Source organism: Solanum verrucosum, unplaced genomic scaffold, assembly GCF_900185275.1.
Source record: "Solanum verrucosum unplaced genomic scaffold, falcon-dt-bn FXZP01000938.1, whole genome shotgun sequence".
Lineage (NCBI taxonomy): Eukaryota > Viridiplantae > Streptophyta > Magnoliopsida > Solanales > Solanaceae > Solanum > Solanum verrucosum.
The window spans coordinates 14417-86505 of NW_026020396.1; the positions used below are offsets into that span (position 1 = coordinate 14417).

A 72089-nucleotide genomic window follows, 5' to 3' on the forward strand; every position below is an offset into this window, starting at 1 on the left:
CACATTGTTCTGTTCAGTATAAATATTACTGTAGTCAGCTAAACTAAGAACATTTTAACATATGACATTGCAAGATAAGAAAAATTTGTACTATTGTACGTGAAATCGTCGTGATGAACCTCTCGACTTTACTTGCAATACGATTTCTACTAAACAAAATAAGGTTTTTTTCTTCTCACAATCTCTCACATGGAGTTATTATTTCTACTAAATATATAAAATGACGATTAAACATTTCATACATAAATTATGAATAAAATCAATGTTAAAAAGTAAGCAAAATTTTGAAGGAGGACCAAAAGTGCACCAATATTGCAAACATGAGGGACTATTAATTCTCCATGTGAAAACTCAAGGATGACTTTGAATCTTAACCCAAAGATGAGGGACTATTTTGGACCTTTTCTCTAATTTTTCATTCAATGAAAGAGATTTGGATGAACCTTTGCATCTAGCTCCTTACCTACCGTTACATTTTTCAAATTAATCACCTTATTTCCTCTTTCTACGAGCATGTGTTCGACTTTTTCGTATTATTATGTCCACTTGTTGTCAACTTTATGTTATTTTTTCATCCACTTGTTATTAAATACTTTCTAAAACAGTACCACTATCCTATTTTATGTGCATAAATAGAAGAACTACTAGCTTAATTGGTTTGTACAACACAAAAGATTCATAGTAGCTAGAGAGAAGAAAACGAATACGATTAGATATTGCGAAAATGACTAGAGGGTATGTGATTCTCATGTTCTTGATTGCTGCAGTTGTCCTCTGCAGCCATCAGCAAGCGGTGGCGAAAAACATTGCCAGCGCGACCACTAGTTGCAGCGATAGTGATAAGGGGAAAATAAAGAAGTGCATGACACAAACGGTCTCTATAGATAAATGTTGCCCCTTATTTAAGAGGACAATTGGTGCTAATTGTAAGTGTTACAATTATGCTGAGGATTTGGATAATCAAGCATTAATTACTCTTCAGAGCTATTGTGATATCAATAATCCATGTAAAAGTGTTCAAGTAAGTTCTTCCTTCTTTGTCTTACAAATAGAAAAACTTGTTGATAGGAAGCGTTTTCCCTTTCGATGAACTTGAATCCTATATAAAGCGAAAATAGAAGTTATTGCTAGAACCTAACAAAGCATTTTGTGAAAAAATGTACCAGAAAGTGGTAGCTGATGGGAGCAGGACTGACACAGTGGAAGCGGTGGCGACCATTTCTGCCAGCCCAAGCTCCCGGCTGCGCCCTCAGGCGAAGCCGAAATGCAGTGCCGCTGATAAAGCAAAGGTTAAAACTTGCATGACGAAAACAAGCTCAATAGATGCATGCTGTCCAACATTCAGAAGCATACTAGGCAAGAGCTGCCCTTGCTATAATTATGCCATGAAATTAGACAATCAAGCTTTGATTACTCTTGAAGCTTATTGTGATGTTAACAATCCTTGTAACAAAGTGCAAGTAAGTTCTCTTCTTTCCCCAAAAGTACTTTTTTTCAAAAGCATTTTCGAAAAAATACACTTAAGATTTTAGAAGTTTGGCCAAACAGATGAACGGATCACTTTTCCCTGCAGCTATTTTTGCGCTTTCTCACCTACCAAGATATATCCTACCTTGTACTTTTTGCATTGAAGAACTTAGTAGAAGTACTTTTAAGTTCCCTTTCCCTAAAAAAAGAAGTATATATTAAAATTTACTCCACTAGATAACTAAAAAAGCAGTCTTGTGCACAAAACATCTCATGTTAACAGGATTTGGAGAACGGTCACACCCTATAGATAGTCTAAACAGTACTAGATAACTATTTGAAGATTTTTCCACAATTTGATTGGCAAAATTTTCTCTTTAAGTGAGTTCCAACATTTCTGAATTTTTTCTTATCTTTTTTCCGATTTTTAAGAGAAGACAAACAATGTGTATAGCACAAATAAACAGCTTGTAAGATCACATTTGACTCACTTGTAGCTAGTGCCATCTGTTTCTAGCAAATTTATTCGAACCTACTTCTTCTAAAACTTTTTATTTCAATCAACACCCTCTTACTAGGTGATACTAAAAGATGAGCTGGACCTTTTCTTTTATTTGTTTATCTATTTACTGTTTGAATTCGTTGTAAGGCTCATAATGATCAACTTTATGAAGATCTCATTTAGTTTCAGAAGCTCATAGCATTGAAGCCCAATTTTAAGTGCCTAATTGATCTGTGGTTAATTTGCTACTTTCAGGTGATATGAATCGAGCTAGCCAAGATGGAGATGGAAGAAAATATTTATTATAATGAATGCTTATTTCCTAGTTCTGTATGAGTTGAACCACTCCTATTTTATCTAAGACTTTGAGCAATAACTTAGCTTCCTTTTGCATTACATATATTCTTGTAGCAAACTTTTGGACTAAATATGTATGTCATATATTCTCCACCACGGAGGCCACTCCCACCTTGTTCCTAATTTTAAGATTTTGACCGTCAAAAAAAGTTATGGTAACATTTCAACTGAAAGTATTACATCATACCAAGTGCAGCCTTAATAGTTAATACAGAATTTATTTGATCTGCTCTATTCTTTAAGTTGAATCAGAATTTATTTATCGTGTTTCCAGAAATAGCAGTACAACAATTTCCTCATGCTATTAATGTACTAGCTTGACTTTGTAAGGTTATCATGAAAATTGAAAATCTAAGTTGTTTGACATAAACACTTACCCAGACTCTCTTTTCTTAATTTTCTTGTCAAGAGGGCCATTTATTTACGAAAGGCTGAGCTACTCTTCTGCAGAAAATAATTGAACATAGAAAAACAAATTAACTTCACAATGCAAATCAAAACTTCAAGACACTACTGGAAAATTAAAAAACTGACCCCGAAGAAAGAGAAAGATCTTAACGTTATATCTGAGAAACTTACTGCATTCTTTTTAGCACCAGGGCCATTTTGCATCCCTCCAAGTGAAGCCATGATGTCTTGAAGTTGAGTGATCTGCAGGATTGGAACAATGCTCTCCAGCCTGTTGATTGTTCTGTGTCTCAAATACAAACGCCGGACAACATTGAAGCTTCTCATCAGATAGTATGGCCTCTTCTCTGTATCTAGGATTGTAGTACCTTGGATGTTGCAAGAAAGGAACACCCTTCCACCAAAGCTTAAGAGCCTGAGATATATATAGTGAAAAGGAGAAAGGGAATGAATGCCATTCCTATACAAATTGTAACGAAAATAACTTGAAAGGCAGTAATGAAGTAAATAATCATATTGAAATAACAACAAGAGCGAGTGATTCTTAGTGATTGCAGCGAGCTAATTGATAGCCAACAGTAGTAACGAGAAATGTATGAACAATGATGGAGCTACAGTATCTACAAAACAAAGTGTCAATGTGTATCAACGTGTTAAAAAGGTGATATTTATATATAACCTAACTCTAACCGACTCCTAGATCTCCTCCCGCACCTCTCGGGGATAAGACAGTGGTTGTTGGATGTGATAAAATGAAAACCCTTATATTCAGAGTTTGGCTGGCGCCGGGAGGGTGAATTGTCTGGGCTCTTGGACCTCTCAGACAGGTTAAGAGATCTTAGGTCTTTGGCCAAGTTGGCACCAGCTGACTCGGGGTTGACTATGTATTGGTACATTTATTACCAATACATTAATAAACATGATTCATGAGAGAATACTTCTGATTTGCGCATCAAGCATGCAGTGAGAAAACTAAAAGCAAAGAAATTCAAGTTTTGGAGGATCTTCGAATTAATTTGGATGAGCAGGAAAACCTAATACGAGGCAGAAACTTGTCATTTAGGAGTAAAAAGAGCGAGCATACAACAGAGATTCAACCAAGAAAGTCATTGCCCATTTAACTAAGATGCATTAACAGATGCTTATTGAAACTATCGCAAGATATTCAGTTATCAACAACGAATTTATTTCCAGTCTAAAGGGCTTACCTGCCAATATATCCCTAATGCAATCTTGTGAGGCCTTAGCCAAAAGAATAAATCTAGATCAGTATGTGTGGAGGATGATACTCTTTTGGCCATCAATGAAGCTGAGAAATATTCACCATGTTTTGGATGATTTACTGAAATTGTTACAAATAGATTATCCCCAGGTGTATTTGTTTTCATGGTCCAGTTTCCTAGCATATCCTGCAATCAACTCCACAACGCTACTAATGAATATCAACGACTAAGTTAAATTCAAAAATAAGATGAAATTGTAATTTTAATGAAGAGCCTTAAAGTAGGAAAATCCTATGTATAAAACAAGAAAAAGAATGTGAGACTGAACAACTGAGCACCAAACAAAGTCCTGAAATACCAGGATTAGAATAGTAGGAACCTTTCAGGATGGTAACCACAGTGCATATACTGGCCCTAGTAATGGCAGGAAACTTTAGAAGCAGTAGAAGAAAGAGTTCTGATTTCAGGTTCAGCAAAAGCAAGGACGTGCCACCAAAATTGTATAAATGCCTTAAGTATCTTGGACACAATAACAGGTAGCATAGCAAACTCTATGCATTTCTTAACCATGTCAACCTTTACATAACAGTTGAGGTTTGAACAATGATATCAATATAATAGCCAAGGAGAAAGCAACATAAGATATCAGCACAAAAGATGGAATAGAAAGAACAAGCTTCATGAACAGTACAAGATAACAAATCAAGAGCATGACATTGATGTTATGCATCACTTTCGACTAAAATCAGATTAAGCTAGAGATAGATGTAAGTAAATACCCCCTCGATTTCAGTTTGTTTGTCCTATTCTTTTTTAGTCCGTTTAAAAAAGAATGTCTCTTTCCTTTTTTGGGGAAACTCTTTAATTCCAACTTTCACATGGCATGTTGAATTTTGGTACATTTGGCATATCTTTAGTTTAAGACCACAAAATTCAAAAATCTTCTTTATTTTCTTAAACTTCATGTCAAGTCAAAACCAGACTAACAAATTGAAACTGGACATGCAGCGGGTGGAAATTAGCAGAAAGGCAAAACAGTTGGGTACAGTAGAACTTCCTTTTTAATTTGCTCGGGGTAAAAAGTGTGAGGAGCCTTTTAGGTAACAAATCTTGGTTGCTGATAGTAGATAATCAATAGTGCACAGGCCCTTGTCTGAGACTTTGACAGTACTTTTCAATTTGGGCTTTGATTACTTATCAATTAGAATGATTCACCTCAGCAATGCATTTCTTCAAATTCTGCAAGGAGCCTTCAGTATCATAGCAATAATACAAACTCAACGGATTTTGCACATATCCCACACTGGGCGGTATTGTCAACAAGAAACTGCTTTTAAAAAGATGAATAATCAGTCCAAGAGTCCATAGCACTAAAAACACTAAATCATTTACAGCTTTTGAACTATCAGGTGTCCAATTTCGTGTGCACAAATGATACTTTTGTCCATGCCAATGCCTCAAGATGTCATGATGTATTTCATAAAGACACCAAAAGATGGAATTCATAGTTTAATTTTAAAACTAAAGCATTGACCAAGAAGAACTCAACCATGGAAAACATACATCACAACAATATTTTCCCCATCAATGAGAAACTGTTGAGAAATCAGAGAGGCAGGCATCTACGACTAACTGAGAATAATTCTACAGTATTTCAAAAGAAGTACTTTTAGTATTAGAAATTCGCAGTTGCAATTCAGCCGAATAAACGAATCCCATTTGATAGAAGACACGGAGGATATTATTTTCAAAAGGTTTCCTAATCTTCAAAAACTTGATGTCTATATCGGACAACTACCAGATTGTTCAGCAGAGAAGATTTGTTTTCCAAGATTAAATGTCCTTAACGAACTTGAAAAACTCCATTTATCTGCTTCTGGGGGTTCATTCAGTGAATATACACAATGGCTCTCTCTGACATCCGATACACTTTCAAGAATTGCTAGACTACCCAACCTTCAAGAACTAATTCTAGAAGACACAATCATCGAGGAGGGGAAAGAATGGAACATGGAAGATGTCACCTTCCAGAATCTCAAATCTCTAAAATTGGATGGTGTGAGATTTTCTGAATGGCAGGTTGATGCAGAGAAATCATTTCCCGTGCTCGAGATGTTAGATATAACTACATATGATAAGCTTATGGAGATCCCAGACAGTTTTGGAGATATTGCGTCATTAGAGCTTATCAAAGTATGGTTCAGCCGTCAGCTTAAAGAGTCGATCTTCAATATTAAGGAATATGTTGAAGAAATGACCGGAGAAGACAAGCTTGAGGTATGCTTCCTTGAGGTATGCTTCCAAGGTAGATGGTCTAGAGAATGTGAGTATGAATACGAATTCATCAACTTCTTTCGTACATAAAAAATTCCTTTTAGAAATGTTATTTTTCCATCCAATATTACTTTTAACTTATACAATGTTCTTTGCAGAGAAATCATATCAACTTGTAAAGGCTTCAAATGATGAACCGATCCTAAAGACATGTAAGCCTCCTTCCAACGCGGTTTTTCTATATCCATTTTGGTTAATAAATGTTTATCAAGTCTAAACACTGCTAGCTATCAGTACTTGTGTTCTTTATTATAACGGATGAGATATTGTATGTGTCACGCCCCGAGCCTACACCCTGGACGTGGCCGGCACTTGAAGACCATTGCTGGCCCCCAAGCGAACCTTTGGCCTGACTTTCTTAACTCAGCGGAAACCTAACCCAACAGAATAACTCAATGCAATGAAAGATCATAAAAACAACCTAACTGATAAAATCTGGCCTAAAAGGCAACTCGACTCCTAAAATATAATATTTACATATATACATAGATGAGAGACTCAAAACTAACTGACTGACTGTTTATGAAGCCTCTATAACACTGAGATGGATGTTGGGACACACCCCACAACATCCTAATAAAGCAAAACTAAGAGAACAAAATAACCGAGTCCTCCAGAATGCAAAGAGGCTCACCACTGACTCTGGAGTGCTCAACTGGATCAACGGCGTGCTGTTTGCTGATCCTGGGTACCTGCGTCTGCATCATAATAAGATGCATGCCAACTGGCATCAGTACATGGAATGTACGAGTATGCGAGCTGGACCGCTAAACAACAACTTAAGCTAGAAAGGGATACAAAAGAGAACTTACCTTGGCTCTGTTCAACTCATGAATAACTGAACTCAATATAAGGCAATAAGACACATGCAATATATAAAGCTTGTAAAACTATTTAAAACATGACGTAAAAATCATATTTATAATATCATGAAAATGCCATGCTTCCTCTCAAAGTCTACTTGTGCAATGCATGAATGAAGTCCCATACCCCCATCCATACTAAGCAGAACCCCTCGAGGAACCATGCAATTTCTACTGTGGGAGTTCTCTAACCGACAGCCACCACTATATGCTTAAGGAGTGATACAACGTTTTACCTCACGTTGCCCAAGGACCATCCTATACCTTGCCGTGATATAGGACCTTACTTTAACTTTAAATTAGTGGATCCACTAGCTTAACTTTACGTGATCATCTAAAAAGTATGACCCGTCAAATCCCATGTTTGGCTACATGGTTCTTATGGAGAGTTGAGTTAATATGAACTCGTGTCCCCAATTCGGTGCTCAAGACTACTCCTAAAAAAATACTTTAGTTCATTAGTGTTTTAAACACATCTTTCTTTAGTTGAGATAATTACTCAAAACTTAGCCCAAAGGCTCTTGAAAACTCTTTCTAAAAAGAACATCTCAAAACCATATTTTAATATGATCATTGATGACTCGGGATATTCATACTACTTAAACATTGATGGTATATCTAGAGACCATACTGTTTAAACATTGATGACATACTCGATTTGTCATACTAATCATGTTTTAGAAACTCTTTCGCAAAACTCATCTTTTCTCAAAAAGTGATAGTACTCAAACTTCTCAAAACTCTTTTGGAAATCTCAGTTTCCTCTCATCTTAAATGTGAAAACATTTATAAACTTCTTTGGGAATACTTAGTTCCTATTAACTTTTGAGAAATGAACTTGACTCTTTACTCGTGGCTTAACTTGAAACTCTATACTATTTACTTAACTTGAAACTCTATACTCTTTACTCAACTTGAAACTCTATACTTAACTTGGAACTCTATACTCTTTACTCAACTTGAGACTCTAAACTTAACTTGGAACTTGAGCCTTAAAATAAAGTTAAAATGTTCAATAAAGACTCTTGAAAAACTTTAAAGACTTGCTTTGACTTGCTTAACTTCTAAGCTTGGCTCTAACTTCACTTGACTTCTAACTTCACTTGACTTTGATCCTAACTCGCCTTGAATTGGATTACGGATTCAAGGGTAATGATCTCATGTTTATGGATGAGTTCGGGATGTCTAAATGTACCTTAGAGTGTTGAAACAACTATAAAACATAGGTACATTACCAAGGAACATGTATGAAAAAGTGGGGAAGGAATGGGAAAGATTGGCGTCCTTGGCGCTCTGAGAGGTGCGGGGCGCCAGCCTTCAGACCTCAGAGGGGCCTGCTGGGCACTCTGAGAGACGTTCCACCCCTAGGGGGAAACTTCAGAACCCCTGTTGGGGCGCGCTGGCTGGCGCGACGCCCCAACCTTTTCCCCCAAAAATCCGACTCTTCTCCTTCATTTTTCCAACTCTAAACCTCCTTAACTTCAATGGATCCAGCCCCAAACACTTAGAATCATAAAAACCCTCAACATACACTTGATTCAACTCGAAATCACAACCGGAAACATACACCAAAACAAGGAACTTCAACAACACCACCAACAACTTCAACAAGCACAACCACAAACTTCAACAAACACAACCAATCTTTTTCTCGAAATTAAAACGAGTTTGGCGTGTGGGGGAAAGAACCAACCCAACACTATGAACTCACATACCTTAATAGGGATCACCCCCGACGATACCACGACGATCTCCTTGCTTGTTCTTCTCTTTCTCCTATTCTTTCCTCTACACTCACAAACCCTTACTCTCACTCTTTTAAAAAGGGAAAAACTGATCTAAAAATCATTCTAAACCCTTAATATAACCAAAACAATTGAGTAGGGAAAAGACCAAAATACCCTTACAATTTCGGGTGAACTGCCCTGTGCCAACAGCCCAACTTCAAAATGGCATAACTCACTCATACGACCTCGTAATCGAGCAAACTCGGTGGCGTTGGAAAGATCATTCCAAGGGCTTCGCAAAAATAACTGGAACTACACCTAAATCAACATGATCTAGGAGTTATGACTGTTCAAAGTTGGCCAAAAACTCACTTTTTTCCATACTTGGCTAAATTTCCAGATTTTTAATTCTTTCCAAAAATGACTATTTCCAATTCTAAGCTTCTTCATAGCTATTTCAAATTGCCGGATGTTACAGTATGCATGCGCGCTTTTCATTACCATGAGATCTTACATATTTTTTTATTCTTCTAAAGTGTGTAATCTACAAAGCATGAAACAAGAAAGTTCCAATGAGGACTGTAGTTTTTATTTTACATATACATAGTTAAGATAGGAAAAGGGAACCTAATTAACTAAAAATTAGATATAACTCTGTGGTTTAACCTCATGATCATGTTAACTAGTTGCCTGTTCATTTCCTTGAAGCCCGGTTTGGTTATCACATTATTTTGTTGTTGTTGTTGTTACGGTTCCTTTTTTCTGAAAGCTTTGTAATGCTTCTTCTAGTATTGGTTTTGTCTTCCTATCTTCTGTATGTTTGTTGATATGTGTTACTTGAGCTGAAGGTCTTTCGGAAACAGACTCTCTACCTTCATGAGGTCGTCGGGGCCGTAAGGCCTCTACCCTCCTCAAACACCACTTGTGGAATTTCATTGGATATATTGTTTTGAAGTATCCTTACAAGACCACTATATTGAATTCTTTACACTGTCAGTGCACAAAACATTAACTCTTAGGAATATCCATCCCATGCAACATTATTTGTTTTTTTTTGTTTGTCAAAAACCAGTGGAAGGGTCAAAATTTGAACGTTATCTATTTCTATAGTAAAGTCACAAAACTATCCAGAATAGCCTAATAGATAAGCTAAATGTTTGGCCTGTTACGCACCTTAAATCTTAAAATTAAAAAAGGGCAGCTTGGTGCACTAAGCTCTCTAAACAAAAGCTCTTAGTTTCCCGGTTCTTAAGCCATTCTGAACACATTGTACTTCGGCCACCAAGGCCCGATTCTCAAGATCTGATACACGGTTTGATTATATTCTTGCCCTTATATTCATTTACAAGATCAATCTAACTCACGTGTCCTTAAATCAATTTGATAAATTCAACTATAACAAATGATTTAGTATATTGAGTTTAACTTATACAAACAAAAATTGAATCATTGATTCTTATAAGTTATAAAGATTATGTTCATAATCTAAGTTACATAAAGAAACAAACATACTTAACAAGACTAAATTAATGGCATAATACATAAATGTGTCATTTAACTTGGCCTCATTTCACATGTAGACGCTAACTTGTATAAAGTTGAACAAGTAGACACATGAGACCTACGTGACATATTACACATAGGACACCATATAGGATAAAAATTGTCATGTAGGATGATTGCAGTTAATAAAGAACTTATATCTTATTAGGTATAAAATCAATTGTTAAAAATAAAATTTTGAGAATACACACCTCAATTCGTCCCTATTTTTTCGGTTGAACACTTTAATTTACAAAATGATAATCTTATGTGTCATGTTAGTAATCAGGTGTCCATGAGACACAATAAGAATGAGTTGAGGCATTGTTGTCAATAGTATTTATCTTGATTATATATATACAAATATTTTTAGAATGATCATATATATATATATATATATATAAAAGAGAACCCTAGACCCGCCTACGTGGCGCCACCACAAACCAGGATTCCCTTTTAATTTATTCTATTTCCAAAACTAGCCTTCCCCTTTCATGAAAAGTTGTGACTTTTATGAAAAGTCTACGAGTTTTATGAAGAGTTGTCACTTTATAAAAAATTGTGACTTTTATGAAAAGTTGTGACTTTTATGAAAAGTTATGACTTTTATGAAAGGTTGTGACCTTTCTGATAAGACATAATAAGCATTTGTACCCACTACCTTTTGTTGTCTATAAATAGAGGAATTTCCTCTCATTTTAAAACAACGAAAATTTTGAACTTCTTCTTTTTCTTCTGGACAATTAAATAATTGTGTACTTTGCTCCTGTTGAATGACTCACTGACACCATTTTTTTTGTATCAATACACTGGTGAATAGAATCGTTCTTTTCTGAGAGGATCTATTCCTTTAAATCTCGGGTACTGGGTGGGGGGGGAGTAATTTCCTTAAGGGGACACTGTGCATTCAATGAGCTCGATTTTTTCCATTCTGTTTCATTCTATTGTTACAAATCCTGGTATGTTTTTACAATCATTAATTTATGTTTATATTATTAATTGTTGTTTTTGAGTACATGCTCTAAGTTTTGTTGTTTATGTTTCTGCAATATTATTGTTATAAGTATTTGTTAGTACATATTAAATAACAAACGTTAATTGAGTCTTCAAGCAAGTTTTCTCTACTGAAATTCTTGAAGGTACAATAAAAAAAAAAACTCTTACAAATCTCTAATTGTTCATCAACAACGTCATTTCTTCACATACAAGGATGAGATTTTGTGTTCTTTAGAAGATCCTCTGAGAGTTAATAACTTTGCATTATTTTTTTGCTTTGTGTTGTTGTTATCTATTTTTACTAAATTTTATCACTGGATATTATGAGTACTTTAAGGATTGAAAGTGTAACATCCGACAATTTAAAATGAATATGAAGAAGCTTGATATTGGAAGTAGTCATTTTTTGGAAAAATTCAGAATCTGGAAAATTTGGCTAAGTGTGGAAATCAGTGAGTTTTTGGCCAACTTTGAGTAGTCGTAACTCCTAGATCAGGATGATTTAGGAGTAGTTCCAGTTATGGTTGTGAAGATTGTGGAACGATCTTTCCAACGCCACCGAGTTTGCTCGATTCCGAGTTCGTATGAGCGAGTTATGCCCTTTGAAAGTTGGGGCAGTTGGCAGGGAGTCCGTCCGGAAATTTAAGGGCATTTTGGTCTTTTCACAAATCATTTCTTTTGAGGTTATATTGTTGTGTTAGGCTGTTTGTGGATCATTTTTTTTCCATTTTAAAAGAGAGAAAGTTAGGGTTCTTGAGAGTGAAGAAGAGAAGAAGAAGAGAAGAAGAGGAGAAGAAGAGGAGAAAGAGGAGATCAACAAGTTTCCGTCGTGGAATTTCGTCGGGGGTGATCCCTATCAAGGTATGTGAGTTCTTTAGTGTGGTTTGATCCTTTCCCCCACACACCAAGCTCATTTTATGATTTGAGAAAAGATTGGATTTGTTGTTGAAGTTGTTGAAGTTGTTAGTTGTTGTTGATGTTGTTAGTTGTGTTGTGGAAGTTATTGTTGGTTGTGGGACATGATTTGATTGTGTTCTTGAGCTGAAATCTATTGTATATTGAGGGATTTTATAATCCTTAGTGTTGGTTGGTTCATACCCCCACACACCAACTCGTTTTTAACTCCAAGAAAAGATTTATTTTGGTTGTTGAAGTTGTTGGTTGTGTTGTTGAAGTTTTTGCTGATTTGGGACAGGATTTGGTTGTGTTTTTGAGTGGAATCCATTGTATGTTGAGGGGTTTATGACCCCAAGTGTTTGGGAAAAGAACCTTTGAAGTTAAGAGGGTTTAGAATTGGCAACATGAAGGAGAAAAGTCAGGCTGCTTTTAGGAAACAAGTCTGCGTTGCAGCTGTGTTCCCTCTGTGAACAGAATCTGTTCTATTTTCAGAATTAAATTTTGAAATTTTTCTTCAGTCTAGCTGTCCTAAATTATTCCTAATCATCATGGGGTCCTTCCAAACACAAATCATTACCCTTGAATTCATAATCCAATTCAAGGAGAGTTAGTTCCAAGTCAAGTAAAGTTAGAAGTCAAGTGATGTTAAGAGTTAAGCTTAGAAGTGAAGTAAGTCAAAGCAAGTTTTTAAAGTTGTTCAAGAGTCTTTAGTGAATGTTTTAGCTTCATTTTTAAGACTCGAGTTTCAAGTCAAGTCAAAAGTATTGAGTTTCAAGTCAAGTCAAAAGTTAAGAGTTTCATGTTAAGTTAAGAGTTTCACATCAAGCCAAGAGTTCAAGTAAAGTAAAGAGTTTAAAGTTGGGTTCATTTCTCAAAGTTATTAGGGAACGTATTCCCAAAGAAGTTTTAAAGAAATGTTTTTACATTTAAACAAGGTTGGAACCTGAGATTTCCAAAAGAGCCTTCGGGCTAGTTTTTGAGTAATTATCTCATATCAGCAGGAATAAATATGTTTTAAAAACATAAGAGCCAGTACATTTTTGGGAGTAGTATCGAGCACCGAATTGGGGGAGCGTTCAAAGAACCCACAGCCCCCATAGAACCATGTTAGCCACCATGGGTAGAAAAGGATCATACTTTTTAGATGAATCCTTTTCAGATTAGACTAGTGGATCCATTAGGCAGTTCAGGTCTTATACCTTTGGCCGGGTATAAGATGCTCTGGCAGCGTGAGGTCGATCGATGTATCATCACTATAGCTCTTATGTGATGGTTGCCGGTTAGAGAAACTCCCACAGCAGTTATTGTATTTTCATACACAGAGATTATTGTATTTTTATATACATCAGTTCATTGTATTTCTATATACATTTCAGGCTTATTGTATCTTTGTATACACACAAAGTCTATAGCATGTTTTAAACAGTCTTTCCTTATATCGCACTTGTTTTAAATTGCCTTATATTGAAAGAAGTCAGTCAGGTTGAGTTGAGTTGAGCAAGGTAAACTTTTCAATTTCTTCCAAAATTCCTTCTAGCCTATGTTGCTTAGTTTTCCAGCTCGCATACTCGTACATTCTATGTATTGATGCTAGTTGGCCTGCATCATCTTATAATACAGATAGAGGTACCCCAGATCAGCATCCTGCACGTCGTTGATCCAGCTGAGCACTCTAGAGTCAGTGGTGAGCCTCCTTGCATTCCGGAGGACTCAATTATTTTGTGTTCTTAGTTTTTGTTTTATTAGGATGTTGCGGGGTCTGTCCCAACATCCATCTCAGTATTTTAGAGGCTTCATAAACAGACAGTCAGTCAGTTAGTTTTGAGTCTCTCATCTATGTATATATGTAAATATTCTATTTTGAGATTCGAGTTGCCTATATGGCCATATTTTATAAGTTAAGTTGTTTTGTAATATTGCATTGCATTGAGTTATTCTGTTAGGTTAGGTTTCCGCTGAGTTAAGAAAGCCAGGCCAAGGGTTTGCTTGGGGCCAGAAATGGTCTCCGGGTGCCGGTCCCGCCCAGGGTGTAGGCTCGGGGCGTGACAGAAAGTTGATTGAAGTGTTAGTCAATTTTCTAAGGTATGTTATTTTAAAACATGAGAACTTTTCTGGTTAGAATGATTTCTTATCATCATTGGATATCTCATAGTTTACTCCCTTTAATGTATGTTTTTTTCTCGGTGCTTTGTTGTCTCCTTAAAATTGCATTGATTAATTTTTGTTTGGTATGTCTATGATCTCACTTGGACAAAGCTTTCGTCCTTTTAATGTTGTTCTTTTTTTTTCCTTCTCATTCATCTCTACTAAATATTTTTGGTGTGAGTTATGACTATTTTCAGCAAGCTTAATTTGAAGAATATGAAATAAAACCTGCTCTAAATAAAAGTAATATCTTAAGCTACAAAAGATATGTCTATTAACATAGATTTGTTGTCATTTATGTCCCAAGTCATTGCTAAACATTTGAGTTATCTAGGTTAGACTCATTTTTCATTTTTAATGTTCGAGAATATTTCTTTAACATGAGTCTAGAATCCAACATTTTGATCTACCTGTACTTTCATAATGCAACAAGTATACATACATATTTATGAAAAAGTCGTAAACTTGAATTGATGAAGCATCTAGAAGGGCCTTCAGAGCAACAGTTTAATGAAGCATGAATTTCTAAAAAGGTCAACAATGTTATTTGCTATTGTTTCAAAGTTATTTTTTCTCCTTCTATAAATTTTGTTAGAGTAACAAAGTAACAATAACGAAATGTCGTGAACGTTTGACCTCAAACAAGTAGATTGTCTCTAAAAAAATTTATTTATGTTGTTGTGGTGTCCATTTTTAACGGTCTTAACTTATTTATAACTAATATTGATTATCGAAAATTTTTATATAATTTTTTTTAACAAGGAGTTATTCTAACCATAAAATTATCAGTTCTACGTTTTTCATGTACAAAAAAATAGAAAAAACTATGTTTAATCGCTACATAAAAACATCACTCAGTTTTAACAAGACAATTATATCATCAAACATATATTATGATAAATTATGTAAAAGACAAAAATGATTAGATATCAAGGTATATTTCATCATTCATTATATATTTAAATTCTTGAGATAACTGATAATTTTCAAATCATTTAATTTCTGTTAAAATGTTCTTAAAACCTACTAAAAATTACTTTTTTTTTTCTTATAACAATCGATTATTGAAAAGGCTATTCAAAAGCTTAGAAATATTATTTATGCCCGCGCGAAGCGCGGATAAATTACCTAGTTTTTTTTAATTACTTAATAATTAATTAGTGATGTAGACTTTTTGTTGTTGTTGAAAAGGTAAGATAAGAATTGCCGAGTAAATAGATCATCATATATATCCAGATAGATCAATACCACCGTTCTTGGAATAAGTTAGACATCCAAAAACTCTCCTGTAAAGGTATTTGAATCATTAGTTTAAGCAATTTAAAGAACATGCTAAGGCTGAATTAACTTCATCACCTAACTCTCTTGCTTTTGAATGTGTAGAGGTGAAATGACAAAAGTATAGTGATTTTTCTGTTACAAAATAAAGAAAGTTGACTTTTTCGAATAATTTTTTATATAAACTATAAGAAGAGGAAAAACAACATTTAGCTTATGCAGTAAGCTACATTTGAGTAAATTTGGTTTTGATACACATTTGGTCTTTTAGCAGGTATCATCTGCTCTACTTCGCGAGGACATTGTCAATCTTCAGGATTTCATAGAGAGGTTAAAGAATGAACAAGATCAAATTGTTTCATTAAGCAGCTCCTAGAAGCCGGTTGAAAGAAAGTCATCGAGTACAGTTGGTAAAATAATCGTAGGTTTTGAGGAGGAGACAGAGTGGATAATTAGGAAGCTCACCAGCGGACCAGCTGAGATAGATGTCATTTCCATAGTCGGCATGCCAGGGTGTATAATGATAAGTCCATTGTTGATCATTTCGACGTTTGTGCTTGGTGCACAGTTGACCAGGAAAGTAATGAGAAAAAGTTGTTGCAGAAAATTTTCAATCAAGTTATTTGTTTGAAAGAAAAATTCAGTGAGGATGACATAGATGATGACGTTGCTGATAAGCTGCGGAAACAATTATTTGGAAAAAGGTACCTTATTGTCTTGGATGACATGTGGGATACTGAAACATTCGATGAGCTAACAAGACCTTTTCCTGAATTACAGAAAGGAAGCAGAGTTATTCTAACAAGTCGGAAAAAGGAAGTTGCTTTGCATGGAAAATGCCACAGTGATCCTCTTTATCTTCGATTGCTAAGATCAGAAGAAAGTTGGGAGTAATTAGAAAAAAGGGTATTCGGAGAAGAACGTTGCCCTTATGACCTAATGGATGTTGGAGAAAAGATAGATCGAAAGTGTGATGGGCTTCCTTTAGTACTTGATCTAATCGGTGGAGTCATTTCAAAGAAGGAAAAGAGAGAGGCTTTGTGGCTTGAAGTTCTCGATAATTTGAGTTCCTTTATTTTTAAGGATGAAGAGGAAGTGGTGAAGGTTATACAATTAAGTTATGACCATTTGTCAGATCACGTAAAGCCGTGTTTGGTTTACCTTGCAAGTTATCCAAAGGACAAAGATATAATGATCTCTGAGTTGAAAGATTTATGGATTGCTCAAGGACTTGAGATGAAAAATGCAGAAGAAGTAGTGGATGTGTTAATTTCGAGTAGCTTGGTAATACCTTTCGATAATTCTATTTTCAAAATTCATGATCTTGTGCATGACTTTTGTTATATAAAATCTAGAAAGGAAAAGTTGTTTCACTTCATAGGAGGTTCAAACACTCCGTCTTCTTCTTCAAATCTGATTCCGCGTGGAATTACCATTCATTATAATGAAGGTCTCTTTCATTTGGATAGAAATTTTGTGGTGTTTAATCCAGAAAAGAAGAATCCTTATGTTAAACAGCTCCTCTCTCTGAAGGCGTGTGATGGGGTTAAGGATTGTCTTTCCTACAACAGTCACCTAAAACACTTGAGGCTTCTTAAAAGTTTGGATTTGAAGGGCATAACATTGACAGATTCTTTGCTAAATGAAATCGGTATGCTCATTCATTTGAAGTACTTAATCATTCAGACAGAGGCTATCACTCTCCCACCGTCATTTTCAAACCTCTGCAATCTAGAAACTCTGGTGGTGGATCACTCGGAGGGATCATACATATTACTATCGCCTTGTTTTTGGAGTCTTGCAAAGCTACGAGATGTACGGATGAATGGGGGTGCTCTCTTTGATCCGGACATCACTGTGTTAGATGAGGATTTAAGGTTAGAAAATTTGAGAACATTAGATGAGCTCTACCTTCCCGGTTTAGAAGACACGGAGGATATTATTTTCAAAAGGTTTACTAATCTTCAAAACCTTAGAGTCTGTATCGGAGGACTAGAAGATTGTTCAGCAGAGAAGATTTGTTTTCCAAGATTGGATGTCCTTAACGAACTTGAACAACTCTGTTTATATTCTTTTTGGGATTCCTACGATGAATATACACACGGCTTCCCTTCGAGCTTGAAGAAAATGAAGTTGCTAGGGCTTGCTCTGACATACGATACACTTTCAAGAATTGCTAGACTACCCAACCTTCAAGAACTAATTCTAAAATACACAATCATCAATGAGGGGAAAGAATGGAACATGGAAGATCTCACCTTCCAGAAACTCAAATATCTAAATTTGCATAGAGTAGAATTTTCTGAATGGCAGGTTGATGCAGAGAAATCCTTTCCCGTGCTCGAGAAACTAGACATACGTGAATGTTATAAGCTTATGGAGATCCCAGACAGTTTTGGAGATATTGCGTCATTAGAGCTTATCACTATTAAAGTGTCGATCTTCAATATTAAGGAATATGTTGAAGAAATGACTGGAGAAGACAAGCTTGAGGTATTCTTCTTTAGTTGAGGTATGCTTCATTAACAGATTACTTTTACAAATGTTATGTGTTTTCCAATATTAGTTTTAACTTATACAATATATATGTTCTTTGCAGATCAGATCAGATCAGATCGAGCTAGCGCATACAAATTCTCAAGACATGTATGCCTTCTTCCAACATTAATAACTGTTTATCAAGTATAAACAGTGCTTGCTATCAGCACTTGTGTTCTTTATTATAACGGATGAGATATTATATGCGTGCTTGATTTTCATTACTATGTATTAATTGTAATCTACAAACCATTATTTAGCCCATCTTGACTTGGGACATGATTGAGCAACGACACATTGATTCAGTCCATTCTGACCCATCCAAATTTTGTCCAAACCGTTCATTTGTCACCTCTAGACATGACTAATAATGTTTTTCAAAGAAGTGTAAGTTCCAGATATGGCAACTGAAGAACCAAAAACCAAAATCATCCCAATAAACACAACTTCCAAATATGACGGCTTCTTGATCTTGAGGTAGCATAGGCATGGTAGCAATATCGACACGGTAACGCCCAAAAGAGCGCCCGTAAATGTCATGACATATCCAAAGAATGGAACGGTTAACGCCACAATGACAGTGCTGATGACTAAAAATGTTCTGATGAAGTAGCTTACGATAAACTTACTCTTTCGTAAAGGTAATTTATCTTCAATAGCCGTTGCAATTGGAGAGACGACAAGAGCATACTTTGTTATTGGATTAACGAGTGTCGTATATATCACGATTTTTGAACTAATTTTCCCGGTAGGGAGATTTAATGTTATTTGTGACATTAAATTTTGTCCATACATTAAGTACCCCATAGTTGCCATTGATCCATAGGTTATGGTGCTTAATATAAAGCACACAAATAAAACCTGTTTGACAAAAAAGGAAAAAAAAAAGATTTAAGTTATATATACGATGATCAAATAAAATATGTTTATAATTATTGGTGTAATATGACATGTAGGCCGTCGCAAAGGTATTTACAATTTAGTATGAGAAAATATGAAATGTCATTTTTTTTATAATTAGGCATATGATCATTTATAAATTGAAATGTCATCTGCCAGCTTCATATTCAATCAAATATTGAACAAAAATATTTTATTTATAAATTGAAAAGTTCTTGAATCTCACGCTAAGTTTTCTGTTCCGTACATTTTTGTGTCTTTTTGTATGTTTTTGTATTGTTCTGTCTATTTCTGTGGTTGGAGTACTTCTCTCCAACTTCTAAGTATTGGAGCACTTTCTATGTGGCGCGAGAGTAACACTTCCTCCATCTCATTTTCATACTTTTATAAAAAATTTAATCTGTTGTCTCAAAAGAAATGTCATCGATCTTTCTATAACAAAAAAATAACATAACTTTAAATTTCCTTTTACGCCCTTAATGAAACAATATACAACCACAACTTTCAAAACAAAACTATTTCCTCTTATCTTAAGCTTTGTATCTAGTTAAACGGTACCACATAAATTGAAACCAAAGTAATACATATTTATCAATAAGATATTATTACCTTGGGAAATTGGCTTCTATCCTTCATGGAATTGCATATTGTTGGGAAAACAGCATGACCACAATAACAAAATGTATACATACTTATTGCACTTATCAATCCATCCCATCTCCAAATCACACCTTTTTCTTCAAATCCAATACCATCAATTGCACCAACCCAAAATATTGAAAAAACCAAAACAATTGAAGCCAAAACTCCACCAATAGAAACATAAGCCAATAAACCTAAACTTTTCAACCATGTTGTTGGCAATATTACAATAGCAACTAATAAAACAAATACTTCCCTTCCAACAATTTTAACACAACCAAAATGAATTTTTGCATTTGGGAATAATTTTTGCAAATTGTCACCTTCTAATATGAGGAATTCAATTGCAACAAAGTATAGTTCAAGATATAAGAAAATTGATATCAAGATTCTTCCTTTGTTACCAAAAGCAAATTCACCAATATCAGGATATGTATTGATTGATGGTGAAACACTCATGCATCTTTGTAAAAGTATTCCTGTGTAACAACATATAATTGCTACTAAAAAAAGTAGCATCAAACATAACCATCCTCCTTGTGAAAGTGCATAGGGTACTGATATTATTCCAATACCTATATGAAAGAAGAAGAAAAAGAGTTCAAGTTTTATGTATCGAGTTATTGAATATTTATACAATCAAGTCACTTATAAGGTGATTACAGATAAATTTATCTATGTGATCATAAGCATAGGTAAGATAATAGAAATAATAACAAGTAACTCGTTATAACAGGTTGAACAATACTAATAACGGAAAAAAAACATTTACTTTGTCGGTGCATATAACTTCAATTAAAGTAGTACAATACAACAACATATTTAGTGAAATCTCATAAGTGGGGTCTGGAGAGGGTATTTGGTGCATATACGTAGCCTTATCCCTATCCTATGAAGATAGAGAGGTTGTTTTTGATAGTCCCTCGACTCAAGTAAAGCATAACAAAATAAAAAAGAATAGAGTATACCAGTAGCACCAACAAATAATACAGTAACTGAAACAAAGGAAATAACAGGTAAAACTAACCATTATAAGAAATTAGGAGGAGAAAATACTAATACCACTTATAAGGAAAACTACACAGCACGACTACTTGACTTATAACTTTTTACCTTAATTTACGACCTTCATATTCTCCTATTTTGGATCATATCTTCGATAAGCTAAGTGATTATGATCACTTATGTCTACTTTTGGATGTGTCTTGAAAACAACAACAATAAATAATGAGATGTTTACCTGATAATGCATTAATACCATTGAAACATGTTCTAAAGAAAGAGGTTCCTTTACTAGGCTCCATAATTTGTGGAATCTGATTTTGAGTCTCAATTCTCTCCACACTATGGGATCCCATATTTTTTGAGTGCCAAAATTAACATCAAAATGCTAGTTTATATATTGGGTTTTGGCAAATTTGTCTAGAATAAAAATATTCTATCTATATGTTTTTAGTTATTAATTCAAATTAAAACTCAATAATTAAAAAGCTAGATTCTCAAACTCATAGAGATACAGTGATGGCGTTCTGCTTTTTATCTAGAGAAGGGTGTTTAACCCCTATTTCATCATATTCTTCTATACGAAATGTTGATATGGATCGAAAAAGGATAATTCAAATAAGGCTATTATTGGAAGACTTTTTTTATCGAATAGACTTGCACAAGTAAAAAAAGATTGAATAGTTTATTAGTTTAATCAAGGAGCGGAACATACACTACATTAAAAATGATTTTCAACAGTAATTTATTAATGGTAATAGCTTAATCGTTGCTAATTCTAGGATACCTTTTAATCTCTTTTATTATTTTCTTCTCTTTATTTTTTATTAGGTAATTTTCTATCAATTGTTTTTACTATTCGACTTTTGTATTGAAACATTTAAATCTATTATGTAAATAATAGTTATCTATGTTTTTCATTAAACTAATAACTCAATTTGCACATGCATACACTTACTACTTTAATTTAAAAAAATAGTTTGCATCCATTAAAAATGTCCTTCAGAATCAAACCTCATTTATACTAAATTAAAGTCTCCATTTATATGGGATTTTTTTTTTGTTAATTTTGGAATATATCAATTCACACGTTTTTGCACGAATCTTTATTATAATGAGTATATTATAGTACTACAATACTAAACTTTTATTAATAAACAAGAATGGATTCTATCTAGTACAAAAATAAAAATATTCTTTTTCATCAAGCAATTTGTTATTAGGTTTTGGCAAATATGTCTATTGGGTTTTGGCAAATATGTCTAGAATAAAAATATTCTATCTATATGTTTTTAGTTATTAATTCACAACTCAATCAATAAAAAGCTAGATTCTCAAACTCATAAAGATGTAGGTGATGGCGTTCTGCGAGGGGGCTCTCAACCACTTGACGATAAAGAGAAGGACGTTGAAATATTTTCTATTTCACATCGTATTTCTCACTCTTTTTAATAGCTTTAAAAAATTATGTATATTTTTATATTTGATCCTATAATGTAAGTTTTGACCCACTAAATTTATTCGCGTATGCCTATTCATTTTGGTATTATTTTTTAAGAGAATTTTGTCCTATTTGGTCCCGCTCTGCCCTATTTCATCATATTCTTCTATACGGATATCGTTGTTAAATTTGTATTTTTAGAAGTAACTAACATTCTTTGTAAATATCTCTAAAATCTGTAGCAGCTTTGAATCTAATGGCTATTAATTAATGTTGATAAAATGCATTATCACTCTTTGTTAATGTGTATATTTATTCCGATTTAAGAAAGGCAAGGGCCTTCTAATTCTAGGATACCTATACAAAATATACCTATTAGTCTCTTTTATTATTTTCTCTCTTTATTTTTCATTATGTAATTTTTTATCAATTGTTTTTACAATTCGATTTTTGTATTGAAACATTTAAATCTAATATATAAATAAAAGTTATCCATGACTCGATTTGCACATGCATACTACTATAATTTTAAAAAGTAGTTTGCATCCATTAAAATGTCCTTTAGAATCAAACCTCATTTATACTAAATTAATTAAAGTCTCAATTTGTATGGGAATTATTGTTTTATTTAAAAAGAGAAAACAATGGGTTTTTAAGAGTCGCCACTTAATTTTTAAAGGAAATTAAGAAAAAATTGATTTTTGTCAAAAGATTAAAACAAAAATCTAATGAAAATATTAAAAGGGGGTTCGGGGTTCATATTAGCATTTCGGAAAGGGTTTGAAAGCACCCGAAATGCCTGCTAACACGCGGTTATCCGATAACTAACAATTTGGCTAATGTGTTTAAAAGAAAAACATGCTTGATTAAATAGAAGAAATAAACAACTTTTAAACTCATTTTCAAGGGAAATGGAAATAAGAATATTACTTAAGTGGAAAATACTATATATTCTAAAGTCAAGTAAAATAAAATATACTTATTTGATTTTAAGAAAGATATGATTGATTCATCTTTTGGGGAATTGAACTAGGGGAAAACCTTAAAATTAACTAGCAAATAAACAATCAAAACAAATATGAAAACAGATAAAATAGAGAGAGAGTCTAGGCCTAAGTCTGGTTTTCTGTCCACCTTGACCAACACTTGGGCCTAATTTCAGCTTTTGGGCCGTTGGCCCATTTGTAGCTGTCCTAAAATCTAATAGGATAGTAACACTCAAAATAAGAGGGATTAGGCCCAATAATAACAAAATACAAAGCTGAAAATCTAGGGCTCTTTTAGCCCATTTTCAACGCAATATACAACATATACGACTGATGTATATCGATGTATATTGTGCGTATCCAACACTTCGATTCACTCCGAACACCTGTACGTCAATGTCAAGGACCTGTTCTTCGATCTTTCAAGACTAGCTGACTCGATAAAGGAGAATTGGGCCTCCTTGGCCTATTTCGAGATGCAAGGGAGAACATAGGAGTTCATGATGAACTTAGACAGATTTCACATGCGACACAAAGTAAAAAAAAATACACAAGTATGACTCATTAACTAAAAAAAAACCATGCTATATCAAATATAAAAACTAGCATAAACAAGGCAGTGTCTAGAATTGATAACGGAGAACTCTTAATTTTAACTAAGCCTTAGTAAGCATGCTTACTAACAAATTACTAATATTTGACTACTGACTACATTTAGCATTAATAAAGGCACAAATAAAATTAAAAAGATGGCTAAAAATTAAGCTTAAGAGCTATTTAGGATAAAGAGCAAAATCATGACAAACAAGCTAAGCCTTCCTAAATCAAAACAATGCACAATCTGGAACAATCGGTCAAAACATTAGCAGAAACTATCAGCCAAAAAATGAGCAGGAACATTCAATAAAAAAAAAAAAGCACAGAATCTTAATTGGTTTAAAAAAAGACAGACGCAATATCATTTGACGCTACTTTAACCTTAAAAGAAAGCTTATATATAGATATATACTCTTAACAATACTAAAGAGGTAAACTCAACAACTTATCCAAAACATTAGCAGCTCCGACTAGATACTCTTATGGTGAGGTCCATGATTAATGATGAGATTTTCAAGATATGAACCAAATGTGCACCATATAATATTAGCATTTAAATCAATATGAAAAAAGAAAAAAAAACAACAACTATAAGCAGACAAGATTAGAGATAACAGAATACTCAAACATGGACAAGTAACTAAGCTTCAGCTCCTTAATCACGATTGATGCTACATTGAACCCATAATCTTAGGCAAAATTTAATAAATACACACAAACATGAACTTAAAGCTTCCCAACAGATAACCGAAACATACGCTGAAGCTTAATGCAGTTAGGTACCACAACAAAGATTCATAACGAGTATGAGCACATGAAGCATTGATATCGATAATTTCTATCACCTATTTCAGAGAATTTTAACCAGTAGCTAAGTTACTACAAACTTCAAAATATAATGATTCCTAAGAGACGAAGGTAGCCTCAACAAGAACATCATCATTGTTATCTTCTAATCTACACGTTCATACAATCACCCGAAATCAAACGAAAATGAAGGATGCAGATGCGTAGCTACTTCAGGGAATTGAGAAAAAAATAGCTAAACAAAACGAAATAGAAGAAAATATTACCTCTTTTGGAGCAGCGAGCCTGAGACAACGAGCTTGAAAGGATACTTACACCACCAACTTCAAACTCTGATGAATCCCAAAAAATGAAGACCAGGATCAAACAGTGAAACTGTAACCCAAAGCTAAATATCCTCTCTGTTTTCGGCTGTTTTCTTTTTCTAGATTCCTATATCTAATTTTCGTTCTTCAGCTTGCTGGACTACCCTCTCTATCTATTTGTTCCGGCCCCCAAACAAAGAGGGAGAAAAGGGTTTAAATAGGGGAAGACTAGGGTTCGGTTTAGGGGGGAAAACAGGTGAAGAATTGGGTGAAATTCGAATTTGAAATCCAAAAATCTCTGAGAGATAAGGTTGTTGCTGGAATTTGTACCAGACTTGTACAATTCTCAACGGAAAAATGATTTGGGACGTCTGATTTGAGAGGAAGGACGAACGAGCAAGGAGATTACGACACCTGAATGATTCTCGTAAGGAGAGAACACAGAGTGATGGAGAGAGAGCACGAACTGCTGCGCTAGATGGGCCGGGTTCGCGATTTGGGTTTGTTGTGCTGCGGAGAAGAAGAACAGTAACACGTACAATGTTCTGGTTTCGGGTCGCGTACACTGGTTGCTGTTCTGGAAATAGAAGAATTCGGGTCTGGGTCATTTTTTTGGTATTGCTGGTTGTATGTATTGAAGGAATGGGTTGGGTCGGTTGATATTGGAATTGGGAATGGGTCATTTGTGTTGTTTGAGAGAAGAGGGCCCAATATTGATTGGTTTCTTAAAGGATGTGGAAGAGATGGACTAAATTGGTAAATAAAAGGTAAAATTACTAAAGTACACTACATATGTTTACCTATTATCAATTAATCCCTTCTCTTTCATAAAAATTCAAAAATCCCTACTTTTTCCCTAATTCCTATTTTCCGGATACTTTATTGTGAAAGAAATCAAACCCATCTTCCTCACCCCCAAAATCTTGCCTATGATCTCTCCCACTACCAAATCAGTTACCGCTTTCAAAGCAATTTGATTTCCAAACGATTCAACAGTGTCAAAGTTCAAAATAGGTATTCTTCTTCTTCTTCATTTTTCTTTCAAAATCAATTTTTTGTTTCAATCGATTTTGGATTATTTGTCACAATGGATCATCCGTCTTTTAATATTGGGATTTCCCAATTAATAACACCTAACAATGAACAAATTTTTGAATTTGAACACCAAAACTTGAATGAACAGAGGTCTAAAAGCTTGCATGCAACGGCATTAATGGCGAATCGAACTTCTTCCAAGAGAAAATCGAAAACGAAAGTGGGGTCATCATCTAAAGCAAAGGATGCAAAAACTAAAAAGAAAAGGGGTAGAAAGGTTGCCCCTCCCATTTTACGACCAACACTACCCATGGTATGTCTATCTTTTGCTTTTAATTTTACACATTGTTGAAAAATAAACGTATCTAGTGTATATTGTAATTTGTAGAAACACTGATTGTTTGGGTTTGAGTTTTACTTTTAAATTTGTAGATGAAAGATATGGTTGTTGAAATAAAGTATCTGTTACTTGTGATTCATATATCTGTTTATCAATTGTTGATATCTTATTGTTGATTTTAAGGTTTCATTGTTGAAATAAAGTATCTGTTACTTGTTGATATTAAGGTTTCATGGTTGAAATAAAGTATCTTTTACTTGTGATTCATATATGTAGATGATAGAAAAATAAGTATTTGTTTTACATTTGTAGATGAAAGACTAGTTTAAGGCAAGTTTTGTGTGCTGTGATTTGTATTTAAGATAGGCAAGTTTTGTAATCTGTAGAAACATTGATTGTTTGGGTTTGAGTTTTACTTTTAAATTTGTAGATGAGATATGGTTGTTGAAATAAAGTATATGTTACTTGTGATTCATATATCTGTTTATCAATTGCTGATATCTTATTGTTGATTTTAAGGTTTCATTGTTGAAATAAAGTATCTTTTACTTGTGATTCATAAATGTAGATGATAGAAAAAAAAGTATTTGTTTTACATTTGTAGATGAAAGACTAGTTTAAGACAAGTTTTGTGTGCTGCGATTTGTATTTAAGATAGGCAAGTTTTGTAATCTGTAGAAACACTGATTGTTTGGGTTTGAGTTTTACTTTTAAATTTGTAGATGAAAGATATGGTTGTTGAAATAAAGTATCTGTTACTTGTGATTCATATATCTGTTTATCAATTGTTGATATCTTATTGTTGATTTTAAGGTTTCATTGTTGAAATAAAGTATATTTTACTTGTTGATATTAAGGTTTCATGGTTGAAATCGTTGTATGATATAGAGGTTATTTGTTGTACAATGGATCATCCGTCTTTTAATATTGGAATTTCCCAAATAATAACACCTAACAATGATCAAATTCTTGATTCAGAAGACCCCAACTGGGCAGAACAGAGGTCTAAAAGTTTACTGCACCGATATTAATGGCAAATCAACTTCTATGAAGAGAAAATCGAAAAAGGAAGTGGGGGAATCATCTAAAGGAAAAGATGCAAAAACTCAAAAGAAAAGGGGTAGAAAGGTTTCCCCTCCCATTTCTCGACCAACACTACCCATGGTATGCATTTCTTTTGCTTTTAATTTAGACCTGTCAGTATTGTATCCACCCAACTTTACTTACACATTTCATTCAATTTATAATGTATCTTCTTTCTGTTTGCAGTGAATGTGAAACGTATGTAGCTGCTTTTGCTGAATTTCTGAGTGACGAAATGAAGGTCCCATCGATTCCTTTTCGAAGTGACTATCTTTGCTCAAGATATGCAACACTGTTATGGAAATATGGTACCGACAAAGCCAAGGCGGAATACGTTAGCGAGAATGATAATCCTACAAGGCTAAATGTGTCTTCATTCCATTGACAGATGATGAACTGATAAATGTAGAATAGTAGTTTATTTACTGACTTACAGTCAAGATATAAGTTTTATTGTTTTGAAGATACATTAAGTGTTTTGGAGTATTCCTTCCCAAGCCAGGTCAACATTATATTTCTAAGTAATTCATACTTCTAAATTTGAAGAGTTTTTATGTCCATAATTTTTATGTCGCTTTTAAATTTGTTTTCAATACATTTTAATACCTTATTATTTTTTGTATATTATAAGTATTATACATATTACTACAACTTCTACTACAGTGAATCTGATACAAAATTTCCCCAAACTTATCAAATATATGATACAAAATTGTTTTCACAAATAACAAAATTATATTCTTCACACAACATGGTACAAATTATATCTTATAAGATTGTTACAAATCACAACGGATGATACTAAATCATTATCATTTACATAATATTATGTATATGATACTTAGGTGCTTCAAACATCTCAAATTGATACGATTTTATTATTTCATGCCAAAGTTAAAAAGATATATTAAGTATCAAATACACAAAATTGATACTAAAATTACTCTAACATTTTTTAAGTTGATATTAAATTTCCAGAAAATTATTATGTACATGAAACACAATTGCGTCCACAAATATCAAAATTGTATGTATATGATATATAATATCGATAAAAAATACTACATCCGATACTTTATTATTAGTAGGTACAAACTTTAGAAAAAGATATTATGTATATGATATATCATTGCTTCAAATGATACCTTTTTTACATGTTGCCTCTTTTAACTTTGGCACACATCGTTACAAAGATATTAAGTATCAAATACACAAAATTGATACTAAAATTACTCTAACTTTTTTTAAGTTGATATTAAATTTCCAGAAATTATTATGTACATGAAACACAATTGTGTCCACAAATATTAAAATTGTATGTATATGATATATAATAATGGTAAAAAATACAACTTCTGATACTCTATTATTAGTAGATACAAAATTTAGAAGAAGATATTATGTATATGATATATAATTGCTTCAAATAATACCTTTTTTACATGTTGTCTCTTTTAACTTTGGCACACATCACATCTATCAGACTATTATTCTATCCCATACAAAATTTACAAACAATTAAGTATCGGACACACAACAATGTATACCAAACTAACTTTATCAGAAATTAACAACAAAAAAATGTAGCCAGAATTCAAAACATAACATTTTTCATTTATTGCATCATGAAATAAGAATCACAAATTTTCGATTCAACAATGCTTAGAGCCTTTGCGTCCCTTTTTCCACCTTCAACACACAATTGCACCTGTTGTTGCATCAAAATTTTGTATCTCTTCATCACTTTTATCCGATGTATTAATGCATAGTGGACACATACCGAATCCTACCTCGTGTTTCTTCACTTCTATGTACAAATTCACCCCCATATCATTCTGAATACACAATGGAGATGAATTACCTTCTGCGATGTATCTGATCTCCATTTTTTTTTTTTGATTCATCAACATTCAATTTTGCTGCAATTGCTGAATTAAGATTAACGAACGAAATATTTTCTCCAACCACTATGCCATCACTTCTGTATTGCTCGTATCTAACATCACTTTCCTATATTCTTGAATGCCTTAACAAGATCGAAAGATTCATTACAAATCTTCACCAAAAAATGCGCTGCAATTTTTTTTGAATTAGCCTTCTAGAGCTTTTCGCAAAACAGGAAGAGAGAATTTTAAAATTTGAAATTTTAGTTCAGTAATCGTTTTATGAATGACTGATTTGTAGATGAAAGAAACGTATGCGTGAATTGTGGCAATGAATTTTTATTTTTGTTTTAAATCCCTTATTTAACGCACTAAACTGATAAAATCCCCTTTTTAAGGCACTAAACTGATAAAATCCCCTTTTTAAGGCACTGAACTGATAAAATCCCCTTTTTAACGCACTGAACTGATAATTACAGCTTCTAAATTAAAGTATCCGCCCGCATATTAAAGTATCCGCAAGACAATAAAATAAAGGGAATTTTGTAATTTATGAAAGAGTAGGGATAGAAAGTAATTTGTTTATTATACTATGTGCTTTGTATAATTTTTACTAAATAAAAGTATAGCCAAATTGAATTTAAATAGGATGAATTATTAAAAATTAATTAACGAGCTTCTTAATTTTAACAAACTTAAAATAATTGACTCAGATATAGACTAATAACTTGAAAATATAAGCTATAGAATAATTAAACTAATTAACTAAGTATTTAACTAAAACAAAATATTTTTTGAGACAATTTTTGAATATTTATAAAATATACTGACCATTTACAAAATTAAAAAATATATATTTATAATTTAAAAACTCCAAAAGTGACAAAATATTTAACCTGTAAACTATTATTTTATTTTTTAAAAATTTTTTCTAAAACTAATTATTTCAAATCGTTCGAAATTGATGAAACTCAATGATTAATCTATATTGTGGAGGTCCAAAATTGAGTTTCAACAATTTATTTTTTTTTGTTAATTTTGGAATATATCAATCCACACGTTTTTGCACAAATCTTAATTATAATGACTAACTTATAGTACTACAATTCTAAACTTTTAATTAATGATAAACAAGAATGGATTCTATCTAGTACAAAAATTAAAATATTATTTTACATAAAGCAATTTGTTGGACATGAAACTTGACTCAGGGCCGGCTCTATGCTTGCAAAAATAAGGCCTTTGCCTTAGGCCCCCAAATTTCGGGGGCCCCAAATTTTTGTGAAGAATAAATTATGTGTAAAAATTTTTATAGAAAAATTAATTATTTATGATAAAGAGTATAATTTTTTTAAAAATAAATTATTTTATCCACTTTAACATCTTTTGTACTTTGTTAAAAATAAGAATTAACAGTGAAATGTGTTGAACAAAGTGAATTACGAATTTTTTTTTATTTCTTTTTAAATTTCAATTTCAAGCATTACTCTAAGCATATTAAAATGAGATATACCAAGTCATCAATTTTTTGAGTCAAATTCTATGATTCTAAACTTCTAGCTCTTATCTTTATTTAATATTTATCAACTTATTACATATATCATTATGTTAACAATGCATATAATAATTGTCTCACTTAAAGGATGTTTTTCAATGTTGTGTTGATAAAATCTTACCTAAAACTAGTAACTCAAAAAACAATATTAAGTACTAATAATTTTCATCTTAATAGTGTAATTTTTTTTTTTGAATAAATACGTATATGAAGTGTATTTATATTTTAGGCCGCGAATTGAAATTTCGCTTTAGGCCCCCAATTACGTTGAGCCGCCCCTGACTTGACTCTGGCTCTTCCTCTTTATTAAGCAACGTTAATTGGATATGAAATTTTATTGATTTATCGGTTTAGGTAACAATTTAGATTTTTTTCATTAACGGATTATCGGTATTTAATTTTTAATGGTTTGAGGTTTTTTCTTAATAGATTAATCGATAACCCGATAGTAAATTAATAAATTATATTTGTACCATTCGATATATAAAGTTCTTGACTTAAAGTTTAGTTTATACTTTTATTTCTAGCTATCTCAAACTCTCGATTATTCTACAATGTGTTAGTTTTTACTGGTGAAAAATATGCAATATTTGTCAACTCATGTGCATTGTTCACTTGGTTTGTCATCTTGTTTCTAAGTGATTTTCAATGATTTTTTTTTGGTGTCAAATCTTAAAGGTTAAATCGATAAGGAACAATAACCAATAAACCGATACCTGATAAGTCAATACTTGATGGTTCTATAATATCTTAGCATATCTACAAACCAATAAATTAAACTTTAAAATTGAATCGATCTATACTCATCACAGATTAATCAACATGTGGTGCTAAATGCGATTCAGAAGCAACAATAGATGCAAAAGGGGCAATAATATTTTTCTATCTCATTCCAATCCTCTTCTCTATTTTTTTGGTGTTTTATATATATAGTGTTTTCATTTAATTTACATTGAGAATATTATCCTCAAAATATTTTAAATTTTTATACGAATCTACTTTTTTTGCTATTCTTAATTAATATTGGAATATATAGGAAAAAATCATTTCGCAAATTCAACGAGGTAGGTTTTTTGACATGAGGGAAATTTTCCTAGTGTTTTTCATAAAGTTCCACTTCTTTTTTATATAATATAATAATTTGTAGAGAACGCAAATTTTTCCTTTGACTATAATGTCTTACTATAGCATTGATTTGGTGGGCATTTTTTGTTTTTGTTTTTTTATCGGTGTCCCAACGTGAAGGACAATGATAATCTTTTTGGTTTAATTAATTTGCTTTTTGATACAAAACAAAATTCCTAGAATCTTTACTCTAAAACAATTTAGCCAAATGTTAGTCATTATTCCTTGACTAATACATTAGTGGTCCTAAAAAGGTGAATATTTATATAATATGACCTTTGGATTTAATTATCTTCTACATACAAGTAATTAATTGTTATATATATATACTGTATATATATTGTTTTATTAAATGATTATATTCATTTTATTTCTAGTTGTTTACTTCTTTGTATTTCAAAATCTTGGTTGATTGGGGACAATCTCAAAGTACTCCCACGCGAGAGGGACACTAAAAGTCGTGTGACTAGAAGACAATATAGAATATGACATTTGAATTTAATTTTAAACTTCTCATTTTATTTTTATCGACACGCTATAACTAATACATGATGGGATATATGGTATTACCGATATTGGAATAATCATATTTAGATCAAATATCAAGTTACGATGTTGACTTCTCTGAATATATGTTGGACAAGTGACCCTCCAAAATCAACGATCGAGGAATGACTTTGTATTTAACAAGAATGTATGAGTATTTATCACTTACTTCGTTAAGCATAAAGCAAAACACTTATTTGGTTTGATCCATCATTTGGTAATACTTTAGCCCAATGCTTGATTGATCAACCCAGGTTCATTTTAGGCTCAACAAGAACTTGAAAATAAAATTAGACAAAATTTCGAAAATAATGGTACTTTTTGTCTTAATCATCAATCACAACAATAATTTGGCTAATTATCAAATGTAGTAGTAATAGTTTTACTTTAAAAACTTGCGATACAGTTAATCAATTCGCTTTATATTTGTTATGTATGTTCACTTTATATTAGAACAAATTGATATACCGATACAAAGTGAATCGATATAACTCCAACTCTGGCTATTTTCTAATGTACGAGTCCTTTATTTTTTTTTAATTTCTCTTTTGATATTCAGTATTCATATTGGAGTCCAATTAAATTTGAATTTCCATAATTTTGTATGGTCTATTTTGGAAATGACTCTCCCAACAAGATTGTCTTTGTTCCTACGAGTACAAACCAATACATGCGTCTAGGTGTAACGCCATGCAATTTGAAATAACTATGAAGAAGCTTGAAATTGGAAATAGTCATTTTTGGATAAATTCAGAATCTAGAAATTTGGCCAAGTATGGGAAAAAAATGAGTTTTTGGTCAACTTTGAACAGTCATAAATCCTATCTCAGGATGAGTTAGATGTAGTTCCAGTCATGTTTGGAAATCCCTTGGAATGATCTTTCCAACGCCGCCGAGTTTGCTCGATTCCGAGTTCGTATGAGTGAGTTATGCCCTTTGGAAGTTGGGCTGTGGGCAGGGCAGTTAGCCCGAATTTGTAAGGGTGTTTTGGTCTTTTCCCTAGCCATTTCTTTTGGTCATATTAAGGTGTTAGACTGATTTTAAATCAGTTTTTCCCTTTTTAAAAGAGTAAGAGTTAGGGCTTTTGAGAGAAGAGAGAAAGAAGAGGAGAAAAAGAAGAAGGATCAAGGAGTCCGTCAAGATCGTTGTGGAAATCGTCGGGGGTGATCCCTATTAAGGTATGTAAGATCATAGTTTTGGGTTGGTTCATCCCCCACACGCCAAACTCGTTTTAATTCCGAGAAAAGATTGATTGTGTTGTTGAAGTTTGTGGTTGTGGTTGTTGAAGTTGTGGTTTTGTTGTTAAAGTTCCTTGCTGATTTGGGACATGTTTCCGGTTGTGTTTGTGAGTTGAAATCTATTGTATGTTGAGGGGTTTATGATTCTAAGTGTTTGGGGCTGGAACCATTGAAGTTAAGGAGGTTTAGAGTTGGAAAAATGAAGGAGAAAAGTCGAGTTTTCTGGGGAAAGGGGTGGCGCGTCGCGCCTGCCAGCGCGCCCCAAAAGGGGTTCTGAACTTTTCCCCTTGGGGCGGCGCGCCTAGCAGAGCACCCAGCAGGCCCCTCTGAAGTTTGAGGGATGGCGCTCCGCGCCTCTCAGAGCGCCAAGGACGCCAAGTTTTCCCATTCCTTCCCCACTTCTTCATACATGTTCCTTGGTAATGTACCTATGTTTTATAGTTGTTTTCAACACTCTAAGGTACATCTAAACATCACAAATTCATCCATAAACATGAGATCATTACCCTTGAATTCATAATCCAATTCGAGGAAAGTTTGGATCAAAGTCAAGTAAAGTTAGAGTCAATCTTAGAAGTTAAGAAGTAAGTCAAAGCAAGTCTTTAAAGTTTTTCAAGAGTCTTTATTAAACGTTTTAACTTCGTTTTAAGGCTCAAGTTTCAAGTTAAGCCAAGAGTATAGAGTTGAGTTCATTTCTTAAAAGTTATTAGGGAACTATGTATTCCCAAAGAAGTTTCTAAATGTTTTCACATTTGAGCAAAGATGAGGGAACATTGATTCCAAAAGAGCCTTTGGGCCAAGCTTTGAGTAATTATCTCAAACTAAAGAAAGATGTGTTTAAAACACTTATGAGCTAAAGTATATTTTGGGAGTAGTCTTGAGCACCGAATTGGGGACACGAGTTCATATTAACTCAACTCTCCATAAGAACCATGTAGCCAAACATGGGATTTAACGGGTCATTCTTTTTAGATGATCACATAAGTTAAGCTAGTGGATCCACTAAGTTAAGTAATGTCCTATATCACGGCAAGGTATAGGATGGTCCTTGGGCAACGTGAGGTAAAACGTTGTATCATCACTAGGGCTCATAGTGGTGGTTGTCGATTAAAGAATCTCCCACTAAAGTTATATTACTTTTATATAAGTAAAGTTGAGTTTGTTATTGCTTTAATCATTAACGAACTAAGTTGTTTAAATTGTTTTAAAAGCTTTATATATATTGCATGTGTCTTATTGCTTTATATTGAGTTTGGTTATTCATGAGTCGAGCAGAGCCAAGGTAAGAGTTCCTTTGTATTCCTTTCAAACTTTAGTTGTTGTTTAGCTTTCCAGCTCGCATACTCATTGTTATACCACATTTTAACTCGAGGTCAAAACATGTACAACATATTGGTGATTTCCAAATTATTAACTAACTTAAGAAGTCGCCACCTAATTATTACGGTGAATGAGGACACCTAAATATTTAACTAAGTAATACTAAAAGTGACTCCAATTAAGGTCTACTTAACTTATGTGATTCTAGGTAAGGGTTCTAATTTATTCTAAAGGAAAGGGGTAAGGCATCCTTTAAGATCTATTGAAAAACAGTTGACCGGCCAAACTTAGGTTAATTAATATTACAAGGAAAATATGAATGCTAGAAATTAAGTAATTGAGTAACCAAGTTGGAAAACATTTTTTATTTTAAAAGCTCTTTTGTAATTTATTAGAATGAAAAAGATTTAAAAAAGAGTAATTTCTTTAGATCAATTTAGACAAATCCATGGCTAAAGAAAAGGTAATAAAAAAAATAGACATTTGCTCATTGACTGACAAGGTGCTCCCTTTAGAAAAAGTTTTAGAAAAATAAGAATTTAGACCAAAATATTTTCTTTGTTGAAAGACATTGCCAAGTTTGAACAAAACTGTATAAATTAGTGAGTTTAAAAATGATGCAAAATGAAGTGTTTAAAAAGAATTTGCCAAATGAAGTTTATGAAAGCTAAAGCGACTAATAAAGGTTGTTTCTAACTAAAAGGTACCCAAACTCAAACATCTATATTATGTTACCTATTTGAGAGTTCAAAAATAAAAACATATTCAAGTCACATAAGCAAGTATAAAATATAAAGAAAAATAAATAAACAAGTTAATGCTAAAATATAAATAGCCATGAGTGACTCCAAGCGAGGTTCGCTTGTTTTGCTTGTCATTTGGAATAGTAAAAAATATAGTGAGGACTCCATGTGCGGGTATGAGGATAACGTCAAGTCTATAAAACTTGAAATTTGCTAGAGTCTTGAATCAAGACTCAATTTTGCTCCATAGTGTACATGTAAAGAAAGTAAAAAGAGATTAGTAATACAATCCAACCTTACTCGATATTGAATAAACTAGATATAGAGTTGAGTTAAATAGCGCCAATGAATATACTACCCAAAATGTGAAAAATACACAAATGCCGAATAAAGCTCAAAGTCACTACAACAACAACTTTTAATTCATATTCAAGTTACAAAGATACTACTACATAAAGACTAGGATAAAAACTTATGCATGAATTTTCAGATTTTAAAATGCCATATATATAAACTTAAAGGGGAACAAACCTATATATCTACAAGTACAAATATACTAACAGAGTAGAAGAGATGACTTAAACTCATGCATTGTTATTTTTCTTTTTTTAAAATAAAAAAAAAAGTTACAGGTAATGCATCTGTAATCCAAAAGGTGCACATATAATATACATATTTGATCAAAAATAAAAACAGATCATTTAAGCAATCCCCTTTTTTATACACACGAATGCATATATATATATATATCACAGATCAGTAACTTGGCGCAGAAACTAATGCGCACGGACCAACTCGAACGCAATAATTTTATTCTTAATGTTTGAAACATAATAAAAAAAATGGTTTTAAATGTCAAATAGAACATAATCATACTCTAAAAATTACTTCATTAAGCTAAACTAAGCACAAAAATAGTCTCCACATATCAATTTATTAGAGTGCATATCAGTCTACTAGAGCACACATAGCATCATAGAAACAAAATAGAGAAAGAGAGAGGGCGAAATCACCTGTTGCGGAGCAGTGAACAAGGTGCTTTGGTCGAAGGTCTATTTTCAAACAAATCGTACTCGAGCAAGCTTAAAAAAATAGAATCTCAGCCAAGGTAAAAAAGGAATGCAAAGGCAATATTTAGAGCAAAGAACAGTAGTTAGAAGTGCTATGGAGGCAGGAAAACTTCTTGTTAAAAATGAGTGAAGGCTATTATCAATATCCAAAAAAAAAATCCTCCCAAAACAAGTGGAATGTGTCGGTATTTATAGCAATGAACTAGGGTTCTTGGCTCAAGTTTGGGCGGGATTTTAAGAAACAAAATAGTCGTTTGAATTTTGAAATCTCTGCTTGATGATCCTTTCTCTGAAATCTCAAAAGTTCTTTGGCATTTTCTTGACCAAATTAAAGAAGAGAGATGTAAATGAGGGGATGAAGAAATGGACGTCATCCATTGTAGAAGAAAAAGATGAAAATTTCACCAAAACAAGGCTGGTGATTTTTGTCCTTGGTTGAGGATTAATGGAGTCTTCTCCAAAAGAGGAAAGGGGAGAAGAAAACGTAAGGGGCAGATGGGCAAGTGTTATTAGGTTCAACTGATGATTAAAATGTTGGGTTGGGCCTATATTTGGGCTATGTTGGACAGATTTTGATATAAATATGGGCTGAAAAGTTTTGGTCTTATTTGAGGCTTTTGGGCCGAATTTCTCACCCTTTTTCCTTTCTTCTTTTAAATTATTTTGGGCTTCCAACTTAATAACTAATATAATATAGAATTAATTACTTGAGTGGTTCCTTTTTAAAAAATAATTACTTATTTTAGATATACTCTTTAATTATTACCATTTATAGCAATATAAAATAATACTATATATTTTATTAGATTTTTCTCTCTCTCTCGCCTCTTTCTCCTTTTTTCTCTATCAGTTTTTTAATTTTTCTCTCTTGCTCGCTCCTTTCTTTTTGTTGCTCTTTCTCTCTTACTTTCTTTTTGTTATTTTTTTCTTTTTGCTGCTCTTTCTCTCTCTTTCTGTTGCTTTTTTTTCCTTTTGTTTCTCTCTCTACTTTCTTCATAGAGTAGTGAATGATTCGTAGAATGAATAAAATTTGTATCAATAATTAATTAATTAAATAAATAATTTAATCATAACAAATGAAGTGACATAACAAATTGCAAAATGAATTAAACTTGAATTAAAAATGTATTACACACATATTAAAGTTGAATTAAAAATATATTACACACAATGATCTATAGAGTAAATTAAACTTGTATTAATAATGAATTAAACAAGTAATCCAATAGTAACAAATAAATCAAAAAATTGCAAAATAAATTAAATTGCTTTAAAATTGTATTACACAATATTAAAGTTGAATTAAAAGAGAGAATTAAGAATGAATGAAAAACGTAACTAACAAAAGACAAGACAACGATCTATAAACTGGATTAAACTCATATTATTCATGAGTAAAACTTATATCATATGTATCTTATAAATTATCTTTGCTTTTATCACTAAGAAAATGAGTGATGGTTGCAATATCTATTAAAAATGTGTTGTGCATATCTTATAAATGTATTATTAGTGTGTTACCTAAATTATTCTTGTTGGTATCCGTAAAAAATGAGTAAAGTGTGCAATACGTATTATAAATGTATTATTCATGAATAAAACATGTATTATATGTGTCTTATAAATTACTTTTGGTTTGTATCACTAAGAATGTGAATGATGTTTGCAATATGTATTAAAAATGTATTGTGCATGTATTATAAATATATTATAAGTGTGTTACCTAAATTATTTTAGCTGATATCATTAAAAAGGGAGTGAAGTTTGCAATATGTATAATAAATGTAGGATGTATTGTTCATGATTTTAATACAATTTTAATACAATTACGAAACATATCTAATACAACTTTAATACAAATGCGATATAGTTCCGTAAATTTCATCATTTTCGAGCTTCAATCCAATATTTTTCCTAAAGTCAATTCTAAACTTAACCAAACCCTCTTAAAATTGAGATAACTCCAAACGATATTTTCAACTATTTGTAGGAACAACCTATCAATACTAATCGCAAACGAAAGAGAAGTCAACGATTCGTAGACTGAATAAAACTTGTATCAATAATTAATTAGACAAGTAATCTAATTGTAGCAAATGAAGAAACATAATAAACTGTCAAATGAATTAAACTTGAATAAAAAATGTATTACACACATATTAAAGTTGAATTAGAAGCGAATTAAACATGAATGCAAAACGTAGCAAACGAAAGAGCATTATGTGATTTGTAAACTGAATAAAACTTGCTTCAATAATGAATTAAAGAAGTAATTCAATCATAACAAATCAACCAATAAACTGCAAAATGAATTAACCTGTATTAAAAGTGCATACACAAATATTAAAGTTGAATTAAGCATGGATAAAAAATGTAACTAATGAAACACCAGAGAAAGATCTATAAAGTGAATTAAATTTATATCAATAATGAATTAAACACGTAATCTAACAGTAACAAATAATAAACTACAAAATGAATTAAATTTGCATTAAAAATGAATTATACAATATTAAAGTTGAATTAGAAGAGAAAATTAACAATAAATGAAAAACGTAACTAACGAAAGACAAGACAATAATCTATAGACTGAATTAAACTTGTATTATTCATGAATAAAACATGTACTATATGTGTGTTATAAATTATTTTAGTTTGTATCACTAAGAACATGAGTGATGTTTGCAATATGTATTACAAATGTATTATGCATATGTTATAAATGTATTACAAGTGTGTTAATTAAATTATTTTGGTTGATATCACTAAAAAGGAGTGAAGTTTGTAATATGTATTATAAATGTATTGCTCGTGATTTTAATACAATTATGAAATATATCTAATACAACTTTAATACAATCGCAATACCGTTCCATAAACTTCACCTTTTTCGAGTTTTAATCTAATATTTCTCCTAAAATCAATTATAAACTTAACCAAACCCTCTTAAAATTGGGATATAAACTCCAAACGGCATTTTCAACTATTTGTAGGAACAACCTATCCAAGCTAAGGTCTCAAGTTCAAAACCCCTTGCCAGCGAAAGCAAGAGGTTTGCCTTCTGGGTCGAGCTCATCAAACCAGGTTTGCCTAGTGTGAGTTACCTCTCCTATGTGGTTTGCGAGCTATTGCATAGGAGCGGGAATTTTACCCAAAGGGTAGCGGCTGGGGGTTTCCCTTGTCATCAAAAAAAAAAAAAAATTAAACACAAATTCATAAAAATCAAATAATGAATTCAAAATAAATCTTTATAATGACCATCAATGGTGAACTCTTGTTTTTATAATTTTAAAGATTTGAAATTTCTATTTGAGAACATGATATTGTACAATTTTTTTATTTTTCTATTCCTCTTCTCGTCGTGTTTTTGGATAAAAATAGTAAAATATGGGCAAAAACTGATTTAAAAATAGCTATTTGAATGAAAATTTTAACAAAAAAGAATTAAAAAAAAGAGGAGGAAGAGAAAGAATGACACAGAAAGAGACGACAAAGAAGAAGAAAAATAAAAAAAGAAGAGGAGGAAGAGAAAAAAGGCAGAGAAAGAGGCGAAAGAAGATAAACAGTACTATTTTTTAATTCTAAAAAAATGTTATATTTAGTTAGAAAAATTATATTGCTATAGATGGTAAATATTTTTGTAATATTGCATATTTATGTGATTTACCCTATAATATATATATTAAAAAATGATAACTAATGATTTGCATAATAAAATGTCAATATTACAACCTTACACTAATATAAAGTACAACTACAGAAAATAAGATTTTATAATTAATTAAATAGGTTAGAAACTTGAGAGAAGGCGACAACAAATAATTATTTTAAGAAAAGAAGGTGTAAAAGTGACAATAATCATTTCGATAATAAACATATAATTTTAGTAGATAAATAGTCATAATAGTAAAAATAATTGTGAAAAAGGATTATTTTATATGTTATAAAATTAAAAGCTCGAAAACAATAAAGTAAAAGAAAGAAGGGTCAAAAATTGGGTGTCAACACTCGTACATTCTATGTACTGATGTCAGTCGGCCTGCATCTTATGACGATGCAGACACAGGTACCTCGGATCAGCATCCAGCACGTCGTTGATCCAGCTGAGCACTCCAGAGTCAGTGGTGAGCCTTTTTGCCTTCCGGAGGACTCTGTGATTTTGTGTTCCTAGTTTTGTTTTATTAGGATGTTGCGGGGTCTGTCCCAACATCAATCTCAGTGTTATAGAGGCTTCATAGACAGTCAGTCAATTGGTATTGAGTCTCTCATCTATGTATATATGTAAATATTCTATTTTGAGACACGAGTTACCTTTTTGGTCAGATTTTTATCAGTTAGGTTGCTTTTATGACTTTCCATTGCATTGAGTTTTCTGTTGAGTTTTCCGCTGAGTTAAGAAAGCCAGGCCAAGGGTTCGCTTGGGGGCCAGAAATGGTCTTCGAGTGCCGGCCACGTTCAGGGTGTAGGCTCAGGGCGTGACAAACTTGGTATCAGAGCACAGAGTTCAAGAGTCCTAGGGAGTCTATGAAGCTGTGTCTATAGAGTCCTAGTTATCGGTGTGAAGCGCGTCATATCTATAATTGGGAGGCTAAGACACTTAGGAATATTTCTCATTTCTTTCACACTCATCTCGTGCGTTAGAGTTGATCTCTAAAAAGTTTCTTTCTAATCTGTGCTTGCGCGTGTTTTCAGATAATCATGCCTCCACGAAGAGTTGGCAGAGGGCGTCTTCCTAGACGTTATGTTGCGGAGCAAGAGTTACCTTATGCCCCGGGAGTGCAACCATAAGAGGAAGTTTCTAATGCCGAGTTCAGAGAGGCAATTAGAATTCTGAGTCAAGTTGTAACTAATCAGATTGGTCAGCAGAGGGGAGCTCGACATGAAGGAGCTGACACTGCAAGGATTCGTGAGTTCTTGAGGATGAATCCTCCGAGTTTCATGGGTTCGAGCACTACTGAGGATCCAGAAAACTTCATTAATGAGTTGAAGAAGACTTTTGATGTGATGCATGTGGCAGATACTGAGCGAGTTGAACTAGCTGCGTATCAATTGAAGGATATTGCTAGAACTTGGTTCGACCAGTGAAAAGGGACCCGTATCAATTTAACGGGTCATTCTTTTTAGATAATCACGTAAGTTAAGCTAGTGGATCCACTAAGTTAAGTAATGTCCTATATCACGACAAGGTATAAGATGGTCCTTGGGCAACGTGAGGTAAAACGTTGTATCATCACTAGGGCTCATAGTGGTGGTTGTCGGTTAAAGAATCTTCCACTAAAGTTATAGTACTTTTATATAAGTAAAGTTGAGTTTGTTATTGCTTTAATCATTAACGAACTAAGTTGTTTAAATTGTTTTAAAAGCTTTATATATATTGCATGTGTCTTATTGCTTTATATTGAGTTTGGTTATTCATGAGTCAAGCAGAGCCAAGGTAAGAGTTCCTTTGTATTCCTTTCAAGCTTTAGTTGTTGTTTAGCTTTCCCGCTCGCATACTCGTACATTCTATGTACTGATGCCAGTCGGCCTGCATCTTATGACGATGCAGACACAGGTACCCCGGATCAACATCCAGCACGCCGTTGATCCAGCTGAGCACTCCAGAATCAGTAGTGAGCCTCCTTGCCTTCCGGAGGACTCTGTGATTTTGTATTCCTAGTTTTGTTTTATTAGGATGTTGCGGGGTCTGTCTCAACATCCATCTCAGTGTTATAGAGGTTTCATAGACAGACAGTCAGTCAGTTAGTTTTGAGTCTCTCATCTATGTATACATGTAAATATTCTATTTTCTCAAGGATTTGTGGAGCAGATTGAGATGAAAAGTGCAGAAGAAGTAGTGGATGAGTTAATTTCCAGTAGTTTGGTAATACCTTTCGATAATTCTATTTGCAAAATTCATGATCTTGTGCATGACTTTTGTTATATAAAATCTAGAAAGGAAAAGCTGCTTCACTTCATAGAAGGTTTAGAAGCTCCGTCTTCCTCTTCTTCTTCTTCGGATCTTATGCCACGTGGAATTATCATTCGTTTTGATGGATTTACAATTCGTTTGAATGGAAATTTTGCGGTGTTTAATCCAAAAAAGAAGAATCCTTATGTTAAACACCTCCTCTCTCTGAAGGTGTATGATGGGATTAAGGATTGTCTTTCCTACAAGAGTCACCTAAAACACTTGAGGCTTCTCAAAAGTTTGGATTTGAAGGGCATAAGATTGAAAAATTCTTTGCTGAATGAAATCGGTATGCTCGTTCATTTGAAGTACTTAATCATTCAGACTCGGTCTGACACTCTCCCTCGGTCATTTTCAAACCTCTGCAATCTAGAAACTCTGGTGGTGGATCACTGGGAGAGATCACACATGTTACTATCGCCTTGGTTTTGGAGTCTTGCAAAGCTACGAGATGTACGGATGACTTGGGGTGCTTTCTTTTATCCGGACACCACTGTGTTAGATGAGGATTTAAGGTTAGAAAATTTGAGAACATTATATAAGCTCTACCTTCCTGGTTCAGAAGACACAGAGGATATTTTCAAATGGTTTCCTAATGTTCAAATCCTTGAAGTCTGTATCAAACAACTACCATATTGTTCAGCAGAGAAGATTTGTTTTCCAAGATTGGATGTCCTTAACGAACTTGAAGAACTCCATTTATATTCTATTGGGAATCCATTCCATGAATATACACATGGCTTCCCTTTGAGATTGAAGAAAATGAGGTTGGAATGGCTCTCTTTGACATCCGATACACTTTCAAGAATTGGTAGACTACCCAACCTTCAAGAACTAATTCTAGAAGAAACAATCATCGAGGAGGGGAAAGAATGGAACATGGAAGATCTCACCTTCCAGAAATTCAAATCTCTAAAATTGGATAGAGTAGAATTTTCTGAATGGCAGGTTGATGCAGAGAAATCCTTTCCCGTGCTCGAGAAACTACATATAAGTTTTTGTAAAAAGCTTATGGAGATCCCAGACAGTTTTGGAGATATTGCGTCATTAGAGCTTATCGATGTATGGTACTGCCCTCAGCTTAGAGAGTCGTCTATCAATATTAAGGAATATGTTAAAGAAATGACCGGAGAAGACAAGCTTGAGGTAGACTTCTATGGTTGAGGTATGCTTCATTAACAGATTAACTTAATTACTTTTACAAATGATATATGTTTTCCAATATTAGTTTTAACTTATACAATATATGTTCTTTGCAGATCAGATCAGATCAGATCGAGCTAGCGCATACAAATTCTCAAGACATGTATGCCTTCTTCCAACATTAATAACCGTTTATCAAGTATAAACAGTGCTTGCTATCATCACTTGTGTTCTTTATTATAACGGATGAGATATTATATGCGTGCTTGCTTTTCATTACTATGTATTAGTTGTAATCTACAAACCATTATTTAGCCCATCTTGACTTGGGACATGATTGAGCAACGACACATTGATTCAGTCCATTCTGACCCATCCAAATTTTGTCCAAACCGTTCATCTGTCACCTCTAGATATGACTAATAATGTTTTTCAAAGAAGTGTAAGTTCCATATATGGCAACTGAAGAACCAAAAATCAAAATTATCCCAATAAACACAACTTCCAAATATGAAGGCTTCTTGATCTTGAGGTAGCATAGGCATGGTAACAATATCGACACGGTAACGCCCAAAAGCACGTCTGTAAATGTCATGACATATCCAAAAAATGGAACGGTTAACGCCACAATGATTGTGTTGATGGCCAAAAATGTTCTGATGAAGTAGCTCACGATAAATTTACTCTTTCGTAAAGGTAATTTATCTTCAATAATAGCCATTACAGTTGGAGAGACTACAAGAGCATACTTTGTTATTCTAACGAGTGTCGTATATATCGCGATTTTCAAACTAATTTTCCCGGTAGGGAGTTTAATGTTATTTGTGACATTAAATTTTGTCCATACATTAAGTACCCCATAGTTGTCATTGATCCATAGGTAACTGTGCTTAATATAAAAGCACACAAATAAAACTTGTTTGACAAAAATGAAAAAAAAAAAGATTTTCGTTATATACATGCTATTTTTGTGATTTTTTTAATTTACAAGATCAATCTAACTCGTGTGTTCTTATAAATTCAACTATAGCAGATGATTTTGTGAATATACACAAAGATTAAATCATCGATTCTTATAAGTTATTAGTTCTTGGAACGTGCCTTGTATGTTTGACCTTATTAATGTAAATAATTTATATAGGCCTAACTCTTGTTGATTAAAAATTGCTCAATATTGTTTGAAGTACTTCTATCTGTGTTTTTGTGCATATAAAATAAACTCTTTTTTTTTCCTTTTCTTTGTTTGCAATTTTTTTATTTTAATTCTAAACATCGGTATTGGAGGTTCTTTAAAGTGATAGTTTCTTGAAGTGTATCCAAGGGAGTTCTATCATTTTTCATTAGTACATAATTGTTTTGCAAATGCTAATGATATATATATATGTTTTTTTAGTTACGATAGCACAAAGTTGGGCCCGTGCCTGCATGGGCTTGTACTATCTAATAATTAATTATGTGAATGAAAAAAATAATTAAATATTATATGCAACATACCAATGATTTGTTATCTTCCCCATTTGTTTGTCCTTCATTTTCTTTTCCTCTTTCCATTCTCACTAATCAAGCCAAAGTAGTTCAAAAAAAAAATTCTTCCATCAAACTAAGAACGAAGGAAAATTAATGGTGTAATTAGAATCTTTTTCTTTTCCAGTAGAGAGTTGTAAAGTTATTAAAATAAGCCCACTAATAATGTCTCACTAGGTGGGGTTCCTATTTAGTCATTTGCACTTTTGAATAATTTTTTTCGAGGAGGATAAATTTATATTTTCGTATCATAATATTTTATAAATTATATCGAGATATGATTTAAATTGCTAAAAACTTATATCTTGTTAGGTATAAATTTGATTGTTAAAAGACAAAAGTTAAAGACTAGCCCATTTAAAAGTCAAAACATGCAATTTTATGATTCCTATTTGGTTTGAGCAGTGAGGTGTTACTCCCTCTGTTTCAAAATAAGTGATGTTTTAGAATGTCACTTGTGAAACTTGTTTCTCCTGCTTTTATTAGAAAAGTCATTTTCCTTATTTTTATAAATAAAAAACTCATTTTTCTAAATAAAAAAATTGACCAATCATATTGTAAAAAATTGATATATTTCAAAAAAAATTGTGTATGAGAAGTGCTTAAAGGAATTGAGAATTGGAGTATTATTGGTACTACTAGAAAGAAGAAATAATTAGACAATGTCAAAAGACAATTCACAGGACCACTTTAGACTAGTCATTTTTTAATATTTTCTTTTTAGTCTCATGGTCAAAAGTTACACATTATCATCTTATATTTGTTTAATCAAAGGGAAAAAGACACAAGATATCCATATAGTTGCATGAAAAGTCATTTACACATTAATACAAAATGATTATCTGGACACCTTTTAAAATTGATGTGTCGTGCAATAAGCCTCAGGAGGATGAGTTGAGACAGCTTAATGACTTTTTTTTTAGAAAAAAAAATAAATTATACCCTTTTTCTACTTTCAATACACCTCATCATCATCCTCATCCGCGTAGCCCCACACACCCACCACTCAACTCTCACATCTTATACATAAATATTTTTAGAATAATATTTTGTTTCCCAAAAAGAACATCCAGTTGGAATCAGATAGGGAAGTTTACAAACCCAAAGAAAACAGAATTTTCTTATAGGTAATCTCAAAACAAGTGGAGTGTAAAATATTATATTTTTCACAACTGATTACAGAGACTTGAAGATGATAATTAATTTACAAAGACTAAGATGATAATGTGTACTACTGCCTCCACCCTGGGATTGTATTCGGATTTCGAGAGTTATATGAGTTGCTTTTTTAAAATTTAATTTTTTTTCATATATTTTTTAAATTATTAATTTATTATAATATTTTTTATGTAATTTATAAATTAAAAGGTCAAATATTTGAAAATAAAAAAAGTGCTATGCGATATCATGTTCAGAAATAATAATTTATATAAGGGAATATAAATTATTTTCTCCGTCCACTTTTAATTGTTATGATTTCTATTTTTAGAGTCAAATAACTTTGACTAACATTTTATGATGTATTTTTTTTATCATATTAATATGCAAAAAATTGATTTTCGAAAAACGCAATATAACAATTAAATGTGGACGGAGGGAGTACTAGAGTAATTTTTTAAGTCTTCTTTGGCATTTCAAGTTTGTCTTTGGCAAAGTAATTATTTCAACTGCTTTTGTCCTATTTTGTCAACTTCAAGGTATGATTATTGAAGAATATTTGGGTGGTAATACTTTCTTGTGGTAATACTTTCTTCTTTACATATTAATATTTTCTAGACATTTTAGGTGTTAATCAGAGACTAATAGTAGAGTAATTGTTCAGATTTTGAGAATTGCATACATGGAAATAGGAAAAGAAAATGAAGGAGAAATGGAGAAATTAGCAAGCAACTCATTGGTATGTTCTTGTACCTCGATTAGGATATTGTTTTGTTACTATCTGCTATTTTGTTATTTTCTGTTGTTTCTTGTATCTTCGTTACTTCCTTTTTGGGATTGCATACTTAAGATGATTTTTCTTGAGCCTAGATCTATCAGAAACAGTTTATGTACCTTTGAGGTAGGGGTAAGGTTTGGATACGCTCTACCCTCTCTAGATCCTACTTTGTGGGATTATACTGAATATGTTGTTGACTTCTTCTTCTTGTTGTCACGACCCAAAAATGGACGTGATGGCACTCGTCTTAACCCACCAAGACAAGTCAGCCTAAAACTCAACCATTACAATAAAATGCGGATTTTTTTTTATAATAAACTCAAATATATCCCCAAAATCTGGTTGTCACGTATACAAACCTCTAAAGTATTACAATTGAATCAAAAGAAAAATACAAGTCTCATATGACATTGTTTCTAGAGTAGAACAAGATCATAAACAGGAGTAAGAAGGATCGCTGAGAAGACAAACAACTACCTCACAAATCTCCCAGAAGCCTTGGAAAAGAAGAGAATGACAAGTACTACAAAAATCCAGGCTCGTAACCTACAAAAATTTGTAGAAGCAAGGGGTGAGTACCAAATCACACGGTACTCAGCAAGTAAACCTCTAAACACGAGCTAAGGGGATAGAATACAAGTACTCCTTACACCCCAACCGAACCTTCACAACTACAATCTGTATAAAACCAGCCCAACCTAACAGTTCACAATTTACAAGCACATATCTCAACAACAACATTCTAACAATGGCATATCTTCAACAACAAGCTCAATATTCATCAGTCACAAGTTCCATAGAAAGGCACTCACAAGATCAGCAACACACAAGATCAAGTTTACCAAAAATAAAAAAGTGCAATGCAATGTCAAGTATAGTGATGCATGTCTGACCTAATGATACACACTCGCTGTCTCTCAGTCCGGGACCCATGGGGGACATATCTGTCTATGCATCCATTGCGGCGCGCGATACGACCCTCGATAATAGTAACATCGCGGCGCGCGATACGTCCCTCGAAATATAGTATCCGTCGCGGCGCGCGACACGTCCCTCGAAATATAGTATCCATCGCGGCGCGCGATACGTCCCTCGAAATGGTACATCCTCTTTATTTTCTTATTATTTCTCAATGCACATAACACTTGTCACAACCATGTCTCAGAACAATGCAAATGACATGTTCACACAAATAATAAAGAGATGACCATTTTCATAACATTGCACAATTCACAACAACACAATCAGGATACAACATCAACAATGATTCAACAAACCTTTCAAACAATTCTCAACACATCACACAAACAATTGATCACATTGCCTTTTATTATCCCTTTCTCATCATTAGAATTAATCAATGTGGACAAGTCAACCCATCATCAAGTCTCATTACCCTAAACACATATTACAAGGAAATACATGAATTCCATACACTTAACAAGGGTTTAGAAATCCACTTGCCTCAAATAGTTGAACAATGACTCCAGAACTTGAGCCCTCCTCTTTCGGTTGACTTCCAAATCATTACAATCTATTTAAATAAATAACCACAATAAGATTTTGGAACTAACAATACCTATGTTACCAGACCCAAAAACTCACCCAAATTTATAATTAAGTTCTTAATCTTGATGCCAATTAACATGTCAACTATCATACTTCCCAAGTTTCAAGTCTAGCGTTAAGTTTCAATTTCTCCAATATCATAAATCCAATGGTCTCCATGTAGTACAATATACCTACTATTTAGTTACATAAACCAATTTACCAAAACTTAAATCACCACGTAATGACTATAAGAAATACAAAATCTAAACCAAATTCGTCATATGTAACTTGGAGCACGAAAAGAATGAAAAACCTTACTACTAAGAACTCAACACCAACAGCACATTGGAATCCAAAATTACTACCAATTCATCATTTTTTTCCCAATGATTAAGCCATCATTACCTTAATTAGTGACCTTATAAATCAACCTCCACCACTACAAGTTGTCCCATAAACTTTTAAACACAAAATTGCATTAAATTTCAACTTTCATTCCTTTACACCAATAATATACAACTAATAATGGAACAAAGCCTAGGTTGGAAAACAAATATTTCTCAATTTATAAAAATAAACCTAAAAATCGATAACCTTAACAATGGAACTACACAGAAAGCAATTTTGCAAGTCTTACTTTGCCAATGATAAATTTTTCCTAACTGACAACTATTTCACCACTAACTTGTCAACAAAATCCTTAAGGACCCACGTGGTGTTAACAACTAACAACAGCAAATTGAAATATTCAATTTTGCTTCTACACCCATCTATAAAATCTCTATCCTCCAAGTAACACATACCATACAATATTATTAAAGAATGCCCACCCAATACACAACATGTATAAAACTAAATTGGAACTTAATTAAGTTTTACCTGCAGTCCTTTTCCGCCAATTCTCGTCGACGGCGCTATGCCTTGCAAGCGGTTAGAGGTATGACCAAATAATATTAACCCTCTCCCTTTAATTATTATTATTTTTACATGGGTCAAGTGATATAGGCAAATAATTAAATTATGAATTTGTCCCATTAAACAATTAAAATAAATTATTTAAGATTACTCATAAATTAATAACCATAGTTAAATGAATAGTTTAAAATTCTCAAACCAACTTCACCGACTGATTAGAAATAATTTGGGGCAACTATCGGGAGGGATAAAACGGTAATTTTATGGAATTTCTAAACAAACATTTTTGAGGTCATTACATTATCCACCACTAAAAATCATGATTTTATTAAAGAACTGCTCTTTGAGTTCTCATAGCAGTACTTTTATCTGTTTCATTTGTTGTTGTTGTTGATAAAGTAAGATGAGAATTGCCGAATATGCGGCTGTTGCTTACTAGTATGTTTTATTTGAAACAAAAGTAGGGGTAAGGTCTGCGTACACACCACCTCCCTAGATATATATGTTGTTGTCGTTATGTTTAAGTCAAGTACAGGACAAACATTTAGCTTATGCAGTAGGCTATTTTAAAGAAGGCCCTTTACGTTTATGTTTACTTTATCATGGTGAATTTGTGGCACTGAAGATTTGATACACATTTGGTCTATTAGCAGGTATCATCTGCTGTACTTCGCGAGGACATTGCCGATCTTATGGTTTCACTGGAAGTTATGCACATATGTTGTACAAATTTGAAAGGTTCAAAGTCGGAAGAAGTTGGACTTGTCATCAAGCAGCTCCTACAAGCCTCTGCGGACATTCTTAGAGAATCTCTGATTCATCTACAAGAGCACATGGTTATTAATGTTGTTACTCCTAGCGCTTCAACGTGTAACTTTCATGTCATGATAGAGTTCCTATTGATTATTCTTACTGATGTGCCCAAGGACGTTATTCATCATGACAAATTGTTTGTCCTCTTGGCACGTGTAAGAGAACTTACCAAGGAGGTATTCGTTCTTGTTCGCAACTTAGAAGAGAATATGAATGAAGCAAGTGATGCAAATCTAAACTTGCTGGAAAATATTGAACTCCTCAAGGAAGATCTCAAGAATGATTTCTTAAAAGCCCGTGCAGACTTGTCTCAGCTTCGCTTCCCCATGAGTGATGGACCGCTCTTCATGACTCTTCTACTCACAAACTTAAAAGACTTGGTCAATTCCAATGCTTCTTCAGTTGCTTTGATAACAAAAGAAATTAAGCAGGTGAAAGAAGACCTGGAAATCATAAGATCGTTGTTCGGGTATGTTGAGCAAGAGTTGCATAGAGATCTTTGGACTCGTGTTGTAGATGTGGCATATGAGGCGGAACATGCCATTCATTCAATTCTTGCCCGAGATCATGGTCTATTACAGCTCATCTTCATACTTCCTGATACCGTAGAAAAGATCAGGCTTGTCAAAAAAGAGGTACAAGAGAAGATCCCCAAGAGCAGCGGTATTATTGTTGCAAACGCTCCCAACAAGCTGGTTGAAAGAAACTCATCTAGTACAGTTGGTAAAATATTTGTAGGTTTTGAGGAGGAGACAAAGTGGATAATTAGGAAGCTCACCAGCGGACCAGATGAGATAGATGTCATTTCCATAGTTGGCATGCCAGGGATTGGAAAAACTACTTTGGCTTTCAGAGTGTATAATGATGAGTCCGTTGTTGATCATTTCGACATTTGTGCTTGGTGCACAGTCGACCAGGAACGTAATGAGAAAAAGTTGTTGCAGAAAATTTTCAATCAAGTTATTGGTTTGAAAGAAAGATTCAGTAAGGATGTTGACGTTGCTGATAAGGTGCGGAAACGACTATGTGGAAAGCGGTATCTTATTGTCTTGGATGACATGTGGGATACTGCAACATTGGATGAGCTAACAAGACCTTTTCCTGAATTTCGGAAAGGAAGCAGAGTGATTTTAACAAGTCGGAAAAAGGAAGTGGCTTTGCATGGAAAATGCCACAGTGATCCTCTTTATCTTAGATTGCTAAGATCAGAAGAAAGTTGGGAGTTATTAGAGAAAAGGGTATTCAGAGAAGAGTGTTGCCCTGATGAACTAAAGGATGTCGGAAAAAAGATAGCCCGAAATTGTGATGGGCTTCCTTTAGTACTTGATCTAATCGGTGGAGTCATTTCAATGATGGAAAAGAAAGAGGCTTTGTGGGTTGAAGTTCTGAATAATTTGAGTTCCTTTATTTTTAAGGATGAAGAGGAAGTGGTGAAAGTTATACAATTAAGTTATGACCATTTGTCAGATCACGTAAAGCCAAGTTTGGTTTGCCTTGCAACTTATCCAAAGGACGAAGATATGAGGATCTCTGAGTTGAAAGATTTGTGGATTTCTCAAGGACTTGTGGAGCAGATTGAGATGAAAAGTGCAGAAGAAGTAGTGGAGATTTATGTGGATGAGTTAATTTCCAGTAGTTTGGTAATACCTTTCGATAATTCTATTTTCAAAATTCATGATCTTGTGCATGACTTTTGTTATATAAAATCTAGAAAGGAAAAGTTGATTCACTTCATAGGAGGTACAAAAGCTCTGTCTTCCTCTTCTTCTTCTTCGGATCTTATGCCACGTGGAATTATCATTCAATTTAGTAAATATACATCTCTCTTTGAGTTGGATAGAAATTTTGTGGTGTTTAATCCAGAAAAGAAGAATCCTTATGTTAAACACCTCCTCTCTCTGAAGGTGTATCATGGGATTAAGGATAGTTTTTCCTCTATCATTCACCTAAAACACTTGAGGCTTCTTAAAAGTTTGGATTTGTATGGCATAACATTGACAGATTCTTTGCTGAATGAAATCGGTATGCTCGTTCATTTGAAGTACTTAATCATTCAGACGAAGGCAAAATCTCTCCCTCCATCATTTTCAAACCTCTGCAATCTAGAAACTCTGGTGGTGGAAAACCTGAGGGGATCATACATGGTACTATCGCCTTGTTTTTGGAGTCTAGCAAAGCTACGAGATGTGCAGATGAAGTGTTGTGCTCTCTTTGATCCAACTGTGTTAGACGAGGACTCAAGGTTAGAAAATTTGAGAACATTATATAAGCTCCACCTTCCCGGTTTAGAAGACAAGGAGGATATTATTTTCAAAAGGTTTCCTAATCTTCAAAACCTTGAAGTCTGTATCGGACAACTAGAAGATTGTTCAGCAGAGAAGATTTGTTTTCCAAGATTGGATGTCCTTAACGAACTTGAACAACTCAGTTTATCTGCTTCTTGGGGTTCATTCAGTGAATACACACATGGCTTCCCTTTGAGCTTGAAGAAAATGAGGTTGCAATGGCTCTCTCTGACATCCGATACACTTTCAAGAATTGGTAGACTACCCAACCTTCAAGAACTAATTCTAGAAGACACAATCATCGAGGAGGGGAAAGAATGGAACATGGAAGATGTCATCTTCAAGAATCTCAAATCTCTAAATTTGCATAGAGTAGAATTTTCTGAATGGCAGGTTGATGCAGAGAAATCCTTTCCCGTGCTCGAGAAACTAGATATAAGTAGATGTGATAAGCTTATGGACATCCCAGACAGTTTTGGAGATATTGCGTCATTAGAGCTTATCAAAGTACGGTTCTGCCCTCAGCTTATAGAGTCTACTATCAATATTAAGGAATATGTTGAAGAAATGACTGGAGAAGACAAGCTTGAGGTAGACTTCTATGGTTGAGGTATGCTTCATTAACAGATTAACTTAATTACTTTTACAAATGTTATGTGTTTTCCAATATTACTTTTAACTGTATGCCTTCTTCCAACATTAATAATTGTTTAACTTATGGCTCTGAGAGTAGTAAACTTCTGTTTTACTTTTTTGGACTGTCAAGTTTACAAATTCGATGAATCAGATGTCTCTCGAGTTAATTCCAAGCTAGCTAATCTACTTGTGGAGGTTATTCCTGTTGAACTGGAGATTATGCACATATGTTGTACAAATTTAAAAGGTTCAAAGTCGGAAGAAGTTGGACGTTTCATCAAGCAGCTCCTAGAAGCCTCTCCGGACATTCTTGGAGAATCTCTGATTCATCTACAAGAGCACATGGTTAATGCTATTACTCCTAGCGCTTCTACGTGTAACATTCATGTCATGATAGAGTTCCTATTGATTATTCTTACTGATGGGCTCAAGGACGTTATTCGTCATGACAAATTGTTTGTTCTCTTGGCACGTGTTAGAGAACTTACCAAGGAGGTATTCATTCTTGTTCGTAAATTAGAAAAGAATATGAATGAAGCAAGTGATGCAAATCTAAACTTGCTGGAAAATATTGAACTCCTCCAGGAAGATCTCAAGAATGTTTTCTTGAAAGCCGTGTAGGCTCATCTCGGGTCTGCTTCCCCATGAGTGATGGACCGCTCTTCATACTCTTCTACTCACAAACTTAAAAGGCTTGGTCAATTCCAATGCTTATTCAGTTTCTTTGATAAAAGAAGAAATTAAGTAGGTGAAAGAAGACCTGGAAATCATAAGATCGTTTTTCGGATATGTTGAGCAAGAGGGTCAATTCTTGCCCGAGATCATGGTCTATTGCAGCTTATCTTCATACTTCCTAATACCGTAGAAAAGATCAAGCTTGTCAAAAAAGAGGTACAAGAGAAGATCACCTAGAGCAGCGGTATTATTGTTGCAAACTCTCCCAACAAGCCAGTTAAAAGAAACTCATCGAGTACAGTTGGTAAAATATTTGTAGGTTTTGAGGAGGAGACAAAGTGGATGATTAGGAAGCTCACCAGTGGACCAGCTAAGATAGATGTCATTTCCATAGTCGGCATGCCAGGGCTTGGAAAAACTACTATGGCTTACAAAGTGTATAATGATAAGTCCATTGTTGATCAATTCGATGTTTGTGCTTGGTGCACAGTCGACCAGGAATGTAATGACAAAAAGTTGTTGCAGAAAATTTTCAATCAAGTTATTGGTTTGAAAGAACGATTCAATGAGGATCATGACATAGATGATGACATTGCTGATAAGCTGTGGAGACAACTATTTGGAAAACGGTACCTTATTGTCTTGGATGACATGTGGGATACTGCAACATTTGATGAGCTAACAAGACCTTTTCCTGAATTACAGAAAGGAAGCAGAGTGATTTTAACAAGTCGGAAAAAGGAAGTAGCTTGCATGGAAAATGCCACAGTGATCCTCTTTATCTTCGATTGCTAAAACCAAAAGAAAGTTGGGAGTTATTAGAGAAAAGGGTATTCGGAGAAGAACGTTCCCTGATGAACTAAAGGATGTCGGAAAAATGATAGCCCGAAAATGTGATGGGCTTCTTTTGGTACTTGATCTAATCGGTGGAGTCATTTCAAGGAAGGAAAAGAAAGAGGCTTTGTGGCTTGAAGTTCTCAATAATTTGAGTTGTTAATCTAATCGGTGGAGTCATTTCTTTGCTGAATGAAATCGGCATGCTTGTTCATTTGAAGTTGTTAATCTTTAAGACGAAGGCTAAAGCTCTCCCTCCGTCATTTTCAAACCTCTGCAATCTAGAAATTCTGGTACTATCTCCTTGTTTTTGGAGCCTTGCAAAGCTACGAGATGTGCGGCTAAAGTGTTGTGTTGTCTTTGATCCGGACATCAACGAACCAACTACCAGATTGTTCAGCAGAGAAGATTTGTTTTCCAAGATTGGATGTCCTTAACGAACTTGAACAACTCAGTTTATCTGCTTCTTGGGGTTCATTCAGTGAATACACACATGGCTTCTCTCTGACATCCGATACACTTTCAAGAATTGGTAGACTACCCAACCTTGAAGAACTAATTCTAGAAGACACAATCATCGAGGAGGGGAAAGAATGGAACATGGAAGATGTCATCTTCAAGAATCTCAAATCTCTAAATTTGCATAGAGTAGAATTTTCTGAATGGCAGGTTGATGCAGAGAAATCCTTTCCCGTGCTCGAGAAACTATATATAATTTCATGTAAAAAGCTTATGGAGATCCCAGACAGTTTTGAAGATATTGCGTCATTCGTGTTGGGTTTAGCAAGGTGTGAATGGGAAATAAAAAGAGAAAATGGAAAGTGGAAGAACCAATGAAAAAGGGGGAACCAATTTTGGAGGGAAAATGAAAAGTCATCATTGCAAAAGTGCAAATGAAAGGTCATTTTTACCATATCGGTAGAAGAAAGGAAATTCACCAATATCAGAATATAAATAAGATATTATCACCTTGGGAAATTGGCTCCTATCCTTCATGGAATTGCATATTGTTGGGAAAACAACATGACCACAATAACAAAATGTATACATACTTATTAATCCATCCCATCTCCAAATCACACCTTTTTCTTCAAATCCTATACCATCAATTGCACCAACCCAAAATATTGAAAAAACCAAAACAATTGAAGCCAAAACTCCACCAATAGAAACATAAGCCAGTAAACCTAAACTTTTCAACCATGTTGTTGGCAATATTATAATAGCAACCAATAAAACAAAAACTTCCCTTCCAAAAGATTTAACACAACTAACATGAATTTTTGCATTTGGGAATAATTTATGCAAATTGTCACCTTCTAATATTAGGAATTCAATTGCAACAAAGTATAGTTCAAGATATAAGAAAATTGATATCAAGATTCTTCCTTTGTTACCAAAAGCAAATTCACCAATATCAGGATATGTATTGATTGATGGTGAAACACTCATGCATTTTTGCAAAAGTAATCCTGTGTAACAACATATAATTGCTACTAAAAAAAGCAGCATCAAACATAACCATCCTCCTTGTGAAAGTGCATAGGGTACTGATATTATTCCAATACCTATATGATAGGAAAATGAAAAAAAATTAGCCTAAGTTTTATATATCGAGCTCGTAAATATTTATACAATCAGGTCACTTATAAGGGGATTACAGATAAATTTATCTATGTGATCATAAGCATAAGTAAGATCGATGATAGAAATAATAATAAGTAACTTGTTATAACATGTTGACCAATATACTAATAACGTAAAAAAATGTTTACTCTGTTGGTGCATATAACTTCAATTAAAGTACTATACAACAACATATTCAGTGAAATTTCATAAGTGGTGTTTGGAGAGGGTATTTGGTGTATATACGCAACCTTATTCCTACCCCATGAAGATAGAGAGGTAGTTTTCGATAGACCCTCGACTCAAGTAAAGCATAACAAAACAAGAAAGAAAAGATTATACCAGTAGCACCAACAAATAATACAATAACCGAAACAAAATAAATAACAAGTAAAACTAACCAGTATAAGAAAGTAGGAGGAGAAAATACTAATACCACTTATAAGGAAAACTAGACAACACGACTACTTTACTAACCTTTTACCTTAATTCACGACCTTCATATTCTCCTATCTTGGATCATATCTTCGATAAGCTAAGTGATAATGACTTATTTCTACTTTTGGATGTGTCTTGAAAACAACAACAAGTAATGAGATGTTTACCTGATAATGCATTAATACCATTGAAACATGGTCTAAAGAAAGAGGTTCCTTTACTAGGCTCCATAATTTGTGGAATCTGATTTTGAGTCTCAATTCTCTCCACACTATGGGATTCCATATTTTTTGAGTGTCACAATTAACATCAAAATGCTAGTTCATATATTGGGTTTTGGCAAATTTGTCTAGAATAAAAATATTCTATATATATATATGTTTTTAGTTATTAATTCAAATTAAAACTCAATAACTAAAAAGCTAGATTCTCAAACTCATAGAGAATTCTACGAAATGTTGATATGGATTGAAAAAGGATAATTCAAATAAGGCTATTATTGGAAAAAAAAAATTTATCTAATAGACTTGCACAAGTAAAAACAGATTGAATAGTTTATTAGTTCAATCAAGGAGCGGAACATACGCTACATTAAAAATGATCTTTGATGGTAATTTATTAATGGTAATAGCTTAAACGTTGCTAAATATGTATTTTTAGAAGCAATTAACATTCTTTGTAAATATGTCTAAAGTCTATAACAACATTGGTTCTAATGACTATAATATAATATTGATAAAAAACATTATCACTCTTTGTTAATTTGTATATTTATTACTGCTATTTTTATTCCGATTATTAAGGAAGACAAAGTTCTTCTAATCCTAGCATACCTTTTAATCTCTTTTATTATTTTCTTCTCTTTATTTTTCATTAGGTAATTTTCTATCAGTTGTTTTTACTATTCGACTTTTGTATTGAAACATTTAAAGCTAATATGTAAATAATAGTTATCTATGTTTTTCATTAAAATAATAACTCAATATACACATGCATACACTTACTACTTTAATTTTAAAAAAATAGTTTGCATCCATTAAAAATGTCCTTTAGAATCAAACCTCTTTTATACTAAATTAAAGTCTCAATTTGTATGGGAATTTTTTTTTGTTAATTTTGGAATATATCAATCCACACGTTTTTGCACGAATCTTTATTATAATGAGTATCTTAATATAGTACTACAATACTAAATTTTTAATTAATAATAGAATGGATTCTATCTAGTACAAAAATTAAAATATTATTTTTCATAAAGCAATTTGTTGGACATGAAACTTGACTCTGGCTCTTCCTCTTTATCAAGCAGCGTTAATTGGATATATATGAAATTTTATCGATTATTAATATCAAACTAATAGTTTTTATTGATAATGAGTTATTGATTTAGTGATTTTGGTAATAGTTTAAATTTTTCTATTACTGGATTATCAGTATTCTTAACGGTTTGAGATTTTTTTCTTAACAGATTAATCGATAACCCGATAGTAAATTAATAAATTATATTTATATCATTCGATATATAAAGTTCTTGACTTAGAGTTTAACTTTGTACTTTTATTTCTAGTTGTCTCAAACTCTCGATTATTCTACAATGTGTCAGTGTTTACATTTGGGAAAGATGCAATATTTGTCAAGTCATGTGCATGATTCGTTTGGTTTTCACCTTGTTTCTGAGTGATTTTCAATTAAAAAAATTGTCAAATCTTAATGGTTAAACCGATGACGATCAACAAACAATAGATCCGATACCAATAAGTTAATATCTTAATGGTTCTATATTAGTTTAGCATGTCTACAAATTAATAACTAAAAAATCAAATTGATAACCTTCAAAATCGAACCGACCGATATGTCGGCCCAGATTAATCAACCTGTGGTGCTAAATGTAGATTCAGAAGCAACGATTCACACAGACAAAACATTTAACAACTTTTTATCACATTAATAATTTTTCTATCTTATGCTAATTATCTTTCTCTTTGTGTTATATATAGTGCTTTCATTTAATTTACATTGAGAATATTATACCACAATATTTTAAGTTTCGACTAAAAGTCTTACAATAGGATCGATTGGTGTACAGTTGTTTTTTGTTTATTTTTTATCGGTGTTTGATACGTATTGAGGTCCCAATTAGTTCTGATTCGCATCACGTAAGATTCTTATTTCAAGAAGGTATATATAATACATAAATGAACTGATTTGGTATTCTACTATATAGGTTATAATGTGTCATGTAGGATATGTGTATCTACTTATTCAACGTTATATAAGTTTAAGTGTCTATTTATGTATATCCAGAATTGAAGATTATAAATATCAATCGAAAGCAAATCAAAATTTATGTCTATATATTATGGCTTCTTGAAATGTGAATCCAAAAGTATGATTTTTTGGAGAATGGAAAATCCACATACAGATTCTTTGTGCACTTATTTTCAAGAATCAACAAATCGACAAAGAATAATCCAAAATCTCTATTATTTTTTCTCCCAACGTGAAGGACAATGATAATATTTTTTATTTAATTTGCTGTTTGATTAAAAAAAAATCCTAAAATCTTTACTCTAAAAAAAAATTAGTCAAATGTTGACTAACACATTAGTGGTCCTAAAAAGGTGAATATTTATAGAATATGACCTTTGGATTTAATTATCTTCTACGTACAAGTAATTAATTGTTATATATATTATGTATATATAATGTTTTTATTAAATGATTATATTTATTTTATTTCTAGTTGTTTACTTCTTTGTATTTCAGAATCGGTTGATTGGGGACGAGCTCAAAGTACTCCCACATGAGAGTGACACTAAAAGTCGTGCAACTCGAAGACAATATAGAATATGACATTTGAATTTAATTGTAAACTTCTCATTTTATTTTAATCGACACATTCTAGCTGATACATGATGAGATATATAGTAATAACAATATTGGAATAATCATATTTAGATAAAATATCAGTAATGATGTTGAGTTCTCTGAATATATGTTGGACAGGTGACCCTCCAAAATCTCGATCGAGGAATGATTTTGTATTTAACAAGAATGTATGAGTATTTATCACTTACTCAGTTAAGCATAAAGCAAAACACTTATTTGGTTTGATCCATCATTTAGTAATACTTTAGGCCCAATGCTTAATTGATCAACCCAAGTTCATTTTAGGCTCAACAAGAACTTGAAAATTAAATTAGACAAAATTTCGAAAATAATGGTACTTTCTGTCTTAATTATCTTGATCACAACGACAATTTGGCTAATTATCAAATGTAGTAATAGTTTACTTTAAAAACTTGTGATACAGTAAATCAATTCGCTTTATATTTGTTGTATATGTTCACTTTATATCAGAACAAATTGATATATCGATACAAAGTGAATCGATATAACTCCAACTCTGGCTATTTTCTCATGTACGAGTCCTTTTTTTTTAATTTCTCTTTCGATATTCAGTATTCATATTGGAGTCCAATTAAATTTGAATTTTCACAATTTTGTATGATCTATTTTGGAAATGACTCTCCCAACAAGATTGTTTTTATTCCTACAAGTACAAACCATACATGAGTCTGGTAATCTCAACTATCTCACCATCATCCATATTGATCATCACGAGGTTAACTATGAAGAGATCTAGGATATGTTTGGATATGTGATACGGAGTCAATTGATGATTTGTTTCAGATTTAATTTTCATGATTTAAAAGCATGATGGTGTCCAAAGTGGCATGTTCCTATGACGACCTCAAGTTAATACTACAATGAAAGATTGGATTCATAGTAAAAAAAATAATAGATTTCTTAGTGTGTATATACAAAACTACTCTGTATCCCATAGTTTCTTATTCTTCTATATGAACATTGATTGTTGGTGAACTTGCCAAATTTCTTCTCTGTTCAGTTTTATGTTCTTTTTTCCAGAATTGATGCTGAATACTGCATCACAAAATATCATTCGTGCCAAGTTCACATTTTCTTTTATCTGGATCTTCCTAGTGATATGTGGGACAAACATCGTTATAAATTGTCCAAGTTGCCAAGAAATAGTTCGATTTGACAGCTGCAACTGTTATCTTACTGCTGTTCCACAAGTTGAACTAGTCCATAATTTATCTAGAAAAACGTTAAGTTCCATTTCAGGTTCTTCAATCTGCATCTTATCTTGGCAAGTATTTCTTTATCCTTAATCAAAGGTCTTGAGTTCAAGTCTTGAGTTATGAAGTCACCTTTGGTAGAGAATGATTTAACTTCCAAAAGTGGGATTTTTCGGTGTGAATTTTAATTAATTGGATCCCAAAGCAAATATTGAACATCAAATGCCAAATACTAAGCAATAATAAGAAGAAAAGAAAGGAAGAGAAATGCTTTTACCAAAATATCATTTTTTTTCTCTATTTATGCTATCAAATAAGGTAAACAGGGGTTGTTATGGTATAGTGGATAGGGCTACTTTTTTAATTAGAGTTCTCGAGTTCGAGTCTTTGATATAGAAAAATCCTTGATATGAAACGCTATTTCTGAATGAGGTCCTATTCAACGAGAATCCAAATTAGAAATCCTTGATATGGAACACTACTTCTGCATGAGGTCCTATTCAACGCAAATCCAAATTAATCGGACTACAATACGGACAATCAAACAAAGGGTTGAAAGCTAAAAAAAAAATATAAAAATAAGGACTAAGAAATTCAAAATTTTGATTTTAGATCATACATTCAAATTCTAGGTAGAATTCACATCAATCACATGGTTGCAATCGTATCCCACTCCAAATGATATATTGTTTAAATTTTATATTATTAGTAGATAATAATGGAGAACACTTCTAGATACTTTCAATTTTCAACCAAGAGACAATCTATTGTGTGCAATATTAAATTGATGTTGCACTTGGGAGAATGTGGAAACCATAATGTTATTTCAATTAGATCTAAAAAAAAAAATAGGGAGAAGTTATTCCTAAATTCAAACTTAATATTAGTCACGAATCCAAAATTTTCACTAAAAATATAAAAAATCCTAATTTTCATATATTTAATATAATTTTTTAATGAAAAAGATTTAGATGAACCTTTGCATCTACCTCCTTACCTACCGTTACATTATTCAAATTAATCACCTTATTTCCTCTTTCTACGAGCATGTGTTCAACTTTTTCGTATTATTATGTCCACTTGTTGTCAACTTTTTCGTAGTTTTATGTATCGAGTTACTGAATATTTATATAGTCAGGTCACTTATAAGGTGATTACAGATAAATTTATCTATGTGATCATAAGCATAGGTAAGATGATAGAAATATTAATAAGTAACATGTTATAACATGTTGACCAATACTAATAACGTAAAAAAATGTTTACTGGTGCATATAACTTCAATTAAAGTACTATACAACAACATATTCAGTAAAATCCCATAAGTGGGGTCTGAAGAGGGTATTTGGTGTATATACGCAGCCTTATCCCTACCCTATGAAGATAGAGAGGTTGTTTCCGATAGACCCTCGACTCAAGTAAAGCATAACAAAGCAAGAAAAAAAAGAGTATACCAGTAGCACCAACAAATAATATAATAACCGAAACAAAGGAAATAACAGGTAAAAATAACATGTATAAGAAAGTAGGCGGAAAATATTAATACCACTGACGAGGGAAACTAGATAGCGCGATTACCTACTAGCCTTTTTACATTAATTCTCGACCTTCATATCCTCCTGTCTTGGATCATGTCTTCGATAATATAAGTGATTATGACTTATTTCTACTTTTGGATGTGTCTTGAAAACAACAACAACAACAAATAGTGAGATGTTTACCTGATAATGCATTAATACCATTGAAACATGTTCTAAAGAAAGAGGTTCCCTTACTAGTCTCCAGAATTTGTGGAATCTGATTTTGTGTTTCAATACTCTCCACACTATGGGATTCCATATTTTGTGACTCTGACAATTAACATCAAAATGCTAGTTTATATATTGGGTTTTGGCAGATTTGTCTAGAATAAAATTATTCTATATATCTATATGTTTTTAGTTATTAATTCAAAACTCAATAACTAAAAAGCTAGATTCGATCTCAAACTCATACAGATGTAGGTGATGGTGCGTTCTGCTTCTCATCTAGGGAGGGGCTTTTAGCCACTTGACTATAAGGAGAAGGGGTGGAAAAAAATAATTTCTAGCGGTAATTAATTAACGGCAATAGCTTAGCTGACGCTAAATATGCATTTTAATTAAAGGTAATTAGCTTTTTAGAAAAAAAATATTTCTAAAATCTATAGTGATATTAGATCAACTAATACCGCTAAAGATTTATCATTCTTTATTAATGTGTATATTTATTGCTAATAAAATTAGATGGTTTTCTAATTGCAGTACTATATAGTTGAGCAATTGTTTTAACTATTCGACTTTTGTAGGGAAATATTGAATATTAATATGTAAATAATAGGTATCTATGTATATCCATCGAATAAAATATCTTTTCTATCAATGCTACATAGTCTAAAAAATATATACTACAAGTGCTTATAAAGTAATACTAGATACACGATCCCGTGCCAGCACGGGGATCAATATATATTACTATTTTTTTGTCTCAATGTGATATGAAACTTGAGAATTTATCAAAAATTTTATATGTTAATTATTGTAATTTATAGTACTTTTTTTACATAATTTTAAAATAATAGTATATATTATTCTCTTTGTTTTAATTTATGTGGCATATATAGGATTTCAAAATTAACTTTTTTTGTCTTTTAAATATATTAAATTATTATTATTGTAATTTATAATACCTTTTTAATGTAATTTTCAAATAATATATGTTACTTTTCATGTCCAAAGTTATGTGACATTGATAGATTTTTTGGAGTCAAGTGATTTTTTTATATATATTTTAATTTTTTTAAAATTATTAATTATTGTGATCTATAATACTTTTTACGTCAATTTCAAATAATATATGTTTATCATCTAACCAATTTTATGTGGTATCAATAGAATGTCAAGAGTCAATCGAATTTTTTTCATATAACTTTTAAATATTTATGTTGTTAATTATTGTGATTTATAATATTATTTATATTATTCTTAAATCTATAACCAACAAAAAGAATAAGAGAAATAAATTTAATACTAAATAGTACTCCCTCCGTCCCATTTTATGTGAGGTAGTTTGACTCGGCACAGAGTTTAAGAAAGAAATGAAAACTTTTAAAACCTGTGATCCAAAATGAATGATAGAAATTTGTGTAGCTGTAAATTATTTCATTAAGGGTAAAATAGACATTTTATAATTAAATTGTTACTTAATATAGAAATATGTCATTCTTTTTTAGATTGACTAAAAAGAAAAGTATGTTACATAAACTGGGACAGAGGGAGTAATGAAAATACTATATATACAAATGTTTAAATGAAAAATGAATAAAGAGCCGACATTGTAAAGTGAGCCAATGGTTGGGCCCACACAATTCAAGAGTAGAATATTTTGATAGGACATATAAGCCATTAGGTAAATATTGATTGGTTTTTGGTCCAATAAAGAAAAGGTACATCTTAAAGCAAGAGGATACAAAGGCTCAAGAAAAGAAAAAGTATGAAGTTACGAAAATGCCCTTGTCATACAAGTAACATGTTGATGAAGACATGCCTGCTTGTATACTCTTCTACTAAGTATACTAGGTTGAAAGAAAAGAAAAGAAAAACGCGAGATATAATAGTGAAGAATATATAATTGGGACTTACGTGACCATAGAGAATCAATAATTGGTCCTAGCCATGTTTTTCATACATTATATTCAACGATAACAATTTCAAAAATCAATGAATTGTTAAAATTCTTCAAAGGTATCGTGATAGGAGCAATAATTGAGTGATTATTTATCGCAAATTAACTTTATGTGATCATGAGAAAGAGTCACCATCTACTTTAATTTTATTAATTGCTTCAACAAGTCCTATGTCCTGTCTTTTACCTATCGTAATTATGCAAACCATGATTTGTGCTATTCTCATACATTAAATATTTTGTTGTTTAAGGCTTTATTTTTAGCACACACAAAAATCATGTTTTGTGATTATTTATGTGGAACGATAAAGTGAGTCCCATTAGGGGTTACTCCCTCTAACTCAATACTCTCTTTGTTCTTAGTTACTTGTCTATTTTGATAAATCAAGAAAGAACAATTTTTTAAAATCTATTATACCCTCAATTAATTATTTTGAAAAAGGTAGAACTTTTTGAAAATTTTAAATTTTTAAGTCATCATTTCATATTTAATAAGGATAAATTGGTAAACTAACTATTTCAATAATTATTTTCTTAATAAGTGTGACAATTCAAAAATGGACAAGTAATTAGGGACAGAAAAAGTATAAATGAATTGTTGACATTATTTTATATTGACAAATTATTACCCTTTGATTTATGTCATTAAATATTTTTTTATGGGTGTCACACCTTAACAATTCATTTATATTTTACTAGAGAGAGTACTAAGCTAGCATTTGGCAAATAAGTGGGACACATATGGATAAACTAGATACACGAGCCCGTGCCAGCATGGGCCCAATATAAATTATTTTTTCGTTTCAATTTATGTGGCACAAATAGAATTTTGAAAATCAATCAAATATATATATATATATTCTTAAAAATATTTGAAGTTGTTAATTATTGTAATTTATAATATTTTTACGTTATTTTAAATAATATGTGTTATTTTCTCTGTCCCAATTTATGTGGCATACGTAAAATTTCGAGAGCCCAACAAATTTTATATATGTTTTAAAAGTATTTAAATTATTAATCATTGTAATTCATAATACTTTTTACATAATACGATACTCCCTCTATTTTTATTTATGTGTCACTATTTTTTATTTTATGTGCATTAATAAATTAAGTAAGTTTACTATTCTACCCTTATTTAATTTTTTTTGAAGTCAACTTTTCAATCAATGAATATGAACTAACTTATTTTGTTTAATTAATTTGACCAATGAACATGAATTATTCACTTAGTTTTTCTAGGTTGATCAAATATATATTTTCAAGGCTAATAACTCACAAGGGTAAAATAGAAAGAATATTGTAATTTATGCATTATTTTTATGAAATGACAAGTATTATGGACCAACTATTTATAGTAAGGATGACTTATAAAAAGAAACAGAGGGAGTATATCTTAATTCTCTATTTGTATGATACAAATAGAGAATTACAATATACTCCCTCTGTTCCTATTTATATGTCACTATTTTAGATTTCACGTGCATTAAGAAACTAAGTAAGTTTACTATTCTATCATTATTTACTATTTTTTTGAAGTCAAGTTTTTAATCAATGAACATGAATTTATTTATTTTTATTATTTAATTTGACCAATGAACATGAAATATTTACTTAATTTTTCTATGTTAGTCAAATATATATTTTCAAGACCAATGACTCACAAGGGTAAAATAGGAGTAACAGTGTTATTTATGCATTGATTTTATGAAATGACAAATATTAAATATTATATATTTTTAATAAGAATGACATATAAATAAAACGGAGGGAATATATATAGATATCTAGGTCGGTCCCGCATAAAATGACTTGTCTCAAGAAGATGTCTTTAATTTCACCACGTAACACATGATTGATAAGATAAGCACAGCCGCATAGGGGCAATGCTCTATAACATATGATAATTGAGTTAAATGATATTGGGTTTTTGATCATTTGATGTCCATATAAAACAACCTTGCATTTTGTACAAGTAAAAGAAGCATTGAGTATTATTTAAAATGACCAAATTGGCCTCATTCAAATTAAATTTACTTCAAGCACACATGTTGACCACCTCGTGTGTGCTTACTGTGTGTTGTAGACTTATTAATAAGTAGTACAGTTGAACTTTTTTATTAAAATAATAACTCAATTTACACATGCATACACTTCCTACTTTAATTATAAAAAAATAATTTGCATCCATTAACGAAGTCCTTTAGAATCTTATATAAAATTAAAGTCTCACATAATATATGATTTCTTTATTTTTTGTCTAATTTTGGAATCAACCCACACAGTTTTGCTCGAATCTTTATTATAACGTGTGTATTATATTACTATAGTACTATACTTTAACATTAACAAACAAAAATGGATTCTATCGATAAGGCACAATACATAAACGAATTTGTATTATACTATATGTAGAACACATTATGTCAGGTAGGATGTTTACGTCTTTGTTTAATTTTATACAAATTTAAGTGTCTACTTATGCACACCTAAAATTAAAGGACATAAATATCAGGTGAAAGCAAGTTAAAAGACACGTTTATATATTATATCTTCCTAAAACGTGAATCCAAAAGAATAGACTTTGGAGAAAGGAAAATCCACATATAGATTCTTTGTGTGCACTTATTTTCAAGAATCAACAAATGGACAGAATAATTCAAAATCTCTAAAAAAAAAATTAAAAAAATCTCCCAACGTGGATGGCAATAATAATGCTGGTTAATCATTAAAAACAAATTATATTTTAGTTTGATATTTAATTCAAAATAGAATTCTTGGAATTTTTACTCTAAAAAAAATTAGCCAAATGTGATTCATTTAGTAGTGGTCCTAAAAAGGTGAATATTTATAGAATATGACCTTTGGATTTAAATTATCTTCTACGAGTACATGTACACATGTGATATAAATATTAAATGACTATATTTATTCTATTTATAGTTGTTTACTTTTTTGTATTTCAGAATTGATTGGACGGGGACGAGCTCAAAGTACTCCACGTAAGAGTGACACTAAAAGTTGAGCTACTAGAAGACAATATAGAATACGACTTTTGAATTTAATTTTAAACTTCTTATTTTATTTTAATCGGTAGATTCTAGCTAATAACAATATTAGAACAATCATATTTAGATAAAATATCAGTTATGATGTTGACTTCTCTGAATATATGTTGGACAGGTGATCCTCCAAAATCATCGATTGAGGGATGACTTTGTATTTAACAAGAATGTATGAGTATTTATCACTTCTCCGTTAAGCATAAAGCATAACACTTGAGAGTCAACTTCAATCTACATAGATATGATGTATTCAATTTAGCTTGAAGGTCTATCGGAAACTGTCTCTCTACTTGCCAAGATAGGGGTAAGGTCTGCGTACATTCTACCCTCGTCAGACCCTGTTATGAGATTATACTGGGTATGTTTGCGTTGCATATATGTTTTCAGCTTTTATTATAAAATTTGTGTAGCAAAATAATAAATCAAAAATGTATTTTAAAAGCTATGTCACTTGAGAAAATATTTGTTGTTATGGTATGGAGACGCCATTTAAAATTTGAACTTCTATTGTGTTTACTGTAATTCATTACTTTAGTTATTTATTTGTTGAATAGAAATAAACTCGAAAAAGCGGGCAAACACAGTTACTAATGTATGTTTTCTTAATTGAGCATTATTTTAGTTTATTGTGAAAATTGTGAAATTTATATGAATTTAATAAAACGTTAAATTGTTGAATGTACACAATCTATATAAAAGTTGAAATTCCTAACATTTCATACTCACATTCTTTAGATCATCTACCATGGAAGTATATGTCAAGCTTGTCTTCTCCGGTCATTTCTTCAACATATTCCTTAATATTGAGAGTCGACTCTTTAAGCTGAGGGCTGAACAATACTTTGATAACCTGTTGTTGACACCCAATTTTGACCCTCCCCGATAATAATTAATTTCTGAGTTTCTTAATTTTCAAATGATTTAAAATAATTGGCTTTATAAAATTCAAAATATTTTTCAAGTTAGTTTTAAATGGTTTGTCACTTTTTATAATTTTTAAATAATATGTGTATACTTTTGAACTTTATAAATATTCAAAAATCGTCTCACAATATTTTGTTTAATTAAATATTTGGTTAGTTTGTTTAGTTATTTAATAGTTTACAATTTTGAGTTCATTAGTTAGTTTATAATTAAGTTAGTTATTATATAGTTATGTGTCTAATTAGTATATTTTATGAATATTCGAAAATTGTCTCAAAAAGATTTTAGCTTTATTTAAACATTTGATTATTTAGTCGTTTATATTGTTAAGTTAATTAGTTTATAATTAAGTTAATTATTTTATTTCGTTAAAATTAAAGAGCTCATGAATTAATTATATTAATCCGTACTTTTTGAACTCTAGCCGATCTTATTGTTACATCTTTAATCTTCAGTTGGTTTTAATTTAGATTGGTATGGCCAATTTAAAGTCAATTCTATCTTGATGAATTTTTAAAGACCAACTTTGGGCCAGATTCAGCCCCTTTCCAGCAACCCATTTCTCCTCAAACCCAATTCCTCAATTCCCTTTTTTTTCCAATTCATACGTACAGCAACTCCAAAATAATACAACATTCAATTACTCCCAGCCCACCCTTAATTAACCGACCCGACCCAGCCCATAAAACAAAAGAAAAACCCATTCATACAATACAATACATTTAACAGACCCATACACACATACAGTACCAGCCGACCCCACTCCCAGCGTCTTCCCCAAACTTGAGCAGAAACTCCAGACGCAAACCCAGCGAAACCATGACCCTGTACGCGCCCCATCTTCTCCAACGCGTGAGCGACGCGAGCAACGGCTCCAAGCGACGTCAACTTTCCGTCAAATACACGGAAAGCAATAGAGGCGTGAGCGAGCCAGTCCTAGTACACTGCTCATTTTGTCGTCTTCCTTATTTTCCCTCTGCAGCAACGCGATTCAGAGCAGCAGGGCGACGTGCTTTCGTCCTTGTGGCCTCGAGATAGAGCCACGTTGCTCGCCAAGGACACGGGAATCGATCCCAACCGTCCTTCTACCCTTTCCTCTTCCGGAAATGGCCAAATTTCGGAAAAAGGGTGTCTCCCCTTAATGGTGAAAGAAGTTTTTGGGTTTTAAAATTTTCGGATGGGCTTTGGACCCAGATTTTTCATTCACTTTCCCTCTGTTTTGCCCTAATTCCCCTGTTATATATACCCTCTGGTTGTTCACTGTAGGGGGGGGATTTTTGAAAAAAAAAAAGGGGTAGGAAAAGGGTTGGATTTTTATTAGGCAAAATACTAAGGAGAGTTCGAGGAGAAATATTTTGAATATACAATACACCTCGAAAATAGAGGGACAATAGTTTCAGTTTTGGGTTCATTTTTTCTTTTCTGCCCAGATTCCTTAAATCATTGTTCGGGCTCAATTTGGGTGGTGGAAGCCCATCGCCTCCTGCTCGTTCGTCCCAGATTTGCTGCTCCGAAAGAGGTAAAATCTTTTCTAAGCTTTGTTCTGTTCAATTCCTAGTTACTCTATGTGTGCTGTTTTAGATATTCTTAATCATGTTTTGGTCATTACATGTTAACATTGTTTATATTAATGATAGAGATTTCCTTTGTTCTTTCTTGAGGTTTTGCTACTGTTGTTATTAAAATGCAATAGAGCTCTCAGTTTATTTCCCTGTTTTCCCATGAAGTTTCCCTCTGTGGTGTAAATGTTGACTATTTCTAATCTATATATCCATTTGTCTGCCTCTTATAACTGACTTCATGTCTGCTCGAAATGTATAATTTGCTTACGAGATTTCTTGTATGATCTTGGCCTCTTTGAGCAGGCCTCAAGTTTAGGACTGTGTTGAAATTTACATTAGCATAAGCTTTTGTTTGCCTGCTAGGATTAGTAGTTTTACCTTGTGGGATCATGTTGTTTCAACTGTTCATTTTTTTAAGCCGTGAAGGCTCAATCATTTCTAAAGGTTTAGCTTTTTTTCGTGTAATTAGTATTTGATACGGGACAATTCTTTTACTTCTTGAAAATGAATGCACCTGCTTGTATTCATAGATAGTTGTCCATCAAATATGCTATTTAGTTGCTAGTGTATTGGTTTTATTTTATTTTGGTTTTGATTTTTCCCAGTTAGCGCTAATAGATAGTTGGTTTGAATGTTAAGATTTTGTGAGAGCATTAATGTTATGATATTATTGCACTGCTTTTCCCTTATGCGTTTTAAAATACAATGACACCTTTTGTTAAAAAATAGGATTAAAGCATTGGTTCTTATCGAGTTTCGTTCTTATTTTTTATTAAGGAATGTCTAAATTTCATTTACCAAGTTTAGTAACTTCAAATGTGCTCTCTGTTATAATGAGTTTGAAATCTTTGGACAATTGCCTCATATGTTTTTTTTTTTTTTAGAAAAAAATAAAAAATAAAATTGTATATGAGAAGTGCAAATCTATGTAGTGTGGAATACGTGTTTGTTTGTTAGCATGTGGTCATTAATTGATCATATTTAAATCATTATCAAGCGGCGATCTTGGGATGACGCATTATTTTATCTATTGTTGGCTTTGTATATGTTTAATCTTAACTACATTATTAGTTGTTTAATGTCTTTTGAGTGTCACATGTACCGATTAGGGCCCATTTCTGTGATATGCCTTGTCTTCTATTTAGATTGTTTAAGTTAAAATGCAGTAGTATCTGAGCTTAATTTTCGTGACTCTTTCTTACATTAAATTAGTGGTTATTTACTTACTTGTTTTCATTTTGTTTCATGTGAAATTTGTCCGAGTTCACCATGAACTCCCATATTTTTCCTTGCATATCGAGAGAGCCATAAAGGCTCAAATGCCACCTCCATTGAGTCAGCCAATCGCTAAAGTCGATGAACAGGTCCCGGAGTTGAAAGGACACGCAATAATTTGGAGAATTGAAAATTGGGCCAATCTTAATTTCAGAAGATTGTATTTTGTTATTTTTTGGGCTTAAGCCCTTGTTATTTTAATTTCATCTTATTAGTATTTAGGACAGGTGGAAG

The 72089-nt window shown here is 32.5% G+C and overlaps 4 protein-coding genes and 2 pseudogenes across 4 annotated transcripts; 4 read left to right on the forward strand and 2 right to left on the reverse strand.

Annotated features, from left to right (window-relative positions):
* The first annotated feature begins 691 nt into the window (after window positions 1–691).
* LOC125839383 (uncharacterized) lies at window positions 692–2516 on the forward strand. Its single transcript, XM_049518365.1, has 3 exons — window positions 692–1021; window positions 1167–1460; window positions 2225–2516. Exons 1-3 carry the CDS (start codon window positions 725–727, stop codon window positions 2231–2233), a joined length of 600 nt encoding a protein of 199 aa, XP_049374322.1. The 5' UTR covers window positions 692–724; the 3' UTR covers window positions 2234–2516.
* A 394-nt stretch (window positions 2517–2910) lies between these two features.
* LOC125839384 (uncharacterized) lies at window positions 2911–4138 on the reverse strand. Its single transcript, XM_049518366.1, has 2 exons — window positions 3943–4138; window positions 2911–3149 (listed from the first exon to the last, which is right to left on the reverse strand). Exons 1-2 carry the CDS (start codon window positions 4120–4122, stop codon window positions 2916–2918), a joined length of 414 nt encoding a protein of 137 aa, XP_049374323.1. The 5' UTR covers window positions 4123–4138; the 3' UTR covers window positions 2911–2915.
* A 1829-nt stretch (window positions 4139–5967) lies between these two features.
* On the forward strand, window positions 5968–44009 carry LOC125839379 (late blight resistance protein R1-A-like; annotated as a pseudogene).
* On the reverse strand, window positions 18632–21162 carry LOC125839382 (amino acid transporter AVT1I-like). The gene is made up of 3 exons (XM_049518364.1): window positions 21060–21162; window positions 19787–20394; window positions 18632–19138 (listed from the first exon to the last, which is right to left on the reverse strand). The coding sequence occupies exons 1-3, from the start codon at window positions 21121–21123 to the stop codon at window positions 18632–18634; spliced, it is 1179 nt and encodes a 392-aa protein (XP_049374321.1). The 5' UTR covers window positions 21124–21162.
* A 6606-nt stretch (window positions 44010–50615) lies between the features above and the next one.
* On the forward strand, window positions 50616–53621 carry LOC125839381 (late blight resistance protein R1-A-like). Its single transcript, XM_049518362.1, has one exon. It carries the CDS (start codon window positions 50625–50627, stop codon window positions 53619–53621), a length of 2997 nt encoding a protein of 998 aa, XP_049374319.1. The 5' UTR covers window positions 50616–50624.
* A 185-nt stretch (window positions 53622–53806) lies between these two features.
* Window positions 53807–56637, forward strand: LOC125839380 (late blight resistance protein R1-A-like; annotated as a pseudogene).
* Window positions 56638–72089: the final 15452 nt, after the last annotated feature.

What these genes read in the sequence shown, in the direction of transcription:
- LOC125839384 (XM_049518366.1), bottom strand. Translation starts at nt 4,122, where the DNA reads ATGAAAACAAATACACCTGGGGATAATCTATTTGTAACAATTTCAGTA. An exon ending in CATTAGGGATATATTGGCAG is followed by an intron (nt 3,150 to 3,942) that starts GTAAGCCCTTTA and finishes TATATATCTCAG; the next exon opens with GCTCTTAAGCTTTGGTGGAA.
- LOC125839381 (XM_049518362.1), top strand. Translation starts at nt 50,625, where the DNA reads ATGCACATATGTTGTACAAATTTGAAAGGTTCAAAGTCGGAAGAAGTT.
- LOC125839383 (XM_049518365.1), top strand. Translation starts at nt 725, where the DNA reads ATGACTAGAGGGTATGTGATTCTCATGTTCTTGATTGCTGCAGTTGTC. An exon ending in ATCCATGTAAAAGTGTTCAA is followed by an intron (nt 1,022 to 1,166) that starts GTAAGTTCTTCC and finishes AAAATGTACCAG; the next exon opens with AAAGTGGTAGCTGATGGGAG.
- LOC125839382 (XM_049518364.1), bottom strand. Translation starts at nt 21,123, where the DNA reads ATGGAGCCTAGTAAAGGAACCTCTTTCTTTAGAACATGTTTCAATGGT. An exon ending in TGGTATTAATGCATTATCAG is followed by an intron (nt 20,395 to 21,059) that starts GTAAACATCTCA and finishes TCTTTCATATAG; the next exon opens with GTATTGGAATAATATCAGTA. An exon ending in ATAGAAGCCAATTTCCCAAG is followed by an intron (nt 19,139 to 19,786) that starts GTAATAATATCT and finishes TTTGTCAAACAG; the next exon opens with GTTTTATTTGTGTGCTTTAT.